At 35.0% G+C, this 69199-nt stretch overlaps 2 protein-coding genes and 1 pseudogene across 3 annotated transcripts; all 3 read left to right on the forward strand.

Annotated features, from left to right (window-relative positions):
* On the forward strand, positions 5224-7556 carry LOC109714787 (subtilisin-like protease SBT1.8). The gene is made up of 2 exons (XM_020239497.1): positions 5224-6172; positions 6259-7556. Exons 1-2 carry the CDS (start codon positions 5224-5226, stop codon positions 7554-7556), a joined length of 2247 nt encoding a protein of 748 aa, XP_020095086.1.
* LOC109714789 lies at positions 8185-37953 on the forward strand (annotated as a pseudogene).
* On the forward strand, positions 41520-56511 carry LOC109715810 (ABC transporter B family member 28). 2 transcript variants are annotated; one of them, XM_020241001.1, is made up of 16 exons: positions 41521-41936; positions 42808-42995; positions 44623-44646; positions 45166-45267; positions 46048-46138; positions 46496-46596; positions 46768-46818; positions 48748-48876; positions 50310-50372; positions 50725-50995; positions 52961-53109; positions 53203-53292; positions 55007-55141; positions 55471-55527; positions 55600-55656; positions 56043-56511. In XM_020241001.1, exons 1-16 carry the CDS (start codon positions 41567-41569, stop codon positions 56277-56279), a joined length of 2115 nt encoding a protein of 704 aa, XP_020096590.1. In that variant the 5' UTR covers positions 41521-41566; the 3' UTR covers positions 56280-56511. The 2 variants fall into 2 exon arrangements, with proteins under 2 accessions (XP_020096591.1, XP_020096590.1); XM_020241002.1 differs by lacking the exon at positions 48748-48876 and having other exon boundaries at positions 41520-41936.

The following is a 69199-nucleotide window of genomic DNA, read 5'->3' on the forward strand; positions in this document are numbered from 1 at the left end:
TGAATATATATATACTTTTTCACTCTAAAAAATAATCATAAATATTTGGGCAAATTATATGAATCAGATGACATTTTAAATTTCAAATTTTAATTTATTGTAATTATTAACTCAAACTTTTAAAAGCGTTGCAATCAAGTCTTATAATCTAATTTAAGTTGAATAAATATTGATAAATTATTAATATAAAAGTGATGTGATAGTATGTATTGTGATTAATAATATAATAAAAATTAAAATACTTCATAACTTTTATATCCGTAATACGTTAATATTCAATTAACTAAATTGAGCAGGGGACTTGATTCTAACAATTTTAAAAATTTGAGTCAGTAATTATTACAAATTAGTTTGAGGACTATAGTGTCACGTAGATCATAGGACTAAACGCGCAATTTATCCTAAAAATTTCTTTTAATATTACCAAATACCGTTAGTATTCATGTACGGTATATTAAATATGTTTTTTTTTTTTGTAAAATGTGTTAATATTTGGATAGTTTGAAGGAGTAATGATACACTAGTGTAAAGACCCGCGCGATGCGGCGGGGAGATAATAGAAATAAAATTTTAAATTATTTTTTGAGGTAAAAAAAATAGTGAAAATTAAAATTTTAAAATGTACATGATAACGTAATAAAATAAAATAGCAAGTAAGTATATTTTACCGTCCAGAAAAGGCACACTCCTCATAAATGTACATAGAAGCAATAATCAACCTTTTCTATTCTATAAAGCCTACTTTGAATAAAATTATACAACTCCATGGAGAAAAAAAAGGGAGAAAAAAGAAAACTCTTAAGTTTCCTATTAGCTCATTATATCATTTCATCTAATGGGAGATGTTGATGGTGCCGGCGATGCCTACGACGTACAATATTACATTTAAAGTTGTTGCAATCTTGAACATTGTTCTCCATTGAGCTCATCATTTTCCTAAATTTTGTATCTGCATTTTTCTCTCCTATTATATTACAAAAATAAAACAAAATGGAGAAAAAAAATGACACTTTAGCCAATTCAAAAAAAAAAAACTTAATAATTTTTATTTTAAAATAATTTTACCTTGAGAATCCAAATATGATTTTGCGAATGATAACTAATAGATGAGAGTTGGGGTGATAATGGTGAGCAAAGCCCAAAAAGAAGAAGATCAGAACATAAGCTCTTGAGGCTTTTTTTTTTCTATTTTTAAATTTTATTTATAAAAAAATTAAAAAGAATAGAAATCTTTAAAGAGCTCATATTTTACAATGGAAGCAAATTGGAGAAAGAGAACGTTCTTAGTTCACGACACCCGCCGCACATCTTCGGGTGCGTCATCTATGTGGCGGCCGGCCGCGGTAGCTGACGAAGGCGATGACGGAGCTGTAGTCGAAGTTGAAGAAATCCGCTTTGCCGACATGGAGGTCTAGGCGGAGGTGGAGGTCGAGGCAAAGGTGGAGGTCGATGGTGGTGAGGGGCGGCGGAGCGACGTTTGACCCGGTCGAGAAGGAAGCGGGCGACGCCGACGTCGAGATCGGAGGAAGAGGGCGGCAGCAGTGGAGCGGAAGAGGTAAAGGAAGTGGGCGACACCGATGTCGAGATCGGAGAAAGAGAGCAGCGGGAAGTCAAGGGAACGCGGGATGGGAGAAGAGAGAGGGTGAGAGCAAACTTATAGGATTAAAATATTTAGGAGTTACTATATATATAACTTGAAGTAATTTTAAAATGAATGAGATTTAAAAAATATAAATAATAGAATTAATGTTACAGTTACTAAATAAGATATAGTTTTAGAAAGAAAGGTGGTGGGTCATTAAATAGTAACAAATAATAAATTAATTTGTAAAATATAATGAGAAAAAATATGAAAAGGCTATTCTTAGTCAGAAATGACAACAACTATATATGGAGCCTATTTTGAAAATGAGAGATGGATCATATTTGGTATAATTTGACAATTAATTATCATAGTTTATAATAATTGATCAAGCAATTATGAGGAACCGTTTTCTAATTTAGAAAATTAATTGCTAATAGAAACAGCTAGTATGAATTTGACAATTAATTATCATAGTTTATAATAATTGATCAAGCAATTATGAGGAACCGTTTTCTAATTTAGAAAATTAATTGCTAATAGAAACAGTTAGTATGAAACGTATATGGTTATGTAGAATTTGAAATATAGCAATAACCTGTCAAAAAAAAATCAGAAAAAATTCTAAAAAAGGAGGTCATGCCACCTCAGCTTTTGTTATTGGGGATTAATAGAAAATAATATAGAAAATAATAGATTCTACAGAGACCTAGCCACAATTTTGGGACACTATGAATTACTAATTATTTTGCATTGCTATTGGGTTTTCCAACTGTATGATATCTAAATGGAGGTTGAGATCAAGTATGTATCTAAACAGGGTAATAAATATATTCAAAATAAGAATAAAGAAATTTAGCATTGATTTAATCGAAAATTATAAATTAAAGTTAGGTGCACTAATCAAAATAAATTATAGTTTGAATATTTTAATAAAATTTTATCAAACAGTTGCGGACAATAGTGCAATTTGCCTTAAAAATCACGTCAAATGTTGTTTTTACCTTCCTGGTCAATGTCCCAACAATCCTTTAGATTGCTAGACATTTGACGACTAAAAATATATAACTTATGTAAAGTGCATGAAATGAATTTACAATAAAAGCCCTGCATTAGATTATCTACCCCTATAATTAATATAACAATTATAACCCTCTAGATATATAACTTTATTACATTTGAATCCATTAGAGATTAACGTTTTGTAAATATATTCTTAATATTTTATGCACTATATGCATAGAAATATTTGAATATAGATGCATTTTCCAAAAACGAAAAAAAGTATTAGTTGAGAAAATTTAATAGACTAAAACTTTTTGCTCGGTTTACATATAGTGTGTGATATCAAAGTCAACCTAGTATATTTTATTAATATCGTTCATAATTTATATTATAGTGAAAAAAAGATTACTCTTTTTTTTTGAAAAAAAAGAAAATTTTTCTTTTTTTTCTTTCTTTTTTTTTTTTTGGATACTCAGTCTTTGGCTTGATAACTAAATTTTGGAGAACAATTTTTGCTGTTCCAATATAAACTAGAACAAGTTGTAATTACGTTTGGATGTTGTTTGTTTGTTTTTAGAAAATATTCTTAATAGTGTATGAATATTTATGTTGAAATAAGGGGTTGAAAAGATAAAAATTAAACATAATGACAAATTTGCCCTTGAATATAATAATTAAATATGATTTAATAAATTAAGTATTAAAATAAATTAATTTACAAATTAAGTATATTTGTACATTATTTTGAAAATAATGTTTTAGTAGTATTCAATTTATTTTTTTTCTTTCGAAACTAATTTAAAATATAACTATCTAAAACGGAATAGCACTTATTAAATTAAATAAATCATTCAATCGATTTCTTTTAATTTATTAATTAAATTAAATATTAATGAGTTAAAATAGTGCAGCTCTTATAAATTAATTTTTTAAAAAAATCTCCAAAAAAAAATTCCTAAATACATCCCTGTGAGGAAAGGTTTCAAGGGCAAAATGGGAAACTAACATAGCATTCTAAATTGTTCCCTCTAGTTCTCCCATATAAGGAGAACAGACTTAACGGGTTGTTCTTAATACAACGCATTAAGTCGGGAACAATAAACCCCCCTCCTTTTTTTTTTCCTGTTTGGATATTGATTGGGGAATATCCCGCCTTATTCTAGAATATCCCTCCAACCAAACGTAGCCCAAGAACAAAATATGTTAATTGAGCAATTAAGCCAAAAACTAATTGGTGGTCACAAAATATCAAACACAAAATTCTACTCCTTTAATGCAAATTTTCTCCTACAGGCAGGCCTACTGCTGTAATGCTGATTTGTGAGGTTTTTTTATTGTATCCCATAAAACCTTAATTTCAATCAATATTGTGGTTTTTTTTTTATTACTTTTGGAAACAACAAAGTACAAAAAGAAAGGCGTTTATCAAATTTTATATATATATATATATATATATATATATATATATATATATATATATATATATATAGATATGACGCTGGAATACTATCGGTAGCAAACGGACTTCGTTGTCACTCATTTGTTTTCGATGATGGAGCCTTCAAATCGACGATCGACACCGTTGAACATGATCTATACCCCTTAAACTATCTAGAAACTAAATTACAAATCTTTTCGACATCATTTATCTAATAATCAACGGGTTTCAAACTTTGTAATTTTAATGGTAGATATGTAGCGTTTTCTCATTTAACGGTGTAAGCCTATCCAAATTAATTGAATTTTGGTTAGAAAACTCTTTAAACTATTTAGAACAAGATATATACTATCGATCTTGATTATAAAATTTCTATCATCACTTTTTAAAGGATATTTATTTTCAGCTGTTTATTTTTATGCCAACTTGATGGATAAGAGAACAATATCGAAAAAGTATGAAATTTGATTTCTAGATACTTCATGTGGTATAGATCATTTTCAACGGTGCCGATCGTCGATTTGGAGGCTCCATTATTGAAAACAAATGGGTGGCAACGTAGCTCGTTTGCTACCGATAGTATTCCAGCTCAACTATATATATATATATATATATATATATAGTAGAGTAGGGCTAGAATACTTTTACAAGTATCACCTAAGTAATACTTGTGTGTTTTTAGTCCTTGGATGGAGAGATATGAGGTTGAGATGATGGTGGTAGGTGGTGGTAGGTGGAATAGTGTTTAATCCAAAGGTTATTTGTAATCAAAAAATAGATCCAATGGCTAAAAACGTGATAGTAACATGGGGATGATANTAGTAACCTCACTATATATATATATATATATATATATATATATATATATATATATATATATATATATATATATATATGATTATGGTATTTCATAATAAAGGAAAATGCTAAAAATAAAATCCTTCGTTGCACCTGCGCTTTGCCAACCCAGTTTCCTTACTTATTAGATTCATTAATCTACAAATTTCCGTCCATATACAACTAGTAAATTATCCCTTTCTACATTTGCACAATTCAAGTTGATGGATGAGCAAGCAAAGCAAATGGACACACACTTCAGGGACCAATAAGAGTATCATTCGAATATATATATATATATACACACACACACACTTCAGGGAAAGAGTATCATACGAATCTTTGCTCTTTCTCATTTGGCATGGAGATAAACCAAATAATATCCTGTACATTTACTCACCTCTCTTTCATCTTCGTATTTTTATTCATTTCCTCTCCGGTGTTGTCTCGTCCGAATATCAGCGTTCCGTCTAATGCCAGCATCAATGAGTCCGAACAGTTGCGAACTTACATAGTTCGTGTGCAACCTCCGACAGAGGTCGCTGATGCCGGCTCTACCGAGCTTGAGAGTTGGTACAAGTCCTTCTTATCCGAGTCTATTTCAGACGCTGGCGAGCTGCGGTTAGTTCACTCGTACACTGAGGTCTTTGTCGGTTTTGCCGCGCAGCTCACGAAAACAGAGCTGAATTCTATCCAGAAGAAGGAAGGGTTCGTGCACGCATTTCCGGTCAAGAATCTCCGCCTTTTGACGACACGTACGCCGGCGTTTCTGGGCCTCCAACCTGGTACCGGCCTTTGGAACACCACCGCCCTCAGCCGCGGCATCATCATCGGCCTACTCGATACCGGCATCGCCCCCACCCACCCTTCTTTCTCCGACGACGGCGTTCCGCCGCCCCCCGCCAAGTGGAAGGGCTCATGCGCCTTCGAGACCGGCTGCAACAACAAGCTCATCGGCGCACAATCATTCGTGCAAGACGATAAGTCCCCTTTCGACGACATCGGGCACGGAACTCATACTGCTAGCACAGCTGCTGGAAACTTTGTACATGGTGCGAGTGCGTTCGGACAAGCCAGCGGCACCGCGGCCGGGGTGGCCCCGCACGCACACTTGGCGATGTACAAGGTCTGCAGCGCGTCCGGTTGCTGGACCTCGGATATTCTCGCCGGCTTAGATGCCGCCGTCAAGGACGGGGTCGACGTAATCTCCATCTCTTTAGGCGGCGGAACCGATAAATTCTTCAGAGACGTGATCGCCATCGGCGCTTTCGGTGCTTTCGAAAAGGGCGTATTTGTTAGCTGCGCGGCGGGTAATACAAATAACTTTTATTTTTTTTAAAAAAATTAAGCGGATAGAAAACGATATTTAATATTCTATATATATATTATTAAATAGGTAATGAAGGTCCGAGAGGTAAGTCGCTCTCGAACGAGGCACCATGGTATATAACAGTGGGAGCGACATCGGTCGACCGGAGCTTTGCGGCCTCAGTGCAACTTTACAACAACAAGCAGTTGTATGAGGGCGAATCTTTGAATCAGTTCAAAAACTTCTCATCCGCGCCGTTCGAGCTTGCATACTCTTCGGAATTCAGCAGCTGCAGTGACTTCACCGGCTTCGACATCCGGGGAAAGCTAGTCTTATGCGACCCCCAAGACTTACTTCCATCATATGATATTTTTGGCGCCGTTAAGAGTGGCGGTGGCGTCGGCGTGGTGCTCGTAAATGCAAAGGCTGCAGGGTACTCGATTGTCACCGATAGCTACCCCCTGCCGACAGTGCAGTTGAGTGCCGCTGCTGGCCGTGCCATCATAGACTACACATTGCGAAACCAATTGCTTGCGTCAATCTCCTTCAACGGCACCGTTCTCGGAACTCCCTTTGCTCCCTCCGTCGCCTTTTTCTCTTCCCGCGGGCCGAACTTTCAAAACGGGATGCTCTTGAAGCCCGACGTAGCGGCTCCGGGGCTTAACATACTGGCCGCGTGGCCGACCCAAGCGGACGGAGGGAATGACGGAAAGAAAACTTCCAACATAATCTCCGGGACTTCGATGGCCACGCCGCATGTCAGCGGCATCGCCGCGCTGATAAAGAGCGTGCACCCTGACTGGTCGCCGGCCGCCATCAAGTCCGCTATCATCACCACATCCGACGTGAAGGACAAGCAGGGGCTGCCCATCTTCAACGAGCTTCAAACCCCGGCGAACGTCTACGAATTGGGGGCCGGACACGTGAACCCGTCGAAAGCCGTCGACCCCGGTCTCGTCTACGACATCGGCGCCGACGACTACGTCCGTTTTATATGCACAATTTACGGAGACCACGGTGCTAACATTATCGTGCGCAGCCACAACGTGTCTTGCGCGGACGAGAAGCAAATCGCGGCGGAGGAGCTGAACTTGCCGTCGATTGTGTTCCCGATAGGTTTGTCGCCGAGGCCGAATGTCACGCGCACGGTGACTAACGTCGGGAAGGCGCAGTCGACCTACGCAGTTCAGTTGGAGGTTCCGGTGTCGGTGAGGGTGACGGTCACGCCGTCGACGTTGAGTCTCAGCAAGGTGAACGAGAAGAAGACGTTCCGGGTGAGCGTGGAAATTGTAGGGGATTTAGGCGGCTGGAATTATGGGCACCTGAGGTGGGTTTCGGATGATCACGTCGTGAGGACCCCCTTGGTTTTCGTCGATTATTATTAAGCTGTGTTCTTTTCTTTTCTTGCATAAATAAGAAATGTTGTTGCATGATTTTGTTTCCTCGCAAATTTATAATAAAAATTTAACTTTTACCTGTTAATAAAAATATATGGTTTGTTCATACTAATTAGTTGGTATAACTAATCGGGAGCGTGTAAGATTTCTGTCTAATTAATTTTTTCTATGCACACTGTATTGCTATTCTGTCAATCAGTGAGTCTAAACATATTGTACATTTTAGCAATTTGAATTATTATTTTTTTGATTGTACAAGCAAAACTTTATGATAGCTCCTGTTTTACGAGGCTGACCCCTCTTTAACTAGATTTTCCGTGGTCAACAGATTTTCATTAGTCGCAAAACAGAGAAAAATTTTGATCCTGATAAGTGGGACCGATGCCTTCCCATGTATGGGGACTAAAATATAACGCATACCTCTGTCGACTGAGAACAAATTTTGATCCTGTTTTACTATTCTGTCAATCAGCACTGCTTTCTCAATTTACTGCTAAGGTGATTGCCAAGCTTGCTCCTCCGCGAGACTTACAGACCGATCCTTCACCTGTAATCGAACCTCTCGTCGGATTCCTTGAGTTTAATCGAACTCCTCGTCGGACTCCTCGAGTTTCCAATGAGCAACCCCAATACCGAGGTTGGCCACCAAGCTAGGTGCATCCCGTCTTGCCAACCGATCTCTCCTCGAAAGTGCTTCATAATCGAATGCCTTGTTGCCTCTGTCACTAGTCCCAAGGACATTACAAGTTCTCCCCAACTTGTCCCATTTCCGTCAAGTAGGAGTCACTATCAAGTCAACGGAGGTAATTCCCTAGCAATGGCCCGTGCCATGACATGAAAACAGGTACCGCATGCGGGATTTGAAAATGTACCCCTTGAATCATTTTGTGTGTTGTTACAAAGGAGTCCAATATGTATCGATTCTACGGAGCTCCTGAAAGAACAGATCTCTATGGTGAAAATAAAAGTATAATAAAAACATATTTTAGAAGTTATAATGAAATAAGTAAATCCAAAAAAGTTACTTAATTTATTGAGAACATCACATAAGTAATATAACTATTGTATTCTAGACTTTTTCGCTCTAGTGGCTAGTGGTACGTGATTTGTGTCATCCGATCCATGTTATCGAAGAGCTTCTTAATACCCTGTTTGGACTATGGAACGATTCGTAGTCTTAACCGTGATCCAAATTATGTTATCTAGTTAAGGATACAGTGCTATCACCCGGATCAGATGTGATGTACTATTCTTTCAAGAAACAAAGCATGCCTCACTAAATAGATTACAGTAGTTAATAATTTATAGCATTGGAGAAGTAGAGAGTGCTAGTCTGATCTGTAGCGTTATCCAGAACTAGCCTATCCAACAGTTTCTTCAAAGGTCAACTTGGTGGAATTCCATGCAATTAGTATGCCCCCAGGCAACCCAGTTGCATCCTTATGTATAAAAAGTGATCGGCCCTTCTATCGCAAAAACTTGCAAGCTTAAATCTATTTAGTGAGGCATGCTTTGTTTCTTGAAAGAATAGTACATCACATCTGATCCGGGTGATAGCACTGTATCCTTAACTAGATAACATAATTTGGATCACGGTTAAGACTACGAATCGTTCCATAGTCCAAACAGGGTATTAAGAAGCTCTTCGATAACATGGATCGGATGACACAAATCACGTACCACTAGCCACTAGAGCGAAAAAGTCTAGAATACAATAGTTATATTACTTATGTGATGTTCTCAATAAATTAAGTAACTTTTTTGAATTTACTTATTTCATTATAACTTTTAAAATATGTTTTTATTATACTTTTATTTTCAAAAAAAAAGATGTGATTAGCTGAAACTATTATATAGTACACTTCCTCCGCCAGAGCACGCTAAGCCTGCGCTCCAGTCAGTATAGGTGGAGGTTCAGGTGAGAAGTCTTGCAGGTAGTTGATGTCGTAGTCTTTGTTTATTTGTTCAACCTCGTCGTAATTTAGGCTATGATTGATATTGGAGATATTCCGGAACGAGAGAAGAAGTTATAAAATGAATTGTAACTGAGATGCAAAATACATGTTATGGGAATGCATATAATAACTTAGGTGTTTTATATTATTTGATATCTTCCTTATGCAATCAGTGTGCGAATACTATTCCTGTTTGGAACCTCTTGTATTGTACTGTTTGTTGAGTCTTAAACGTACAGGAAAGACTTTGTTCGTAGTGCAGGAGAAATCCTGTCAGTTCGGCGACTGTTAGCGGCCCGAACCCGACCAAAGAGGCGGGTCACGGGGCGTGACAGAAGATATCCTCTAAATTGTAACCACATGGCGGAGGAATTGAAAGGAACAATTCAGGGCAAAACGAGTTGTTCTGAAATAAATCGTATTAAAGTTGTTCCTAATGAAACTAAGAACAAATTTATTTTTCTCTTTATTTTATTAGATAAACAGATACATAAATAAATTTATTAATACAATATTATCTATGATAATACATGTAACACCTCAGTAATCCCACATCGGATGAAAAACTGATTCTGATTAGAATATATGAGACCTACACGCTAGTAATAATAATTAGACTTAAGCATTGTGGGCCGGTGGTTTGAATATAATGAGTTGTTTTGCTAGCGAGTTGGGTCGTTAAAATTGGTATTAGAGCCGAATACCAGCTGGAAGTATGAGAGGTAAGTGCTATGCCGCCGGGTAATATATTTATACTTAAATTTTACTATATAATTTAAATTAATTAAATTTGACATATTAGTTATTGTATGGTTTAATCATTTATATTCATATTGAATTATTTTATTTTTTTACGAAGTATTATATATATTAAATTATGTTTCATATATTATATAATTCTTTTAAATCTGTATTAAAATTTATAGTATTATTAATTAAAATTATAAGGTTATTGCTAGTATTATATTTTATTCATTACATATATTACGGATAAATTATATAAAATAAATTATATTATATAAAAGAAAATAAATATACTGATATAAATTAAATTGTTATATCAAAATATTATATTTATAAATGTTATATAAATTAATTTTATAAATAATTTTATATAAATTATACTTATATAAATACATTATTTTTATTTTTTAAAACATATTTAGAAATTGTTCAAGACATTTATTCGAAACAGTACCGAGGATATTCTCTAGAGTATCTCTAAAATGTTTCCAAATTTACAGCTATTTTAACTTATATATACCAAAATATTCTTTATTCGCGAGAATAACAAAAGTTATTATCTATAAGACCATGTTTCACTGAAGGGATAAAAGAGAGAATAAGGGATTTATTCCTCTTATTCTCATAAATGCAACTAAAAATTACTATTTCCCCTTAGCGGAAACCCGTTAAGACATATAATAATAGCTCCACCCATTAGATGGCACAATATATTCTCTATCTTATTCATTTACTAATTAAGTTATAAATAATTATAAAATATTATTAATTAAGAGCTAGATTTCTGTGTTTTCGAAAGTACGGAAACCTCATATACTTATAAATTATTTTTGATGATGAGATATTCAATTTAGTGATCGGTTCCATTAAACATGATCTATTATGTTGGAACTAACAAAAAAAATTTAAATTTCATAATTTTTTGACTTCGTTTGTCTAGTCGACGAGTAGTTTCAAAATAAACGACTAAAAATAAAAATTTTATAAAAAAATAATAATAAAAGACTAAAATTTTAAATTAGAAATATTAAACTTACCAACGTATAATGGTGTAATATAGGCCGTACCGAGTTGGCACAATCCCACATTCACCTAGGCCAGGGTTTGCCTCGCCCGGCCTGAATAAAATTCGGGCCAAGCCCCGCTCCACTTCAGACTCTTAATTTTTTTAAAATATATAAAAATATTTAAAAAAATAAAAAATAAAATAGTTCTCTTTTTCGTTTCTACTAATATGTTAGCTAAAGAAATAAAATTTATTAAAATATTTATAGAGTAATAAAATTTTAAAATAATTTTAATATTTTAATTTAGAATTGAAAATTGTATTTTAGATTTAAAAATTTAAATTTTAAATTTAAATTTTAATTCTAAATCTATATTTTAAATTAAAATATCAAACTTTAAATTTTTGTGCAAATTTAAAATCTAATACTTAAATTTTGAAATTTTAATTCAAATATAGATTTTTAATATAAATTCAAATTTTGAATTAATTTAAAGTAAAATTTAGTAAAAAAAATTATTTTATGTAAACATCAAAATTTTTTTTGCAAACTCGCGTGGGATTAGTAAACCCCGCTTCAGCACAGTAGCGGATTTGAAAATTTTTTTCTCATGAGGTCAAATATAAGGGGAAAAAAAACCAAAAAAATAGTTAGCTACTGTAAAAAGAAAGATTATATGGGATAAATGAGGTTAGAGTTCTTTTATTAGTATATGTGCAAATACATGTAATAATTATTTTAATATAATTTAAATTAAAATAAATTTATATATTATATTTATTTAAATTTTACAACAAAAATTATAATTTATAAATTTATATGTTATATTTCATTAGAAAATATTTGTAATATTTTATATTGTTCTCTTCTTATATACATAAAATATTTTTAATTTATAATGAATCTAAAATTTAAATATCTGTTTTAAACTAAAACATCAAAATTTAATTTATATTTATTTCAAATTTCAAAATTTAATTTTAAGCTATTATATAATTAAAAAATTTTAGTTTTTAAGTCAAATTTGATATCATAAATTAAATTTAATTTACGATTTAAACTCAAATTTAAATTTTATTATAAAATAGATGAAAAAGAATGCTATTTTTTAACACATTGATCATAACCATTCTTTTCTATTTAAACTATTTTTAACAAATTGATCATAACTGTTCGTAGAATTAAATTTATATATGAATATGAATGTATTTTTTTAACAGATTGATTATATCCGTTCGTTTTTATTTGAATTTTTTTAAAAAAAAATTGATCATAACCGTTTATAGTGAATATCCATTTATTTCTTTTTGATTCCGTCTGTCATTCTTATATGCTTTTATGTATAGTATAGATAAATATAGATATAGAATTATATAATTAAAATTTTTTAATTGTTAAGTCGAATGATATCAAAAGTTGAATTTAATATACGATCTAAACTCAAATTTAAATTTTAATGTAAAATAGATCTAAACTCAAATTTTAATTTTAATATAAAATAGATGGAAATGAATGCTATTTTTTAACAGATTAATTATAATCATTCATTTTTATTTGAAATATTTTTAACAAATCGATCATAATCGTAGAATTTTTTAATTGTTAAGTCAAATTTGATATCAAAAATTAAATTTAAATTTTAATGTAAAATAGATGGAAAAGAATGTTATTTTTTAACAGATTGATAATAACCGTTCATTTTTGTTTGAAATATTTTTAACAAATTGATCATAGCCGTTTGTAAAATTTTTTAATTGTTAAATAAAATTTGATATCAAAATTAAATTTAATTTATGAATTAAACTCAAATTTAAATTTTAATATAAAATAGATAGAAAGGAATGCTATTTTTTAATTGAACATAACCGTTCATTTTTATTAGTAATATTTTTAATAAATTAATCATAATCGTTCATAGAATTAAATTTATAGATGGATATGAATATTTTTTTTAATAAAAATTGATCATAACCGTTCATAGAGAATATCTTTTTATTTCTTTTTTATTCCGTTTGTTATTCTTATACGTTTTCATATATATATATATATATAGCATAGGTATATATAACAAATTAATCATAACTATTCGTAGGGAATATTCTTTTATTTTTTTTTGATTTTCTCTATTATTGTCGGAATTTTTATACGCTTATATATATAGTGTAGATTTTGAATTTTCTAAACTGCTTAAAAAAGAAAGAAAAGATAGTGGGTCGTCAAATCGCGCATAGCTTTTTTTGTCTAACAAGACTCAAAATTTTATTGGATTCCACTTGAGAACAACTTGAAAGAGATCAACTAATTAACAAGACTTTAGAGTTGATTAATTGGGCTCTTGTACTTGTGTCTATTGGGTCAATGGCCCCCACTTGCAACAGTATAACCGCCTCAACCACCTCTACCTAAGTGTCAGTCAACCTGTGCAATGTTTATTTATTTATTTTTTTTTGGGGGAGAGATAGGTAGCATGCTATTCGCTTTGTTTATTTTACTTAGAAATAAACTTAACTAAAAATGTGAATCAACTAGGATTCAAACTTGGGACCTCAGATACCAATCACCAATTTCTTTGCCACTTGCGCTAGGGACGGTCGGTCAATATTTAATCTTTTTATCATAATTTTTTTTTATAGAAGTATTCAAATTGAATGTTACTTGATGCGTTGGAAACTAGACTGCAGAATTATTTGGGAGAGGCTTCGAAACAATTTGAGACTGTGGGGGATGACTCGGACTCGTCTTCAAAAACTAATGTATTATCTCATCTTGCTTGCAACGTCCTGAAGGTCAAAACAGTACCTCATACCATGACCCTGATTACGGCAATATCTACAAAACCTATCTAACTTCTCATCGCCAGGCTGAACCTTGTAGTCGGAGGGAGGCAACTTCATCCTATTCAAATTTTGGAGTAGATATCGAAGTATTTTGTGACTCTTTTTAATTCTTCTAGTTTTGGAACCATCAACTAGTGTTAAATGGTTTTTTGGAAAATCTAAGGGGTTAGGTTTTTTTGAGACTCTTTTTAATTCTTATTAAGAAGTTAATAATTAAAATGTTTTTTTGAGAAGTCTAAAGAGTTAAATTCGTCGATCAAGAAGTTAATAATTAATGTGAGAGGTCTATAAGAGGGATCTAAAGATTTGAGTTTGAGTCAGTTCAGTTTGTAATTCTTTTCTATTTAATAACAAATTAGTGAGTTTCTCTCTGCTTTGAGTTTCCTTCTTCCCCTACTTGCTCTCTTATTCTCACCATCAACAATTTCTCACGACTTAAGAATGGAGAAACTCTCACCGCTGCCATCCTTCGCTTTCTCTTCTCTTCCTTTCTTTCTAATACTCTTGTTCGCGTCCATTCCCTCTAGTGCAAGCTCAAATGAGTCTGAACAGTTGTTGCAGACTTATGTTGTCCGAGTGTAACCTCTCGCGGCCGTCGTCAATGCCGGCTTCGACCAGCTACAGAGTTGGTACCGGTCATTCATATTTGCGTCTACAGCAGACGCGGGCGAGTCGCGACTGGTTCACGTCTACAGCGAAGTCTTCGTCGGTTCCGCAGTAAAGCTCACCCGATCGGAACTTAAATCCATGCAAAAGAGAGAAGAATTTGTGCGTGCATTTCCCGACTGGAATCTCTACCTTCTGACCAATCACACGTCGTCGTTCCTAGGCCTCCGACCTGGCGTCGGCCTTTGGAATGCCTCCGCACTCGGCCGCAGCTCTATATATAGATAGAGCTGGGCTGGAATACTATTAATAGCAAAAGGTCCTTTTTGCTCTCAAATTTGTAACCCTTGGATGAGAAATTGTAGGGTTAGAATGATATTAATCCGTTAGGGTTGAGTGGTCCCCACTGGATTATCATATTTAATCCAATAGTTAGAAATGCTGAAAAAATTGATCCAAAGATTAAAAACTTGATAGCAAAAAAGAATTTTTGCTATCAATAATATTCTAGCCCAACTATATATATATATATATATATATATATATATATATATATATAATTTTTGTTAACTCTTGCCCTCCAATGTAAGGTGTACATCTTACTCTACTTAATTGAAAGACCATTTATTTTTTAGTTGTCACATTAATTTTTTTTTGTTTTTACTAAAAATCATTTGAATTTTTGTAAACTCTAAAATAGGAGGATGTAAGATTTACACCCCTCTTGTGGAGTGTACAATTAGGATTTCTCATTTGGAGCAATGCTATTAATATACTCTAAAATGGGATGTACATTTTACACTCACTTTATTACAAATAATAATTTTTTATTTATCATATTAACTTTTTTATTTTTATTAAAAATTATTTGAATTTTTATAAACTAATGGGGATGTAAGGTCTGCGCCCACCTTTTTGGGGTATACAAGTATAATTTTTTATTTGAAGCAATTCTATTGGTGCACCGTGTATCCAAAGTGTAATGTAATCCTACACCCAATTTATTCAAATACTATTATTTTTTTTACTTGTCATGTCAATTTTTTGTTGTTTTTACTAAAAATCATTTGAATTTGTATGAATTCTAGGATCAGAGGTGTAAAATCTACACTCTTTTTTGGGTGTACAAGTAGAATTCTTATTTGAGCAATAATATTAATACATCTCAAAATATGGTGTAATGTATATCTTACACTCAGTTTATATAAAAGCCATTAATTTTTTACTTGTCACATCATTTTTTTATTTTTACTAAATTTGAATTTTGGTGAATTTTAGGATGGGGGTGTAAGGGTATAAGATTTACACCCTATTTTTACAATGTATGAATAGAATTTCTTATTTGAGTAATTGTATTAGTACACCCCAAAGTGGGGGTACATCTTACACCTGCTTCATCAAAAAATCATTAATTTTTTATTTTTCACATCAATCTTTTTTTATTTTTACTAAAACCATTTAGATTTTTGTTAACTCTTACACCCCAAAGTGGGGTGTACATCTACTCCAACTTCATCAAAAAACCATTAATTTTTTACTTTTTACATCAAACTTTTTTATTTTTACTAAAAATTATTTAGATTTTTATGGCTTTTAATATTAGGGTGTCAAATCTGCACCCATTTTTGGGTTGTACAAGTGGATTTCTAATTTGAACAATGCAATTGGCACCCTTAAGTGAAGTGTAAATCTTACACCTAAGTCATTTAAAGGTCATTAATTTTTTCGTTGTTACATCAATCTTTTTTATTTTTAAAAAAAATTATTTGTATTTTTGTTAACTTTTATACCCAAAGCCCTTGTTTGGTTGGGGGTTAAGGGGTGGAATAACCCCTTAACCCCTATTTTATCCCCAAACACCCCAAAAAATAGGTGGGGTTAGCTAATCCCACCTAACCCCACCTCAAATAAATTATCCGGGTTAGCTAACTCCACCTAACCCCACGAAACTCCAACCAAATACTATTTTCTATTCATAATAACCCACTATCTTTCTTATCACACCTATTCCAACCAATCATTATCCTTCTTTATCAATCATTATCTTCTTATCTCACCTACCCAACCAAACACTATTTTTCATTATTCTAGACTAACTCCAACCTCCAACCAAACACAAAAAAACTTTAACCCCACTTTAACCCTAAACTTAACTCTATTCATGGAATAGCTACTTTTTCCTTAACCCCGAACCAAACGGAGGCTTTAAAGTGACTTTGGTATATATCTTACACTCACTTCATCCAAAGACTATTAATTATTTTTACTTTTCACATTATTATTTTTTTCTTTTTACTAAAACAATTTGAAATTTTGTAAACTCTATGGTGAAAAGGTCATTAATTTTTTCGTTGTCACATCAATCTTTTTTATTTTTACAAAAAAATATTTGTATTTTTGTTAACTCTTACACCCAAAGTGACTTTGGTGTATATCTTACGCCCATTTCATCCAAAGGCTATTAAATATTTTTACTTGTCACATTATTTTTTTTTCTTTTTACTAAAACAATTTGAAATTTTGTAAACTCTAAGATGAAAGGGTGTAACATCTACACCTTCTTAGGGTATACAAGTAGAATTTCTTTTTTGAACAATACTATTGGTGTACTCCAAAATGAGAAGCATATCTTACGACTAGAATTTCTCATTTGAGTAATTCTATTGATACATACCACTTTGTAGATCTTATACCCACTTTATTCAAAAATCATTACTTTTTTATTTGTCATATTAATTTTTTTATTTTTACTAAAAATTATTTAGATTTTTGTGAACTCTATAATCGGGGTGCAAGATATACACTCTTCTTTTGGGATGTACATGTGGAATTCCTTATTTGAGCAATATTGTTGATACATACATTTTACACCTTATTTATTCAAAAGCCATTAATTTTTATTTGTCATATCAATATTTTTTATTTTTGCTAAAAATTATTTAAATTTTTGTGAACTCTAAAATTATGGGTGTAAGATCTATACACCTTTTCGGGTGTATAAGTAGAATTTTTATTTGAGCAATTGTATTGCTATAACTCAAAGTGAGGTGTATATTTTACACCCACTTTATCTAAAGGTCATTAATTTTTTTTTACTTATCACATCAGTTTTTTTTTTCTAAAATATTTGAATTTTTGTGAATTTTAGAATGGAGGGTATAAGATTACACCACTTTTGATGTGTACAAATATAAGTTCTTATTTGAGCAATGTTTTTGGAAAACCCCAAAGTGGAGTATATATTTTATATCATTTTATCCAAATATTTTTGTGCAATGTTTTTGGTACACCTCTTCTTTGGGAGGAATTCTACACTATCACACTTGCACCACGTCATCAATAATAAGCCAATCATATTCCTTCTTTTCAAACAAAAGTACAATAAAAATATTTATTTACAATCATGATGGGACATATACCCCTAAAAAGAGATATTTGATTGATTTGTTACGCTACGTCACCAATATACACGTTGCATTCTAGAATTTTTCCTTCTTTGGTACTCTATCCATCCCTCTGTCTTTTCATTAATTTTTTAAAGTAATTTGTAATGCAAATGCTTTACCTATAAGCGACAGTTGATAGGTTCTCTTTTGGAGTTTGAATCCAAAAGTGGCACTGGTGTGTGTTGCACTACCTTATTGTTGTACAGGACGTATTTTTATTCATTTCCTCTCCGGTGTTGTCTCGTCCAAATATCGGCGTTCCCTCTAATGCCGGCGTCAATGAGTCCGAACAGTTGCGAACTTACATAGTTCGTGTGCAACCTTCGACAGAGGTCGCCGATGCCGGCTCTATCAAGCTTGAGAGTTGGTACAAGTCCTTCTTATCCGAGTCTATTTCAGACGCTGGCGAGCTGCGGTTAGTACAGTGAGGTCTTCGTTGGTTTTGCCGCGAAGCTCACCAAAATGGAGCTGTATTCGATCCAGAAGAAGGAAGGGTTCGTGCGCGCATTCTCGGTCAAGAATCTCCGCCTTTTGACGATGCGTACGCCGGCGTTTCTGGGCCTCCAACCTAGTACCAGCCTTTGGAACACCACCGCCCTCAGCCGCGGCACCATCATTGGCCTACTCGACACCGGCATCGCCCCCACCCACCCTTCTTTCTCCGACGACGGCGTTCTACCTCCCCCCGCCAAGTGGAAGGGCTCGTGCGCCTTCGAGACCGGCTGCAACAACAAGCTCATCGGCGCACAATCATTCGTGCAGGATGATAAATCCCCCTTCGACGACGTCGGGCACGGAACTCATACTGCTAGCACAGCTGCTGGGAACTTCGTATAGGGTGCGAGTGCGTTCGGACAAGCCAGCGGCACCGCTGCCGGGGTGGCCCCGCACGCGCACTTGGCGATGTACAAGGTCTGCAGCGCATCTGGTTGCTTGACCTCGGATATTCTCGCCGGCTTAGATGCCGCCGTTAAGGACGGGGTCGAAGTAATCTCCATCTCTTTAGGCGGCGGAACCGATCGTTTCTTTAGAGACGTGATCGCCATAGGCGGTTTCGGTGCTTTCGAAAAAGGGGTATTTGTTAGCTGCGCGACGAGTAATACAAATAACTTTTATTTTTAAAAAAAATTTAAGCTGTAGGAGAACGATATTTAATATTCTATATTATTAAATAGGCAATGAAGGTCCGAGAGGTAAGTCGCTCTCGAACGAGGCATCGTGGTATATAACAATGGGCGCCACATCGATCGACCGGAGGTTTGCGGCCTCCGTGCGGCTTTACAACCATGAGCAGTTGTATGAAGGCAAATCTTTGAATCAGTTCAAAAATTTCTCATCCCCGCCGTTCGAGCTTGCATACTCTTCGGAATTTAGCAGCTGCAGCGACTTCACCGGCTTCAACATCCGGGGAAAGCTAGTCTTATGCGACCCTCAAGACTTACTTTCATCATATGATATTTTTGGCGCCGTTAAGAGTGGCGGTGGAGTCGGCGTGGTGCTCGTAAATGCGAAGGCTGCAGGGTACTCGATTGTCACCGATAGCTACCCCCTGCCGACAGTGCAGTTGAGTGCCACTACCGGCCGTGCCATCTTGCTAAGCCAATTGTCACTCGATTGTCACCGATAGACTACACATTGCAAAGCCAATTGCTTGCGTCAATCTCCTTCAACAGCACCGTTCTCGAAACTCCCTTTGCTCCCTCTGTCGCCTTTTTCTCTTCCCGCGGGCCGAACTTTCAAAACGGGATTCTCTTGGAGCCCGACGTACTGGCCCCGGGGCTTAACATACTGGCCGCATGGCCGACCCAAGCGGATGGAGGGAACGACGGGAAGAAAACTTTCAACATAATCTCCGGGACTTCGATGGCCACGCCGCATGTCAGCGGCATCGCCGCGCTGATAAAGAGCGTGCACCCTGACTGGTCGCCAGCCGCCATTAAGTCCGCTATCATCACCACATCCGACGTGAAAGACAAGCAAGGGCTGCCTATTGTTGGGAATCCGGTACTCGCCCCGGTACCGGATCTTGTGAATACGCAATCCGCTCCGATACCGACTGCTGTGGATCCGGTATCGATTATTGGGATTCCGCAACGGAAGCGCCAAATCGAATTTTTACCAATTTTTACCATAAATCCGTCTCCTCAGCAAAAGCTGATACAATCATAAAAGAGAGAAAAAAAAAACAAAACAGAAAATATGCGGGTAAAATAAGATTCATTAAATAAGAGAAGATTACACCTGACTCCTCTTCTGCAACAGAGTAGCTACAACTCTAGCCCTCTTTTTGAATCTCTCCTATCTTTCTCTCGCCTTCTATAAACCCACAAAGAAGACCTCTCCGCGTGCATCCGTGCACAAGGTGCACTAAAATAACTCTCTCTCTCTTTTTCTCTCTCTGGTACGACACCCCAATGGTTCTAGCCGTACTCACTCAAAAAAGAGAGCCACAATGCCTATTTATAATGCTCAATTTAAAACGTACTCCAATCCTAATATATTTAGGATTCATACTTTAATTAATATCCAAATCTATCTTAATCAATCTCTAATAGATTTAAATATTAATCCTAATCTAGTTAGGTTTATCCTCTAATTAATATTTAAATTTTAATTTATCTCAAACAGATTTAAATGGTAATTCTTATCCAAATAGGATTCAACTACAAATCTAACCAAATCCTAACTTATTGTAGCAATAATTGGAACACGTTGTACTACTATTCAGCACCCAAGATCATCCTAAGTTTCTAGTTTGTTTCACCTGTTGGGAATCCGGTACTCGCCCCGGTACCGGATCTCGTGAATCCGCAATCCGCTCCGATACCGACTGCTGTGGATCCGGTATCGATTATTGGGATTCCGCAACGGAAGCGCCAAATCGAATTTTTACCAATTTTTACCATAAATCCGTCTCCTCAGCAAAAGCTGATACAATCATAAAAGAGAGAAAAAAAAAACAAAACAGAAAATATGCGGGTAAAATAAGATTCATTAAATAAGAGAAGATTACACCTGACTCCTCTTCTGCAACAGAGTAGCTACAACTCTAGCCCTCTTTTTGAATCTCTCCTATCTTTCTCTCGCCTTCTATAAACCCACAAAGAAGACCTCTCCGCGTGCATCCGTGCACAAGGTGCACTAAAATAACTCTCTCTCTCTTTTTCTCTCTCTGGTACGACACCCCAATGGTTCTAGCCGTACTCACTCAAAAAAGAGAGCCACAATGCCTATTTATAATGCTCAATTTAAAACGTACTCCAATCCTAATATATTTAGGATTCATACTTTAATTAATATCCAAATCTATCTTAATCAATCTCTAATAGATTTAAATATTAATCCTAATCTAGTTAGGTTTATCCTCTAATTAATATTTAAATTTTAATTTATCTCAAACAGATTTAAATGGTAATTCTTATCCAAATAGGATTCAACTACAAATCTAACCAAATCCTAACTTATTGTAGCAATAATTGGAACACGTTGTACTACTATTCAGCACCCAAGATCATCCTAAGTTTCTAGTTTGTTTCACCTGTTGGGAATCCGGTACTCGCCCCGGTACCGGATCTCGTGAATCCGCAATCCGCTCCGATACCGACTGCTGTGGATCCGGTATCGATTATTGGGATTCCGCAACGGAAGCGCCAAATCGAATTTTTACCAATTTTTACCATAAATCCGTCTCCTCAGCAAAAGCTGATACAATCATAAAAGAGAGAAAAAAAAAACAAAACAGAAAATATGCGGGTAAAATAAGATTCATTAAATAAGAGAAGATTACACCTGACTCCTCTTCTGCAACAGAGTAGCTACAACTCTAGCCCTCTTTTTGAATCTCTCCTATCTTTCTCTCGCCTTCTATAAACCCACAAAGAAGACCTCTCCGCGTGCATCCGTGCACAAGGTGCACTAAAATAACTCTCTCTCTCTTTTTCTCTCTCTGGTACGACACCCCAATGGTTCTAGCCGTACTCACTCAAAAAAGAGAGCCACAATGCCTATTTATAATGCTCAATTTAAAACGTACTCCAATCCTAATATATTTAGGATTCATACTTTAATTAATATCCAAATCTATCTTAATCAATCTCTAATAGATTTAAATATTAATCCTAATCTAGTTAGGTTTATCCTCTAATTAATATTTAAATTTTAATTTATCTCAAACAGATTTAAATGGTAATTCTTATCCAAATAGGATTCAACTACAAATCTAACCAAATCCTAACTTATTGTAGCAATAATTGGAACACGTTGTACTACTATTCAGCACCCAAGATCATCCTAAGTTTCTAGTTTGTTTCACCTGTTGGGAATCCGGTACTCGCCCCGGTACCGGATCTCGTGAATCCGCAATCCGCTCCGATACCGACTGCTGTGGATCCGGTATCGATTATTGGGATTCCGCAACGGAAGCGCCAAATCGAATTTTTACCAATTTTTACCATAAATCCGTCTCCTCAGCAAAAGCTGATACAATCATAAAAGAGAGAAAAAAAAAACAAAACAGAAAATATGCGGGTAAAATAAGATTCATTAAATAAGAGAAGATTACACCTGACTCCTCTTCTGCAACAGAGTAGCTACAACTCTAGCCCTCTTTTTGAATCTCTCCTATCTTTCTCTCGCCTTCTATAAACCCACAAAGAAGACCTCTCCGCGTGCATCCGTGCACAAGGTGCACTAAAATAACTCTCTCTCTCTTTTTCTCTCTCTGGTACGACACCCCAATGGTTCTAGCCGTACTCACTCAAAAAAGAGAGCCACAATGCCTATTTATAATGCTCAATTTAAAACGTACTCCAATCCTAATATATTTAGGATTCATACTTTAATTAATATCCAAATCTATCTTAATCAATCTCTAATAGATTTAAATATTAATCCTAATCTAGTTAGGTTTATCCTCTAATTAATATTTAAATTTTAATTTATCTCAAACAGATTTAAATGGTAATTCTTATCCAAATAGGATTCAACTACAAATCTAACCAAATCCTAACTTATTGTAGCAATAATTGGAACACGTTGTACTACTATTCAGCACCCAAGATCATCCTAAGTTTCTAGTTTGTTTCACCTGTTGGGAATCCGGTACTCGCCCCGGTACCGGATCTCGTGAATCCGCAATCCGCTCCGATACCGACTGCTGTGGATCCGGTATCGATTATTGGGATTCCGCAACGGAAGCGCCAAATCGAATTTTTACCAATTTTTACCATAAATCCGTCTCCTCAGCAAAAGCTGATACAATCATAAAAGAGAGAAAAAAAAAACAAAACAGAAAATATGCGGGTAAAATAAGATTCATTAAATAAGAGAAGATTACACCTGACTCCTCTTCTGCAACAGAGTAGCTACAACTCTAGCCCTCTTTTTGAATCTCTCCTATCTTTCTCTCGCCTTCTATAAACCCACAAAGAAGACCTCTCCGCGTGCATCCGTGCACAAGGTGCACTAAAATAACTCTCTCTCTCTTTTTCTCTCTCTGGTACGACACCCCAATGGTTCTAGCCGTACTCACTCAAAAAAGAGAGCCACAATGCCTATTTATAATGCTCAATTTAAAACGTACTCCAATCCTAATATATTTAGGATTCATACTTTAATTAATATCCAAATCTATCTTAATCAATCTCTAATAGATTTAAATATTAATCCTAATCTAGTTAGGTTTATCCTCTAATTAATATTTAAATTTTAATTTATCTCAAACAGATTTAAATGGTAATTCTTATCCAAATAGGATTCAACTACAAATCTAACCAAATCCTAACTTATTGTAGCAATAATTGGAACACGTTGTACTACTATTCAGCACCCAAGATCATCCTAAGTTTCTAGTTTGTTTCACCTGTTGGGAATCCGGTACTCGCCCCGGTACCGGATCTCGTGAATCCGCAATCCGCTCCGATACCGACTGCTGTGGATCCGGTATCGATTATTGGGATTCCGCAACGGAAGCGCCAAATCGAATTTTTACCAATTTTTACCATAAATCCGTCTCCTCAGCAAAAGCTGATACAATCATAAAAGAGAGAAAAAAAAAACAAAACAGAAAATATGCGGGTAAAATAAGATTCATTAAATAAGAGAAGATTACACCTGACTCCTCTTCTGCAACAGAGTAGCTACAACTCTAGCCCTCTTTTTGAATCTCTCCTATCTTTCTCTCGCCTTCTATAAACCCACAAAGAAGACCTCTCCGCGTGCATCCGTGCACAAGGTGCACTAAAATAACTCTCTCTCTCTTTTTCTCTCTCTGGTACGACACCCCAATGGTTCTAGCCGTACTCACTCAAAAAAGAGAGCCACAATGCCTATTTATAATGCTCAATTTAAAACGTACTCCAATCCTAATATATTTAGGATTCATACTTTAATTAATATCCAAATCTATCTTAATCAATCTCTAATAGATTTAAATATTAATCCTAATCTAGTTAGGTTTATCCTCTAATTAATATTTAAATTTTAATTTATCTCAAACAGATTTAAATGGTAATTCTTATCCAAATAGGATTCAACTACAAATCTAACCAAATCCTAACTTATTGTAGCAATAATTGGAACACGTTGTACTACTATTCAGCACCCAAGATCATCCTAAGTTTCTAGTTTGTTTCACCTGTTGGGAATCCGGTACTCGCCCCGGTACCGGATCTCGTGAATCCGCAATCCGCTCCGATACCGACTGCTGTGGATCCGGTATCGATTATTGGGATTCCGCAACGGAAGCGCCAAATCGAATTTTTACCAATTTTTACCATAAATCCGTCTCCTCAGCAAAAGCTGATACAATCATAAAAGAGAGAAAAAAAAAACAAAACAGAAAATATGCGGGTAAAATAAGATTCATTAAATAAGAGAAGATTACACCTGACTCCTCTTCTGCAACAGAGTAGCTACAACTCTAGCCCTCTTTTTGAATCTCTCCTATCTTTCTCTCGCCTTCTATAAACCCACAAAGAAGACCTCTCCGCGTGCATCCGTGCACAAGGTGCACTAAAATAACTCTCTCTCTCTTTTTCTCTCTCTGGTACGACACCCCAATGGTTCTAGCCGTACTCACTCAAAAAAGAGAGCCACAATGCCTATTTATAATGCTCAATTTAAAACGTACTCCAATCCTAATATATTTAGGATTCATACTTTAATTAATATCCAAATCTATCTTAATCAATCTCTAATAGATTTAAATATTAATCCTAATCTAGTTAGGTTTATCCTCTAATTAATATTTAAATTTTAATTTATCTCAAACAGATTTAAATGGTAATTCTTATCCAAATAGGATTCAACTACAAATCTAACCAAATCCTAACTTATTGTAGCAATAATTGGAACACGTTGTACTACTATTCAGCACCCAAGATCATCCTAAGTTTCTAGTTTGTTTCACCTGTTGGGAATCCGGTACTCGCCCCGGTACCGGATCTCGTGAATCCGCAATCCGCTCCGATACCGACTGCTGTGGATCCGGTATCGATTATTGGGATTCCGCAACGGAAGCGCCAAATCGAATTTTTACCAATTTTTACCATAAATCCGTCTCCTCAGCAAAAGCTGATACAATCATAAAAGAGAGAAAAAAAAAACAAAACAGAAAATATGCGGGTAAAATAAGATTCATTAAATAAGAGAAGATTACACCTGACTCCTCTTCTGCAACAGAGTAGCTACAACTCTAGCCCTCTTTTTGAATCTCTCCTATCTTTCTCTCGCCTTCTATAAACCCACAAAGAAGACCTCTCCGCGTGCATCCGTGCACAAGGTGCACTAAAATAACTCTCTCTCTCTTTTTCTCTCTCTGGTACGACACCCCAATGGTTCTAGCCGTACTCACTCAAAAAAGAGAGCCACAATGCCTATTTATAATGCTCAATTTAAAACGTACTCCAATCCTAATATATTTAGGATTCATACTTTAATTAATATCCAAATCTATCTTAATCAATCTCTAATAGATTTAAATATTAATCCTAATCTAGTTAGGTTTATCCTCTAATTAATATTTAAATTTTAATTTATCTCAAACAGATTTAAATGGTAATTCTTATCCAAATAGGATTCAACTACAAATCTAACCAAATCCTAACTTATTGTAGCAATAATTGGAACACGTTGTACTACTATTCAGCACCCAAGATCATCCTAAGTTTCTAGTTTGTTTCACCTGTTGGGAATCCGGTACTCGCCCCGGTACCGGATCTCGTGAATCCGCAATCCGCTCCGATACCGACTGCTGTGGATCCGGTATCGATTATTGGGATTCCGCAACGGAAGCGCCAAATCGAATTTTTACCAATTTTTACCATAAATCCGTCTCCTCAGCAAAAGCTGATACAATCATAAAAGAGAGAAAAAAAAAACAAAACAGAAAATATGCGGGTAAAATAAGATTCATTAAATAAGAGAAGATTACACCTGACTCCTCTTCTGCAACAGAGTAGCTACAACTCTAGCCCTCTTTTTGAATCTCTCCTATCTTTCTCTCGCCTTCTATAAACCCACAAAGAAGACCTCTCCGCGTGCATCCGTGCACAAGGTGCACTAAAATAACTCTCTCTCTCTTTTTCTCTCTCTGGTACGACACCCCAATGGTTCTAGCCGTACTCACTCAAAAAAGAGAGCCACAATGCCTATTTATAATGCTCAATTTAAAACGTACTCCAATCCTAATATATTTAGGATTCATACTTTAATTAATATCCAAATCTATCTTAATCAATCTCTAATAGATTTAAATATTAATCCTAATCTAGTTAGGTTTATCCTCTAATTAATATTTAAATTTTAATTTATCTCAAACAGATTTAAATGGTAATTCTTATCCAAATAGGATTCAACTACAAATCTAACCAAATCCTAACTTATTGTAGCAATAATTGGAACACGTTGTACTACTATTCAGCACCCAAGATCATCCTAAGTTTCTAGTTTGTTTCACCTGTTGGGAATCCGGTACTCGCCCCGGTACCGGATCTCGTGAATCCGCAATCCGCTCCGATACCGACTGCTGTGGATCCGGTATCGATTATTGGGATTCCGCAACGGAAGCGCCAAATCGAATTTTTACCAATTTTTACCATAAATCCGTCTCCTCAGCAAAAGCTGATACAATCATAAAAGAGAGAAAAAAAAAACAAAACAGAAAATATGCGGGTAAAATAAGATTCATTAAATAAGAGAAGATTACACCTGACTCCTCTTCTGCAACAGAGTAGCTACAACTCTAGCCCTCTTTTTGAATCTCTCCTATCTTTCTCTCGCCTTCTATAAACCCACAAAGAAGACCTCTCCGCGTGCATCCGTGCACAAGGTGCACTAAAATAACTCTCTCTCTCTTTTTCTCTCTCTGGTACGACACCCCAATGGTTCTAGCCGTACTCACTCAAAAAAGAGAGCCACAATGCCTATTTATAATGCTCAATTTAAAACGTACTCCAATCCTAATATATTTAGGATTCATACTTTAATTAATATCCAAATCTATCTTAATCAATCTCTAATAGATTTAAATATTAATCCTAATCTAGTTAGGTTTATCCTCTAATTAATATTTAAATTTTAATTTATCTCAAACAGATTTAAATGGTAATTCTTATCCAAATAGGATTCAACTACAAATCTAACCAAATCCTAACTTATTGTAGCAATAATTGGAACACGTTGTACTACTATTCAGCACCCAAGATCATCCTAAGTTTCTAGTTTGTTTCACCTGTTGGGAATCCGGTACTCGCCCCGGTACCGGATCTCGTGAATCCGCAATCCGCTCCGATACCGACTGCTGTGGATCCGGTATCGATTATTGGGATTCCGCAACGGAAGCGCCAAATCGAATTTTTACCAATTTTTACCATAAATCCGTCTCCTCAGCAAAAGCTGATACAATCATAAAAGAGAGAAAAAAAAAACAAAACAGAAAATATGCGGGTAAAATAAGATTCATTAAATAAGAGAAGATTACACCTGACTCCTCTTCTGCAACAGAGTAGCTACAACTCTAGCCCTCTTTTTGAATCTCTCCTATCTTTCTCTCGCCTTCTATAAACCCACAAAGAAGACCTCTCCGCGTGCATCCGTGCACAAGGTGCACTAAAATAACTCTCTCTCTCTTTTTCTCTCTCTGGTACGACACCCCAATGGTTCTAGCCGTACTCACTCAAAAAAGAGAGCCACAATGCCTATTTATAATGCTCAATTTAAAACGTACTCCAATCCTAATATATTTAGGATTCATACTTTAATTAATATCCAAATCTATCTTAATCAATCTCTAATAGATTTAAATATTAATCCTAATCTAGTTAGGTTTATCCTCTAATTAATATTTAAATTTTAATTTATCTCAAACAGATTTAAATGGTAATTCTTATCCAAATAGGATTCAACTACAAATCTAACCAAATCCTAACTTATTGTAGCAATAATTGGAACACGTTGTACTACTATTCAGCACCCAAGATCATCCTAAGTTTCTAGTTTGTTTCACCTGTTGGGAATCCGGTACTCGCCCCGGTACCGGATCTCGTGAATCCGCAATCCGCTCCGATACCGACTGCTGTGGATCCGGTATCGATTATTGGGATTCCGCAACGGAAGCGCCAAATCGAATTTTTACCAATTTTTACCATAAATCCGTCTCCTCAGCAAAAGCTGATACAATCATAAAAGAGAGAAAAAAAAAACAAAACAGAAAATATGCGGGTAAAATAAGATTCATTAAATAAGAGAAGATTACACCTGACTCCTCTTCTGCAACAGAGTAGCTACAACTCTAGCCCTCTTTTTGAATCTCTCCTATCTTTCTCTCGCCTTCTATAAACCCACAAAGAAGACCTCTCCGCGTGCATCCGTGCACAAGGTGCACTAAAATAACTCTCTCTCTCTTTTTCTCTCTCTGGTACGACACCCCAATGGTTCTAGCCGTACTCACTCAAAAAAGAGAGCCACAATGCCTATTTATAATGCTCAATTTAAAACGTACTCCAATCCTAATATATTTAGGATTCATACTTTAATTAATATCCAAATCTATCTTAATCAATCTCTAATAGATTTAAATATTAATCCTAATCTAGTTAGGTTTATCCTCTAATTAATATTTAAATTTTAATTTATCTCAAACAGATTTAAATGGTAATTCTTATCCAAATAGGATTCAACTACAAATCTAACCAAATCCTAACTTATTGTAGCAATAATTGGAACACGTTGTACTACTATTCAGCACCCAAGATCATCCTAAGTTTCTAGTTTGTTTCACCTGTTGGGAATCCGGTACTCGCCCCGGTACCGGATCTCGTGAATCCGCAATCCGCTCCGATACCGACTGCTGTGGATCCGGTATCGATTATTGGGATTCCGCAACGGAAGCGCCAAATCGAATTTTTACCAATTTTTACCATAAATCCGTCTCCTCAGCAAAAGCTGATACAATCATAAAAGAGAGAAAAAAAAAACAAAACAGAAAATATGCGGGTAAAATAAGATTCATTAAATAAGAGAAGATTACACCTGACTCCTCTTCTGCAACAGAGTAGCTACAACTCTAGCCCTCTTTTTGAATCTCTCCTATCTTTCTCTCGCCTTCTATAAACCCACAAAGAAGACCTCTCCGCGTGCATCCGTGCACAAGGTGCACTAAAATAACTCTCTCTCTCTTTTTCTCTCTCTGGTACGACACCCCAATGGTTCTAGCCGTACTCACTCAAAAAAGAGAGCCACAATGCCTATTTATAATGCTCAATTTAAAACGTACTCCAATCCTAATATATTTAGGATTCATACTTTAATTAATATCCAAATCTATCTTAATCAATCTCTAATAGATTTAAATATTAATCCTAATCTAGTTAGGTTTATCCTCTAATTAATATTTAAATTTTAATTTATCTCAAACAGATTTAAATGGTAATTCTTATCCAAATAGGATTCAACTACAAATCTAACCAAATCCTAACTTATTGTAGCAATAATTGGAACACGTTGTACTACTATTCAGCACCCAAGATCATCCTAAGTTTCTAGTTTGTTTCACCTGTTGGGAATCCGGTACTCGCCCCGGTACCGGATCTCGTGAATCCGCAATCCGCTCCGATACCGACTGCTGTGGATCCGGTATCGATTATTGGGATTCCGCAACGGAAGCGCCAAATCGAATTTTTACCAATTTTTACCATAAATCCGTCTCCTCAGCAAAAGCTGATACAATCATAAAAGAGAGAAAAAAAAAACAAAACAGAAAATATGCGGGTAAAATAAGATTCATTAAATAAGAGAAGATTACACCTGACTCCTCTTCTGCAACAGAGTAGCTACAACTCTAGCCCTCTTTTTGAATCTCTCCTATCTTTCTCTCGCCTTCTATAAACCCACAAAGAAGACCTCTCCGCGTGCATCCGTGCACAAGGTGCACTAAAATAACTCTCTCTCTCTTTTTCTCTCTCTGGTACGACACCCCAATGGTTCTAGCCGTACTCACTCAAAAAAGAGAGCCACAATGCCTATTTATAATGCTCAATTTAAAACGTACTCCAATCCTAATATATTTAGGATTCATACTTTAATTAATATCCAAATCTATCTTAATCAATCTCTAATAGATTTAAATATTAATCCTAATCTAGTTAGGTTTATCCTCTAATTAATATTTAAATTTTAATTTATCTCAAACAGATTTAAATGGTAATTCTTATCCAAATAGGATTCAACTACAAATCTAACCAAATCCTAACTTATTGTAGCAATAATTGGAACACGTTGTACTACTATTCAGCACCCAAGATCATCCTAAGTTTCTAGTTTGTTTCACCTGTTGGGAATCCGGTACTCGCCCCGGTACCGGATCTCGTGAATCCGCAATCCGCTCCGATACCGACTGCTGTGGATCCGGTATCGATTATTGGGATTCCGCAACGGAAGCGCCAAATCGAATTTTTACCAATTTTTACCATAAATCCGTCTCCTCAGCAAAAGCTGATACAATCATAAAAGAGAGAAAAAAAAAACAAAACAGAAAATATGCGGGTAAAATAAGATTCATTAAATAAGAGAAGATTACACCTGACTCCTCTTCTGCAACAGAGTAGCTACAACTCTAGCCCTCTTTTTGAATCTCTCCTATCTTTCTCTCGCCTTCTATAAACCCACAAAGAAGACCTCTCCGCGTGCATCCGTGCACAAGGTGCACTAAAATAACTCTCTCTCTCTTTTTCTCTCTCTGGTACGACACCCCAATGGTTCTAGCCGTACTCACTCAAAAAAGAGAGCCACAATGCCTATTTATAATGCTCAATTTAAAACGTACTCCAATCCTAATATATTTAGGATTCATACTTTAATTAATATCCAAATCTATCTTAATCAATCTCTAATAGATTTAAATATTAATCCTAATCTAGTTAGGTTTATCCTCTAATTAATATTTAAATTTTAATTTATCTCAAACAGATTTAAATGGTAATTCTTATCCAAATAGGATTCAACTACAAATCTAACCAAATCCTAACTTATTGTAGCAATAATTGGAACACGTTGTACTACTATTCAGCACCCAAGATCATCCTAAGTTTCTAGTTTGTTTCACCTGTTGGGAATCCGGTACTCGCCCCGGTACCGGATCTCGTGAATCCGCAATCCGCTCCGATACCGACTGCTGTGGATCCGGTATCGATTATTGGGATTCCGCAACGGAAGCGCCAAATCGAATTTTTACCAATTTTTACCATAAATCCGTCTCCTCAGCAAAAGCTGATACAATCATAAAAGAGAGAAAAAAAAAACAAAACAGAAAATATGCGGGTAAAATAAGATTCATTAAATAAGAGAAGATTACACCTGACTCCTCTTCTGCAACAGAGTAGCTACAACTCTAGCCCTCTTTTTGAATCTCTCCTATCTTTCTCTCGCCTTCTATAAACCCACAAAGAAGACCTCTCCGCGTGCATCCGTGCACAAGGTGCACTAAAATAACTCTCTCTCTCTTTTTCTCTCTCTGGTACGACACCCCAATGGTTCTAGCCGTACTCACTCAAAAAAGAGAGCCACAATGCCTATTTATAATGCTCAATTTAAAACGTACTCCAATCCTAATATATTTAGGATTCATACTTTAATTAATATCCAAATCTATCTTAATCAATCTCTAATAGATTTAAATATTAATCCTAATCTAGTTAGGTTTATCCTCTAATTAATATTTAAATTTTAATTTATCTCAAACAGATTTAAATGGTAATTCTTATCCAAATAGGATTCAACTACAAATCTAACCAAATCCTAACTTATTGTAGCAATAATTGGAACACGTTGTACTACTATTCAGCACCCAAGATCATCCTAAGTTTCTAGTTTGTTTCACCTGTTGGGAATCCGGTACTCGCCCCGGTACCGGATCTCGTGAATCCGCAATCCGCTCCGATACCGACTGCTGTGGATCCGGTATCGATTATTGGGATTCCGCAACGGAAGCGCCAAATCGAATTTTTACCAATTTTTACCATAAATCCGTCTCCTCAGCAAAAGCTGATACAATCATAAAAGAGAGAAAAAAAAAACAAAACAGAAAATATGCGGGTAAAATAAGATTCATTAAATAAGAGAAGATTACACCTGACTCCTCTTCTGCAACAGAGTAGCTACAACTCTAGCCCTCTTTTTGAATCTCTCCTATCTTTCTCTCGCCTTCTATAAACCCACAAAGAAGACCTCTCCGCGTGCATCCGTGCACAAGGTGCACTAAAATAACTCTCTCTCTCTTTTTCTCTCTCTGGTACGACACCCCAATGGTTCTAGCCGTACTCACTCAAAAAAGAGAGCCACAATGCCTATTTATAATGCTCAATTTAAAACGTACTCCAATCCTAATATATTTAGGATTCATACTTTAATTAATATCCAAATCTATCTTAATCAATCTCTAATAGATTTAAATATTAATCCTAATCTAGTTAGGTTTATCCTCTAATTAATATTTAAATTTTAATTTATCTCAAACAGATTTAAATGGTAATTCTTATCCAAATAGGATTCAACTACAAATCTAACCAAATCCTAACTTATTGTAGCAATAATTGGAACACGTTGTACTACTATTCAGCACCCAAGATCATCCTAAGTTTCTAGTTTGTTTCACCTGTTGGGAATCCGGTACTCGCCCCGGTACCGGATCTCGTGAATCCGCAATCCGCTCCGATACCGACTGCTGTGGATCCGGTATCGATTATTGGGATTCCGCAACGGAAGCGCCAAATCGAATTTTTACCAATTTTTACCATAAATCCGTCTCCTCAGCAAAAGCTGATACAATCATAAAAGAGAGAAAAAAAAAACAAAACAGAAAATATGCGGGTAAAATAAGATTCATTAAATAAGAGAAGATTACACCTGACTCCTCTTCTGCAACAGAGTAGCTACAACTCTAGCCCTCTTTTTGAATCTCTCCTATCTTTCTCTCGCCTTCTATAAACCCACAAAGAAGACCTCTCCGCGTGCATCCGTGCACAAGGTGCACTAAAATAACTCTCTCTCTCTTTTTCTCTCTCTGGTACGACACCCCAATGGTTCTAGCCGTACTCACTCAAAAAAGAGAGCCACAATGCCTATTTATAATGCTCAATTTAAAACGTACTCCAATCCTAATATATTTAGGATTCATACTTTAATTAATATCCAAATCTATCTTAATCAATCTCTAATAGATTTAAATATTAATCCTAATCTAGTTAGGTTTATCCTCTAATTAATATTTAAATTTTAATTTATCTCAAACAGATTTAAATGGTAATTCTTATCCAAATAGGATTCAACTACAAATCTAACCAAATCCTAACTTATTGTAGCAATAATTGGAACACGTTGTACTACTATTCAGCACCCAAGATCATCCTAAGTTTCTAGTTTGTTTCACCTGTTGGGAATCCGGTACTCGCCCCGGTACCGGATCTCGTGAATCCGCAATCCGCTCCGATACCGACTGCTGTGGATCCGGTATCGATTATTGGGATTCCGCAACGGAAGCGCCAAATCGAATTTTTACCAATTTTTACCATAAATCCGTCTCCTCAGCAAAAGCTGATACAATCATAAAAGAGAGAAAAAAAAAACAAAACAGAAAATATGCGGGTAAAATAAGATTCATTAAATAAGAGAAGATTACACCTGACTCCTCTTCTGCAACAGAGTAGCTACAACTCTAGCCCTCTTTTTGAATCTCTCCTATCTTTCTCTCGCCTTCTATAAACCCACAAAGAAGACCTCTCCGCGTGCATCCGTGCACAAGGTGCACTAAAATAACTCTCTCTCTCTTTTTCTCTNGGATCAAACAAGGGAAGGGGAGACTCACCTTGATCTCCACTGGTTAGGGCTCAAAGAGAGCAGCTAAGGGGGCTGGGGTCACCTATATAGGTGTTGTAACAATTGCAAATACACCCCTCCCCGAAACAGCCCAAACTGTACTGCGTACCGGTACACGGGTTTGTGTACCGGTACACATCCCACGGACCAGCCCAACCCGAGCCTTGGGTTGGCGCTCTGGCTGCCAGGGTCGATGGCTGTACCGGTACAGCCATCACCGCGTACCGGTACGCCACCCAGAAATTGCAAACCGAGAGCAGCCTAAGTCCTCCACTTTGGCGACCTTAGTGCTACTTGAAATACCACAATTCTCGGGATACGAGCCATAGGTCTGAACACTGTTTACGACCCACCAGAAAATCTGGAAAAACTCATAACACCAGCCATACACTCGAACCTCGCAATTTGCAAAGGTCCAGTGCGTTACAGCTATGGATCCGGCACCGATTGTTGGGATTTCGCAACGAAAGCGTCAAATCGGGATTTTTACCATAAACCCATCTCCTCAGTAGAAGCTGATGCAATCATAAAAGAGAAAGATATGCGGATAAAATAATCATAAAAGAGAAAAATATACGGGTAAAATAAGATTCATTAAATAAAAGAAGATTACACCTGACTCCTTTTCTGCACAGAGTAGTTACAACCTGAGCCCTCTTTCTGAATCTCTCATACCGTTCTCTCGTCTTCTATACTCTCAGAAGATATCTCTCTCATCCTGTGCATTCGTGCACAAGGTATACCAATGACCCACGGCTACGAAAGCCACACACGTCCTCTTGCACCCATGCATTAGGTGCAACCAAAATCATGACGATCTTGGCCATGCTATATAGGTGTGGCTAATCCATACCATCACCAAAATAATAACACCAATGCTATATTTATAACTTACATGATAAAAAAACTACCCAAATCCTAGTATAATTAGGATTCCTACTCTGATAAATATTTAAATCTATATTTAGTTTATCTCAATAGATTTAAATATTTATCATAATCTAGTTAGATTTATACTCCAATTAATATTTAAATTTTAATTTATCTTCAACAGATTTAAATATTAATCATAATCCAAATAGAATTCAACTATAAATCTAACTAAATCCTAACAATCGGGGTGCAAGATATACACTCTTCTTTTGGGATGTACATGTGGAATTCCTCATTTGAGCAATACTATTGATACATATATTTTACACCTTACTTATTCAAAAGCCATTAATTTTTATTTGTCATATCAATATTTTTTATTTTTACTAAAAATTATTTAAATTTTTGTGAACTCTAAAATTATGGGTGTAAGATCTTTTCCCCCTTTTCGGGTGTATAAGTAGAATTTTTATTTGAGCAATTGTATTGCTATAACTCAAAGTGGGGTATATATTTTATACCCACTTTATCTAAAGGTCATTAATTTTTTTTACTTGTCACATTAATTTTTTTTACTAAAATATTTGAATTTTTGTGAATTTTAGAATGGAGGGTATAAGATTACACCACTTTTGGTGTGTACAAATAGAAGTTTTTATTTGAGCAATGTTTTTGGTACACTCCAAAGTGGAGTATATATTTTATACCATTTTATCCAAATATTTTTGAGCAATATTTTTGGTACACCTCTTCTTTGGTACTCTATCCCTCCCTCGGTCTTTTCATTAATTTTTTAAAATAATTTGTAATGCAAATGCTTTACCTATAGGCGACAGTTGATAGGTTCTCTTTTGGAGTTTGAATTCAAAAGTGGCACTGGTGTGTGTTGCACTACCTTATTGTTGTAGAGGACGTGATTAATGTTCGAACTGTCGTGGTTACTTGCAAATAAAAAGTCTGAAGTTTTTGCTGTTTGGAGGAAGCGGAAATGTTAGGGGTGATGAGACTTGATCATGGCAACAGGATCTTTTTGTTTCTTGTGAACCGTAAACCGCCCTGGCGGATCTCTTTCTAACCGCAGAGCGCTTGCGTTTGCTTTAACAAAGAAGAAAGTCGGCCAGGAACGTCCCGTAAAGTCATGGGGCTGCCATGACCCAGGGAATTATCCCGCTGGTCTTTGACGGTCTTGATAATCACCTCGCCAGTTAAAAAACTAGCGGCAACGGCATTCTTGATCATATCTCAGATCGGCTTGGATTGAGGTGGCTGAACAAGAGCATCCTTGATCACATTTCTATTTTAAATTTTAAATATTTATATTTATATTTAAAAATTAAATAGGGGTGGGATTAGCTAATCCCACCCCTTCCAAGTGTGGGGTAGGTTTAGCTAACCCCACCCTAAAAAATGTGTTTTGGGTTAAATGGGATAACCCCTTATCCCCTTTTAACCCCGAACCAAACAATGGTTAATTTAAATTGTAAAAAACTAAGCTCTTTACTTTTGTTAGTGCTCTAGCATAACCGCCTCAACCATGCCTCTAGCTTACGCTCCCCCTCTATATAATTGCTGGCCACTGGGATATCCCTTAGAGCAAACTAGTGAAGGACCACGCGTTGCGGCGAAATAATTTCGTAAAAATATATAAATAAATTAATAAAGTAAAGAAAGAAAAAAAAGAGTCAAAGAATTATATATAAAAAAAAACTGAAGAATAAGAAACTATTGCTGCAATAAAAATATAAGAATAAATTATAGGAAGGAGGTCTAAAAGAAATAAGGACAAAAACCATACGAATTTATTATCTTGACTATTAAAAAATAGTATTGATATATACGATAAACTTTTATATTTATTTGTTATATTGATTATTAAAAAATAGAATTGATCAATGCGATAAAATTTTACACTTGATATAGGTAAAAATAAAAAATATTAAAAAAAATAAAAAAAGAAAGTAAGAGAGAGAGGGAGAGGGCCGGAGTGAGAGTGTTGAGAGAAAAAAAAAAAAGTAAAAGAGTGAGAGAGGGAGTGAGAGAGAGAGAGAAAAAAAAAAGAAAAAGAGATGGAGCCCACTGGCCCTACCAAAACCCGGGAAGAGCACCTTTCATATAGTGTTATAGACTAGGCTTTTTATTCAATTATTTAATATAATAGATAATAGATTTCTCACGACTTAAGAATGGAGAAACTCCCACCACTACCATCCTTCACATTCTCTTCTCTTCCATTCTTTTAATAATACTTTTGTTCGCGTCCATTTCCTCTAGTGCAAGTCCAAATGAGTCTGCACAGTTGTTGCAGACTTATGTTGTCTGAGTGCAACCTCCCGCGGCCGTCGTCAATGGCAGCTTCGACCAGCTACAGAGTTGGTATCGGTTGTTCATATCTGCGTCTACAGCAGACCCGGGCGAGTCACGACTGGTTCACGCCTACAGCGAAGTCTTCATCGGTTTCGCGACAAAGCTCACCCGATCCGAACTTAAATCCATGCAAAAGAGAGAAGAATTTGTACGTGCTTTTCCTGACCGGAATCTCCGCCTCCTGATCACTCACACACCGTCATTCTTGGGCCTCAGACCCGGCGTCGGCCTTTGGAATGCCTCCACACTTGGCCGCGGGGTCATCATTGGCATACTCGACACCGGCATCGCCCCCACCCCTTCCTTCTTTGACGACGGCGTTCCGCCTCCCCCGGCCAAGTGGAAGGGCTCGTGCGTCTTCGAGGCCGGCTGCAACAAGAAGCTCATTTGCACATGCTTGTTGCCGAAAGGCGGCCAGTCCCCTTTCGATGAAGAAGGGCACGGGACCCACAAGGCCAGCACGGCAGCCAGAAACTTCGTGCCGGGCGCAAGGGCGTGCGGACAGGCCGGTGGAACTGCGGGCGGGATGGCGCCGCACGCCCACGTTGTTCATGGTGTGCGGCAATTTCGGGCAATTCGTAGAAGATGTGCTCGTGGGATTGGACGCCGCCGTCAAGGACGGGGTCAACATAATCTCCATCTCTTTAGGCGCTAATTCTATCAGGACGTGATCGCCATCGGTGCTTTCGGCGCCTTTGAGAAAGGCATAGTCGTCAACTGCGCTACTGGTAATATCCAAACAACTCCCATTATTCATCTCTAGTTTCTTTCTGAACTTTGCTACTATGTAGCAGCTTAACAAACTTATTATTGTACTTAGTAAATTCATAAAAATAATTGTATTAGTTCATATAAAAATAATTGTATTATATTTAGTAAATTCATAAATTATTTCATAGTTTTTCAAAAAAATTTTAAAAAATTTGTAGAGTACTGGTCGCCGGCCGCCGTCAAGTCGGCAATCATCACCACATCGGATGACAGAGGTCAGGACGGGGAAACCATCCTAGACGAGGTTCATTGGAAGGCCAGCTTCTTTACCTTAGGGGCTGGACACGTAAACCTTTAAAAAACCGCCGACCCGGTCTGGTTTATGACATCACTGTTGATGATTTTATCGGCAAGATTTATGGACAGAAGGGCTCGGTTATCATCACCTGGAGGCTTGACGTGTCCTGCTCGAAGGTGAAGCAAAAGTCGGCAAGGAAGCTGAACCTGCTGTCGATGGTGGCCTTTCGAGCGTCGAGTCCGTGGACAATGACTAGCATCGTGACCAATTTGGGGCCTACAACTTGGGACACCGCTAAAACCGACATCTCGGAGGCAGTGACAGTCAAAGTCTCGCCACCAACTCTGAGTTTCGCCACAGTCGGCAAAAAGAAGACCTTCGATGTGAGCATAGGATGGAGCGGCCGCCCATCTGATGCTCACAATGTGCCGGTCTGACACCCATCGCAAGTGGCGCCATCCCGACCGCAGTTCCGCCGGCCTGTCCGCACATCCCCGCACCTAGCACGAAGTTTCCGGCTGCCGTGCTGGCTGTGTGGTTCCCGTGCCCATCTTCATCGAAGGGGAATTGGCTGCCTTTCGCCAACAAGCATGCGCCAATGAGCTTCTTGTTGCAGCCGGCCTCGAAGTCACACGAGCCCTTCCACTTGGCCAAGGGAGGCGGAACACCGTCGTCAGAGAAGGAAGGGCGGGTGGGGGCGATGCCGGTGTCGAGTATTCCGATGATGACCCCGCGGCCGAGTGCGGAGGCATTCCAAAGGCCGACGCCGGGTCGGAGGCCCAGGAACGACGACATGTGAGTGGTCAGAAGACGGAGATTCCGGTCAGGAAATGCGCGCACAAATTCTTCTCTCTTTTGCATGGATTTAAGTTCGGATCGGGTGAGCTTCGCCGCAAAAACCGATGAAGACTTCGCTGTAGGCATGAACCAGTCGCGATTTGCCTGCATCTGCTGTAGACACAGATATGAACGACTGGTACCAACTCTGTAGCTGGTGGAAGCCGCCATTGACGACCACCGCGGGAGGTTGCACACGGACAACATAAGTCTGCAACAACTGTTCAGACTCATTTGAGCTTGCATTAGAGGGAATGGACGCGAACAAGAGCATTAGAAAGAAGGAAAGAGAAGAGCGAAGGAAAGAGAAGAGTACGCAAAAGGTCGGTACTAGTGGGAGTTTCTCCATTCTTAAGTGTTGAGAACGCGAAGGAGGGTAGTGGTGGGAGTTTCTCTGCGCTAGCACACAAGACCTACTCATATAAAGACCTACTTATATAAATGCTATTTAAAGTATTTTATTCATGCTTCAAAATCATTTTTGATGATATAATCGATGATCGACTTCATTAGTTTTGATCTAGCATATTTAAATTGTTTAAAAAATAAATTTTATACTTTTTTAATATTATTTATCTAGCGATTCAAAGGATTCAAAATCAACGACTGAAAATATAAATTTTATAAAAAATAGTGATATAAAATTAAAATTTTCGATTAGAAATATTGATCTTGTGTAAATGGTATAAAAAATTTTCTATAAGATTTAAATATTTCTATAATATTAAATTTGCAAACGGTATTGACTACCAACCTCGATCTGGTGCAGTTGCTCTCTATCGCTGCATGGACACACTCCTGCATCCCAAAGTCGCCGTTGCTATGACATGCGCTCGGCGAGGACTTTTTTCGAAAATGACCCTGTAAAATTTTGTATTTGCCAAACTAACCCTGTGAAATTTTTATTTGTGAAACTAACCCTTCTCTCGCCACGTGGGCGCCACGTCAGGGATTCCTCAAAAAGACGGTGAATCGTTCACCGTCTTTGATATTTGTTGTGAAGGCGGTGAATGGTTCACCGTCTTTATAAGACGGTGAACCATTCACCGTCTTTAGTACAAATCTCTATACTGCGCAAATCTTTCCAAGTCCATAATATGGTGTCCTTGATAAGACGGTGAATCGTTCCCCGTCTTCTCGAGGGCACAGAAAAGACGGACTTGAGAGAGCGGAAAGGGAAAAGGGCGGAAAGAAAAATTTTGCACTAAAGGCGGTGAATGGTTTACCGTCTTCTAAAGACGGTGAACCATTCACCGCTTTTACAACAAATTACAAAGACGGTGAACGATTCACCGCCTTTTTGAGGAATCCCTGACGTGACGCCCACGTGGCGAAAGGAGGGTTAGTTTTATAAATAAAAATTTTACGGGATTAGTTTGGCAAATACGAACTTTCACATAATTATTTTTGAAAAAAGTCCCTCGGTGACGCCCTAGCAAAGTACGACGGCATTAACATCATGCGTGCACTGTTGGACAAAATATCTCTCGGCATCATTATCTCCTCCAAGGCCATCGTCAACCATCTTGTATTTTTTCTCGAACGTGGCAACAGTGATGGAGATGAAAAAGAACGAAAGAAAAAACAGAAGAAGAACGATTAAGAAAAAGCAATGAAGAAAATATGGTCTCTATTTGCAAAACACAAAATAGTGAACTTTTTATACAAATAGAGCAAAATTCTAGTAACAAAACTTGAATCGTAACGTTGACGTCCTTCAGAAAATCTCGAAAGAGTCTATTCAGATGGTTTATGACGTTGATCTCTTCTTTGATCTAAAATTGTTTCGACGCTAGTGAATCTTTATTAGTAAATTTAAAATTTTGAGGACGAAATGAGCGTCGAATAGATGTTCAGGGACTAGTAGAGCAATTTTAACCCATTTTAACACCTTCGTGCACAAGAAAAAAAAAATATTTTTAAAAAATTACAAAAGAATCGCGAATCCAAAAATGGCTTCTCTGTCACTCGTGACTCTCCCCTCCCTCTTCGCTCCGAACCCCTTTCGATTCCAATCCCAAAACCCTAGATTCTCCCCCCTCTCCTTCTCCCACCGAGGTCTCTCTCCTCGCCTCTCCAATGGGGCGCGGCGCCGGCCGCGCGCCGCGTACGTGTCGGCTCCAGCCTCTGACCCCGACTCCGGCGGCGCCGCCGCCGGCGACGGCGCCCCCGCCGCGGCGTGGCTCTCCGCGGCCAACGCCGCCGCCATTAGCTGGGCCGTGGTTTGGCCCCTTATTTTGAGCCACAAGATGCGGATTGCGGCGTCGTTGGTGTCGCTTGTGGCGTGTACTACGTGTACTCTTGCCATGCCCCTCTTCTCTGGTTCTCTATCCCTCCCTCGCTCTTTTCATTATTTGTTCTAAGTAATTTGTAATGCAAATGCTTTACGTATAGGCGACAGTTGATAGGTTCTCTTTTGGAGATTGAATCCAAAAGTGGATAGAGGACGTGATTAATGTTCGAATTGTTGTATAGGGCCTGTTTGGTTCTGATTCTGCTTTTTCTTTCGGTCGTGGTTACTTGTAACTAAAAAGTCTGAAGCTTTTGCTGTTGGAGGAAGCAGAAATGTTAGTCTGAGGGCTAAAAGCAGAAGCTCTAGTTTAGCAGGGGGAAGCTGTTAGTTTTAGCAGGGAGAAGCTGTTAGGAGGGATGTAATCTCGTAGCTGCATGATTCAGCTAGTATTTTATGATATAGCACTCTACCTGACGGTACTATTGATAGTGGAAAATGCATTTGTAATCATAATAAGCAGGGGATATGGGGGGCCTTTGCCGAATATTTCCTTCTAACTCTGTTCTGATCATCGGGATAATAATTAGAAATCCAAGTTAAATGAAATAGTTCTCATAACTGTCGAGTATCCAAATCGTCATGCTGTTCCTTTTCAATTAGAGAAAATGGCCAGGGATGGAATCACATTATATGAAAAATGTTTAGGAATTAAAGTTTTAAAGTGGAAAGTACACGATGGTACTGGAACTAGCCATATATTTTACCCTCTGATTGCCCCTCCCTATTATAAATTTAAGCAAGATCTTTGAAAAATTCTAGCAGTTGCTAGATATTCAGTCTTAGGGTAATTCTTGTTTTTCCTCCTGCGTTCTTCTTTGCATGCGTCTAACTTGTTATTAATGGTTAGGTTCATGTCACAACGTGAATGTCATCAATTTTAGATGTTGCAAACTGTGGCAGGGAATTTTTTTGAAATACTCATTGGAAGAGGTTCTGAGTCTTTATGGAAGCTTCTTTCTAAAGTTGCTGCTCTTTACATTTTGGAGCCAATTTTCACTATCATTTTTGTGATCAACATGACTACCATCTGGGAGAAGGTGATGACAACCCTACGTGGGCAGATATTTAGAAGAATATTGGTTCAAAAGGTATATTTCTTTAATTGTCCTCACCTTGTATTAAACTGAATTTTCTGTTGCAATACTTGTTAGATGCACACAACTACTATTTCGACTTTGTTCTTACTCTTAATCTCTTAGAGACATGAATTTGAAAGCTCATGAGTTTTTAGACACGGTAGTACTTTTAGATGCTTCACAAGCTGTAAATACATAAGAGATGATCACTGTAATTTGAAGGGCCTGAAAAGTCTATCGTTGCATGCAAGGATTGTTCTAAGCATGTGTCAGGTTTCGCCGCTTTCCTTGGTTTTCGTTTTTTACTTTTCAGCAGACTTTTATTAGAGTGCTAGATGTTACCTAATTGTTATGAAACGGTTACCTTTTGATGGGGCTCTAAGATCAGTTTGACTGATTGGCACTCCCATGACCACATCATTTTCACTCTATATACTCTCAAATCACCAAATAAAGTTTACTTTAGTTCCTTTTAAAAGTCATCTAGTTTAACTTAATTGGGAAGGAAGAATCATATAAGAAGTTGAAGAGTGAGAAAGAAGAAACACTTGACCTTCTGCCTCTCTTTTATTTGTCTAAGGAGAGAGAAAACTCACTACTTTTTTATTACCTTACAGCATAGGGTCCCATTTCCACATTTGGTGGGCAAACACAATTCCTTATCAATCCTTTTTTTTTTTTTTTTTTTTTTTCTGTTGATGAGTTAATATTTTTGTTCTTCTTACAATAAGATATAACAAGGATGACTCCCATTGATTCTTGACTCTTTTGACACTGAAATTACCAAATGAATATAAGTTGCATTCTCAAAACCAGATATCTAGTCCCTGTGTTATCCGAAGCGCTTTAGTTTCTGATGTTAATCACTAATTATCTAAATTGCCTTTTTACCCAACTGCTGCATGACTTTTCTTATATTTAGACATGACTTCTAAATTACACTTTCTATACATTTGTTTTAATTGTAGGTGACTGATCAATCCAAATTGGGCTTACTTGTACTACATAGTGTTGTCCATGCATGTTAACGTTAGTATCATTCTTTAGAATGTTAACTTTCTCCCTTTCAGGATAATGCTAACTTGAACCTGACCTAGTGGTTCAGGTTTTTTTTTTTTTTTTTTTTCGGATCATCGCACACTCTCAAGATATATAAATGTTACCTCAGCTGGCTATCTTCCACGAATTTATCTGTGTATAAATGCTTGCTTGTATGATATTGTGATTCTTCTTAGATGTACATAAATTCGGAGTCCATGGTTGTACAAACATATTTTATTATGTTGGGTTTCCAAATACTTTGTCAAATTTCAGTGACTAAAGCTATGTAACAACTCAAAAGAAAAGGGATTATAATGAAAGCATCTAATTTTTGTGGTGCTATATTCCATGATGATTGACATGATTGAAAAGTTATTTTTGGTCAAGATAACTTCTTTTTAGAAACAAGATTTCTTTGTGAAGTACTTGCATATTGGCTCTTCGACAGGATTAAAGCTAATAATAGGTTATACCTTTTCAAATTTTTCTTATTTCATATCATTTTTTGTGTTTGCTCAATCATTTGTATTTTTTGTATCAGTTACTTTGAAGTCCCTTATTGAGTTATTAACAAATGATGGCTTTTTTCCTCCTGCAGGTGGAATTTTTTGACCGCCACAAGGTATAGTTTATCTTTATTATCTTACCTGAAAGTCTGGTTAAATATAAGAGTTAATTGCAACTTAGTCCCTTAACTTTGACTCCAATGTTAATTTTATCCTTAATTAATTCTTAAAGTCCCTGAAGTTTGATTTGATTCTAATTCCAGCCTTCCTCAGATTTTCATATTTAGCAAAGCAAAGTCTAACTATGGCACGTTTTAGATTATTGGATGACAACTGGACTCAATTTTTATGCAGAACAAACTTCTGCTACTATTTTATTACAATTGAAGACGAAATTAAAATGAAGGTCAGACTTTACAGACAAAATTTGTAATTAATCCTAACTGTGGAGAAGTAAACCAATATATAGAATTTGTCTTGTATTCCACCTTATTTTTGCTGATGCAAACAATGAGGGTATGACATTTCTATTTTGACTGCCGTAGTGTTTAATTTTGTATGCTAAACCTCAACTATGGCTGTTGGTAGCTTATAAAGAGTGTTTTCTTACATTAAAAATTTCTATTGCTGAACAGGTTGGTGAATTGACTGGTCTTTTGACATCTGATTTGGGTGCTCTAAAAGATGTTGTTAATGAAAATATATCAAGGGATCGTGGACTGAGAGCACTCTCTGAGGCAAGCTACTTTACATTACTGAAAATGTAAGCTTGATAAATAAAACACTGTTTTCTCAAGAATGAGATATATGCATCAACTTTTTGGATTAGCTTTTTACGTCTTAAACGTGTTATAATTCCACGTTAAGTTAGTGCCTCTTTCTCGTGGCTTCTGGGACAACTTTCTACTTTGAGAAGTAGCAGACAAGCACTTAACAGTTAAAACAAGTCATTAAAAGCAAAAATGAAACACGTCACGTAATGAGAGTCAGTTTGCCTAATTAAAATGTCAGCTATTTATGCTGAAGGACAATATCAGGGCTGTCTGCATCTTGTGCACCTGCGCCAAGGCAGACCGGCATGTTTGGAAATTTGGTTGGTCCTGTTGAACCAAATTTTCACAACAAAGGTACTTTTGGTTCAATCAGGCCTTTTTGGAAATTTGGTTGGTCATAAAAAAGTGCGTTCTTCAAAATTTGAGAAACTCACAAGCCGAAATAGAGCCCATGTGCTTATAAATTTTAATTGCATGCTAGATGGAAGGCCAATGGCTGTTAATCATGCACTTTTTACCTGGAATGTATTTAGGGGAAGAAACATATGGGGCTTCATGCATGTATGGTTTTGTTTCAGCTGGTTGTCTCAAAAAGAATTCAAGAAAATAAGGAAAATAAACAAACCCAACATCAAGCCTATTTGTCATGAAGTTGCCATCACAACCTAGACCTAACCCAAGTTATCTATCTATCATCAAATTAAGCTTTTGTTGTTTTTTGTAACTATTTTCCTCTCACTGCAGGTTATTGGTACTATTTGCATACTTTTTACACTGTCCTCTCAGCTTGCTCCTGTCCTGGGACTTCTAATGGTATCTATATCACTACTAGTAGGTAATTATTTGAAACATAATATGCAAAGAATTTACAATTTAATCACTGAAATCTCTTTTGAATGAACAACACTGCAATTTCACTGATTAACTAGATTCTGATAAACCTATGTACACCTTTCACTTTAAAGCATTCCAAGTTCAAAGATATTTCCCATTACTCATAAGTACTATAATTTTCTTTAATTTTTTAATATAAATCCTAGAAGCTACGGTGGATTTTTTACTTCGATCTTAGTTCAGATGAAAATAGAACATCTTTGAATATCTTCTTCCGCATCTGAACCACATCCTCGACCTTAGAAAGTGTAAAATTACTAACCTTTCAGTTTTGTGCCAATTAATGTCAAATACTCAGCTGTATTCAAGCGCTCAACCATTCCTATTTTTAAATCGCATGGAATGGTCCAGGCAAGAATAGCGGATTGTGCAACTGAAACGTTTTCTGCTATTCGGACTGTAAGCATTTCCAATTATTTTGTTCATACACTTTTCAGTTGCGTTTCATTGTACATCAATCATATAATATACGTTTTTTGCTTAAGTATCTGATTTTGTTTTTCTTTGTTTAATATGCGGTGACTCTCGATCTCTTGAAGTTTATTTGAAAATTTTGCTTTTTTCCTTCAGGTTAGGTCATTTGGTGGTGAAAGGCGCCAAATTTCAATGTTCAATAATTTGGTAAGTTTTTTATATGCTCTGCTCATAATCATAAATTGGGAAACTTGGATAGAATATCAAGGCAGTCTTATCTCCAAAGTAATCATATTAGACTACATGGTTCTTTCTTCTCTATTGAACTCTATCATTTGCTCTAGTTAATTTGATTCGTCTAGCTTTTCTATGTTTACTTGAAAGCAAAAAATAATAGTTTTTTAATATCATGTTTCCTTTATTCAGATGTAGTTCAATTGTGCATTTCTTCATGTGAATTTGTGATTCCATCAGTGTTTAAAAAAGTGCTCGCTTGAGCTCTAGGCTCACTGGCCAGAGCCTAGGCAGCCCATAGGCGGGCGAGGTCACCAAGGTGCACGCCTAGGCCGCCTAGGCGCGTCCCTAGGCCACCTCTAGGATCAAGGCATGCTCAAGGCGCGCCTTCTTCATCTAACAGGTTTAGATCTAGTTCTATATACTCTAAGGCTTCGTTAGGTTCGGGGTTAAGTAAGAGCTAGTTATTTCAGAGATAAGGTTAAGTTCAGGGTTAAGCCTGGAATAGACAAATTTTGCGTTTGGATGATAATTGAGTTGTTCCCGAGATTAAAAAAAATAGCATTTGGATAGATAAGATGGAATAAGAGGAATAGTGAGCAGTTATAAATAGAAAATAATGATATTGCTCCAATTATTATATTTGAATTTAAATTTTTTTATTTTATATTTAAAATTTAAATAGATTACTTTTACAATTATGGGTGCGGTTAGCTAACCCCACCCCCCAAAAATGTGTTTGGGGTTAAAAGGGGGGTTACCCCCTTATCCCCCCCTTTGACCCTGAACCAAACAGGGGCTAATGGGTTTGGATCCATATATTAGTCTAATGGGTTGAAACATCTAAAATAAATTCAAAATCCTAAACTAACATAATCTAAACACTAAACAATTATCAAAAACTCTCCGCTTCTCTCCGCTCATCCCTCTTTCCCATTCTTCTATTGCCTCCCACTCTCCCTTTCTCCCGCTCGTTCAAATGTGGACTAATTAACATTTTTAGTGTGACGTATTTTCGCTTGGAATCTTGAACACTAAGCTTTCATATGATTATATATCGGACCTTTCATTTCATAGATGTGGACCTAGTTACCTTTATGCTAGTCTTTATTTGCAGAAGAAAAGGTAATTTGTTCTTTAATTTTATCTGTATTATTTTATTTTTTAAAATTATCATATATATTGCTTGGCTTCTTTTCTTTTCTTCATTTTTTTCTTCTGAAACATGATTATTTGGGTAGTTATAGAATATTTATTGTGATAATATGATTTTAAAGAGTATTTAGTGCTACTTAATAATTATTAGAAAGTATAGTAAAGAATTTCTTGGCTATTTTAAAGTTCTATGAAAGTGTGCGCCTTATCTCTCTCGGGCGCGCATTTACGCCTTGCGCTTTGTGTCTAGGAGCAACAGCCCTTTGAGCCTAGGTGCGCCTTGGGCTTTTTTAAACACTAGATTGCACTTATATGTCCATTTACTTATTTACTCACACTTTAGAATAGTCTAAACTAAAGTAGAGCTAATCTCAATCACACTTGGCTTGGTAGTTGGTATTGACTGATGAGAGAACAATTTTATTTGGGGAAAAGAAATTGAAATTTTCTTCAGTGGAACAAGGTTTTGAAAAATGAGTGAAATATTGGAGCTAAGAGAATGTAGATTAAAGGCAACATAAGTAATCATGACTTCATTCAGCAATTTACCTATAAATTAGTTAACAAACAAAACTGCATCTATTTGTACATCATATTATCTAAACCGGAAAGGAAACCAATGAAGTAATGAGGTTATTTTTGAGAATTGGAGCGAACTGATTGCTATGGCATGTACTTCATGATTTTGCAATAATTTGTTACTCTTTTGTAGAAGCTGAATTTTATCTTGCTTTTACTTTTTGATAGGTACTTGCTTACCAGAATAGTGGTATAAAACTTGGCTCGCTGAAGTCTGCAAATGAATCATTGACAAGAGTTGTTATTTACATTTCTCTGCTAACACTTTATATTCTTGGTGGAAGCAAAGTCAAGGCGGTGAGGACTTACACTTTGCCCTACTATACCTAATTTGCATGTTTTATACTAGGTAAAACCTTTAACACCAAAGATTCAAACATACCACCTTGTTAAAACACAGACTAACAAACTATGGCCACACAGGCACACAGCCACACACACATTTAAATATCATGTTCGGTTTTTTTTGTGTCTGTAAGCGAGAGAGAGAGAGAGAGAGAGAGAGAGACACCAAACTGTCCACACAGGCACACATGCATTTAAATATCGTGTTCGGTTTCGTGAGAGCGAGGGGAGAGAGAGAGACCAAACTATGTCCACACAGGAACACATGCATTTAAACCAAACTATGTCCACACATGAACACACACATTTAAATATCGTGTTCAGTTTTGTGAGAGAGAGAGAGAGAGAGAGAGAGAGAGAGAGAGAGAGAGAGAGAGAGGATTTGGGCCTTCCCAAAATTGATGTCTGACAATACGTGCTGTTGAAAGGATTTGGGCCTAAATCCTTCCCGAGAATTGATGTTAGACATCTGAATTGACAATACATGCTGTTGAAATCATCTAGAGTATTCGAAGGTACTAGAAACTTAGTTTCATGAATTTTCATGCCTTCTATCCACGCATCAAAGCGCCTCAAAATTGACAATTTTAACAGTTACTATTCGGTGTTTGCTATTTTAGTTGTTAAATTTGATTTAGTTAAGTCAAAGATTTGTTGAAAATTCTTTTGAGATGTCTAAATCAAGAATAGTGCCTTTGATGTTTTATGGTTGACTTCTTTTCTATGTTTAAAAATCTTTTTGGTTGTACACCAGTCATTATTTTCTCCCCTTGATGTCCTAGTAAAGAGAATTGGAAATACATGACTTTTAGTTCAACCAACTTCAAATATGCTAAGATTTGTTCCAGTTACGTAGGCCTTGGATTTATAATTTCAGATGCTCTAACATTGATATTGTGAATGGATTCATGCCCGTATCCTCTTGAATGGAGTCTAGTACAACAGCACAGATCATTAATTTAATTTCTCTAATATCGATTTTGAGAAGCATGTAGGCTCAAATGTTCGGGCCTTTCTGTTTATATATAGAACATAAGCGGTTAAGTTGGTTTTGTATTAAATTTTCCAAACGGGGCATATTTTTGAGTACAGGGGTATAGGTAAGAAATTGAGTTTGAATAGCATAGAAGAAAATCAGATTTTCAAGGGATATATCTGTAGACTTAAAAATTTTGCAAGGGTAGATATGTAAATATTTGTATACTATAAAATGCCTATCTTTATAATGGATCTAGCAAATGTATTCTTTGTCGCATGCATTTTTTATTGGTTAGTAGAAGTTAATTATTTGTACAGTTGATCTTCTTTGATTCCAATTATATTATTTGGTGAAGTTTGGAACCTTCATCATTTAGATTATACATGTTATGATATGCCCATTGCAGGGTGAACTGTCTGTTGGCACCATGGCTTCTTTCATTGGTTACACCTTCACACTAACCTTTGCCGTGAGTAATTTTATATACATTGTGCTTCAGGAACTATGCATTCATGGAGAAACTAATGGCCACACCTAGTGCACCACACTACCACAGTGGCCATGAGCTGCCGAATGGTCAGCCTGTCACCTATCTCATGTTTCAAGCCCTGCTGACCAATGCGTTGCAGACTATTCTTGATTACAAAACTTTTTGTTTTTCTTTTGGATAGTTGGATTGAAAGCATGAGATACGGTTGTATCACTGGGCAGTGCACTGGCTGACTTGGTGCATCAGGTCCAGGCTTTAATTTCTGCCAAACTTGAGGCAATCTTTCTTTGAATAAACCTTTGTTCATTACAATTCCATAAGCATATCACAGGTCCAAGGAGGTGTTAATACTCTTGGTGATCTACGTGGCATGTTTGCTGCTGCAGAGAGAATTAATTCTATCTTCTCCGAGATGGAAATCGACGAATCACTTGCTTATGGTTTGGAGAAAGAGCTCCAACAGAAAAATCTAGACCTTGGATTGCTTTATAGGGAAAGTTATTCTGAGCAAAATCAAGCTGTAAATATCCATTACATGTCGTCATTAAAGTCAGGCAGCGATTGTTACAGTTTAGCTCGGTCAGGTGACATTTGCCTTGAAGGTAAAAAGTTTTTCCTTTTCAAGCTAACTAGTCATTAATCCTGCGCAATGCACGAACAGATTTTGTTAATGTGTAGCTTGGATCAGATGTAGTCAACGATTAGAGATTATCAATAGTAGCAAATTAATTTTTATACAGAAGAGAGTCATACAGATAAGTATGTAGAATTTGATTAGATTGAGTGTTATACATATAGGAATTCGTTTATGTTTTTAAGAAAGAGATAAAAAGAAATAATGGTACATACTTAATGGATTTAAAGTAATTTTGATAAATAGAATTTTATCCAGACCTTGAAGCTTACAGAGATTATAGTCTTAAATTTATGTTGAATGGCACAAAGCCAGGCTGCCAAGTGGTCCAAATAAACTCTGCTAGGCTTAAGGATGTTGCGTCAGTACACGAATTTGAGTGCCCATTGGGCACAAACTATGCTCCCCGTGTCGTGCTGTGGCAATAAGGTGTCGGCACAATACGAACCCCTTGGAGATGGCACAAGTTAAAATCTTCTTTTTCAAAGTAACGTGTAATTACATCACTCGAGTACAGAGATTTAGCAAAAAAATTTCAAGAACAGTCAGAATATAGAGCGCCAAAGAAATTAAATTTTTTCATGACAAAGTGTGACAACACACGGGTAATTTGTCACCAGGACACATCAACATGGCACAACATGCACTGTGCGAAACCATGCTGGTGAGTGCTTAGCACTTAAATCCTTGATTTTGCTAATGCTAGCTTTAATCCTGTGCTCTACACTAAAAATAATTAATCTTACATATTTGAATATAAAAAATAGAAACAATTAGATGATTAAGATTAGATTTTCTATACATATAGTAAAAAAGATGAGCTAGAGGATAAGGATTTGTAACTAGTCTCAGAACATTACATTATACATATTTCAATAAAAAAAATAGAAAGTATTAGATTATTAAGATTAGATTTTACATACATATAAGTAAAGATGATAAAAGGATGGGTTAGAGTATAAGGATTTGTAACTAGTTTCAGAACATTACATTATACATATTTAAATATAAAAAATTAAAAATTTTTAGATGATTAAGATTAGATTTTATATATATATATATATATATATATATAAGCAAAGATGATAAAAGGATGAGCTAGAGTATAAGGATTTGTAACTAGTTTCAGAACATTACATTTAAGGATGAGGATCTATAATTGAATAGAAAGATGAGCTACATAATTTCCAGGACTCAGAATACCTAGTCCTTTAATTTATTCTTTATTTTCAGTGTTAGTCAGTTAAGGCTTATCCCTCACAGGAGTCACAGGGAATATTTTAGATGATTTGGGGCTCACTTGGGAATATTTTCAGTAGAAGTAATGGTTAGAATTCAAAGCCCCATCTTTCATAAAAGAAAGGGAGTGAAGTTATTTTTTCATAAAATAAGGTTTTCGAAAGTGTAGATTACTGGACAAAAATGCTGTTCATGATTAGTTGTTGGACCATTGTCTAGAGCTAAAATAATGAGGGGAAAAGAGCAGTCTTATGAGTCGGTAAAATTTAGTGAGATAATCAAAGTATTTATCCTGATGCAGTGTTGAAGAGTGTTTCTAAAAATTTAAGTATCAACTGTTGTTTCAAAACTTGATTTCATACAACATGTATCTAAACGTCGGTTTACTCTTCTTAAGCTATGTCAATCAGAACTAAGCACCAACGCCCCACTTAGATTATATTCATTTGAAATGAAATGTTCCATAGATGATACCCAACTACTTCATAGTTGCATATGGTTATTTTGTCAATAAATTGTAGTACATTCTTTTGAAGAAAGCTTATAGTTTTTGGTTTCAGTCAATCTAGAACTTACCATAATATAAGTTGACAATTTCCAATAATTGCTCTAGAACTTACCATAATATAAGTTGACAATTTCCAATAATTGTTTTAACTATATTATCAGCTTATGTTTCCTTTATAATTGACAGATGTCCACTTCTCTTATCCACTAAGGTCTGATGTCGAGGTCCTAAATGGTCTAAATTTGACAATTAAATCTGGAAAAATAACAGCATTAGTGGGACCCAGTGGTGCTGGAAAAAGTACAGTGGTTCAACTTCTAGCACGGTTTTATGAGGTTAAATATTGTTCAATTATTTGGAACTCTATTTTCTGCTTTTGTTTGATGCAAGAGGGCTTTATTCAGATTGGTATTATTCCATAATTGCAGCCTACTAGAGGTCGCATTACCGTAGCAGGGGAAGATGTCAGAACATTTGATAAAAGGGAATGGGCTCGGGTTGTGTCATTGGTGAATCAGGTATTGTTTAGATCTACATGGTGTTGAAAATTTCTTTAATGATAGCTGGCCATGAAAGTGCTCTTCTTCAACTTGTTGAATTTGGTTTGATCTTGTAGTTTGCATACATATTCCTACTGACTATGTTACTGTGGTTGCTATGAAGTGTACGTCATATTCCTATTGACTATGTTACTGTGGTTGCTATGAAGTGTACAATATACAAAAAAGAGCGGGCAGGCTCAATTTTACCAGATAATGAAACTTAGACAATTTGCTCCTTTTTTCAAATGGTTCTCTTTTTCACACTTGGTTGGGACAGTGATGAAAAATGGTTCATGATGTCAAATGCTCAAACATGTAGCTAATTTCCTGAATCCTCTATTATGACCTAAAGATGTTGTTGTTTTTGCTCCTAATAAAGCTTGATATTGAACCTATGAAGTAGGGAGTGCATTAATTTGGTGCTTATTTGTTTGTTGCTCCTAACAATTGGACTTATGAAAGCAGGGATTGCTTGAATTTTGCTTCTCTCCAGTTCTTTTTCGCCATACTCATGCTCTCTGTTTCCCTGCTTCCATTTCTGGTCAAATTGGGAGCAAATAAGTTACTTCATATTGAACTTGTTCTTTTTCTGATTCAGTTGGCTAGGGGTTTGATGGTTGGTACCCGAGGGCCTAAGTTTGAAGCCTAGTTGCTTCACATTTCTAGCTGACCTAGTACCAAGGGCCTAAGTTCTAAGCCTAGTTGCTTCACATTTCTAGCTGACCTTATTTATTTATTTATTTGTAAATGAACAAAGCAGGTAGCTTGCTACCTTTCCCTCTCTCTCAATAAAAAGAAGTATTGGCAACAATTATCTTTACGCAATTCATTTGAAAATATTTTCAAATGCATGATAGTTCATAGCAAAACAAAGCTGAATTGGTTTTTTTTTTTCCTTCACATTTCTTTTCTTTTTCCTATCACATCAACTTGCACTGCGTAAATGAAGATTTTCAATGTTTTAAAAACTGGGTCGAATTACGACCCGGAAATGTTATGGGGTCAACGGTCACTGGCAGAACTAGAAATGTCAACATGACATCATAAATATATAATTATTATTTGTTTTATTATATAGAAAAATATTATTCTAGTATCATACTTAATTATAAAATACTAATTTTTAGATCAAATTAAGTAGATAGAAGTTTTCAAGTTTTACTTTTTATAATACTAATATGTGCTAATAGAAAATAAAATTAACTAAGTTGATTTTAAGCAGATGGATTTTAATATGACTTGATCAAAAAAATCCGGTCTGTTTGATTAAAACCTGATCGGTTCGATGGTTGAACTGCCGGTTCGAATGGTTCAAAGTGATTTTTTGATTTATTCGATTCAAAGGGTTGAACCAAACCATTTTATAGATTGAGTCACGGTCGGACTGGTCGAACTGGCTGGTTCGACTCAGTTTTTAAATCATTGAGTGTTTTAGATAACATTACTGCATAAATAATATTCCTATTCTTGCACATTAGTTTATGAGATTGTATTGCTCAGTACTGTACAAATGATACTCCTATTCATGCATATTGGTTTCATGAGATTATATTGCTACAGAAATTGTTTTAGCCTATTCACTGTCTGAACTATTATTTTCCTTTTCATGCTTCTTATTTTGTTAATGTTGGGACTTCCATTCCCACCTATTTTATGCTTTGTATATTAAATGGTCAGTCAATTTTTGCAGGATCCGGTACTGTTCTCAGTGTCTGTAGGGGAAAATATTGCATACGGTCTACCAGACGATGATGTCTCCAAAGATGACATAGTAAAGGCCGCTAAAGCCGCCAATGCTCACGAGTTCATAATCTCTCTTCCCCAGGTCAGAAATTATTGGCTGAATTTGAGTCACCGCATGAGCTATGGACTGCCTATTCTGTCTCCCTTCTTCCTATTTCTACTTGCAATTTCGCCGCCCAATGGATTGTATGCTTTTCTTGATTTTAAAATTACTTTCTGTAAAATGAAGTTGGATAGTTAAATTGAAAATATAAGATGGAATGAAAAGCATCAAGATGGGCAGTCCACGGCAACCATGGTGGATTGTATTCAAGCAACTCTAGTGTTACACATTTGCGAATTTCATTGTATCATAACATTCTACTGCACCTTGCTGCTCTATCTCACGCTACCATAATTGTTTCTCTTTAGGGTTATGACACACTCGTTGGTGAACGTGGAAGCCTCTTGAGTGGTGGACAGAGACAGGTGCTGATCTGATCTTAATTCCCTTTGTTATTTTGACTTTCTATTAACTAATTCTCCTTTTTTTTTTTTCAGAGAGTTGCTATCGCACGAGCTCTTCTTAAGAATGCACCAATTCTAATACTTGATGAGGTAAGAGTCATTTGTATCTCAAGTAACAAATCTATACGTCAGTGGCTGCCACCTTTTGGCCTGACTTGTGAAACAACTTCTCCATTCCAGAAAGCAAAAGCTTCTAAAATCTGGGCATCTGGCTATCAAGTAGTGTGGAGCTTTTGCTTTGGTGGGAAGTTAAAAATGAGCTTCTTGGGTCCAAAAGCAGAAGCTTGTATTTGAAGCTTCTGCTGGTGCTTTAACCAAAAGCTGTCAGGAAAGATTTTGATGCAACAATTATCGTTCATTTTTGGAAACCTCTATTCAAACGTTCTTTATAAGCTCCAATGGTGGTCGAGCAGGCCCTCAAGTCTATTAGTGACAGATCAAGCCCGACCTCGTTCTTTCTACTTTTTCTATTGCAGGCCACAAGCGCTCTTGATGCAACTAGTGAGCGGCTGGTGCAAGAAGCCCTCGACCATTTGATGAACGGAAGGACCTCTTTGGTGATCGCACATCGATTAAGCACTGTACAGAATGCACATCAAATAGCTCTTTGCTCCGGTGGGAAGATCATGGAGCTCGGCACACACTCTGAGCTGTTGGCTAAGGGAGGTCAGTATGCATCCCTGGTTGCGACTCAAAGACTTGCATTTGAGTGAGCTTTATACCCCGTTATTTTTATTCTGTTTGTTTTTTTCTTTCCATAGAAAGATGTGTTATTATTTTTAGAGAGCATTAATTTAATATAACTATACTGGTGTATAAAAGAAACCAGCTTGTTCTCTCCAAATGCAGGATAAAGAAAAGGTAAAAAAAAAACTTAATACCTAACCTGCAATATGATGTATTTTGAAACACATACTTTTATAAGATTCCAATTTTACCACGTAACCTTACAGCATGTTCGATCTAACACTTCCCCATCAAAGCTTGTTTAGTACTATAGTGTAGTTTACAATGTTCTATTACTCTACAAGATATTCACTACTCCAATAGATATATAGTATCCATTAAAAAAGCGTAGCGTGTTTTTAGTTAGTGTTTTGGATTTGCTAAGAACGAACATACAGATGCAATACCTCGTTTAACTGCTAATTGGAAAGGTGTAAAAAGGTAAGTTTGTTTTGTATTATATATCATCTTGCATTTCCATATCTGGTTTGTCATACCTTGCCTTTTAACTGCATTAGTATTTGATGGACAAAATGCATGTTTTTTTTTTTTTTTTTTTAAGACATAGGTAGCATGCTATCCATTTCGTTTATTTCATTTAGAAATAAACTTGGTTGAAAATGTGAATCAACTAGGATTCGAACTTGGAACCTCGAGTATCAATTACCAAATCTTTTGCCACATGCTCTAGGGACGACAGTCGGTAAAAATGCATGTTTGTTCATCTACTTTTATGAATGAATAGTGTTACAAACTTACATGTATTTCATAATGTACCTCAAAACTTTTTAGTCAGCTTTACATGTGTGATGGTTAGGCCTGTTCAGCTTTTCGTGTTAGTAATTGCTATGTGTACCTTGAAAGGCCTCTTCAAATGCTATCAAAAGATCAGCTTTTATATGATGGCAGATTATTAGCTCAACATTTTTTCTTTTTACTTTGATTTAAGTTGCTATAATAAATGTCAGAGTCATCAGCTTTATTTGGATACATAAATATCCTCGTTGGTATATTTTCTTAATTTACTCAAGACATTTGTATATTTGATAGATAAGAAGTTTAATCAAATATACAGAATAAAATAATATATTTAGCTTTTAAGTTATTTTTTCAGAATACGTGAAATATGCCATCCTACGTAACTTTGGATAGCAAAATTTTGGAATAATTTAAAATTATACTCCTTAATGACAATCATATTTGAAGAGTCATACTTAATAAGTTAGTTTTGAATAACTTATTTCGACATTCAAATTGGACCTAAAAGATCTTCGAGGATATCAAAGCCTTGGTTTTTTGAAATTTGTGGAAGTATCGAACTCTTTAAGCTATTTACTAACTGTTGTGTGTAAGCAGTTTCCTTATAGTCTTGTGTGCAAATTTACTGCATATCTGTGTACGGGACTATCTCGCCGCTGATATCCTGATTTGTGCACACGAAGCTGTAAAAATGCATACCGTGCGTGATATTTCCTGCTACACTGACACATGAACATCGTAAGATAAAAAGTATTAACCTTCACTAATGCATTTATATATGCTTGCGAAAATGGTGGGCTTATCAATATAATGCAGTATCAAGTGTTCGATTGACACCGCAGAATATGACAATGAAAGTGGTGTTAGAATTTAAACTTGAACTTAAAAAATTAAAAAATAAATTTTGAATACAGAATTCAAATTCCCATATGAGATGATAATTTAAATTTAAATAAAAATTATTATTTGAATTTAAATAATTATTAGTGAAAAAAGTTTCTTTTTTTTCCGTAAGTCCTTCATTCCCAGCTGGGGGGTGTTTATTTTGAGGGGATTTTATTAATAGGAATGTCAATTTCGCGATCAAAACAGAAGTAATTTGAATGAATCATTCCAATTTTTATTTTAAATCTTAAATTCTTCGAATCAAACATTCAGACTTAGAAATTCCTATGATGAAGAACTTCCTTAAATTATTTTGGTTAAAATTGCTTGTTAGAAAAAAAAGAAAAAAAAAAAAGAAAAAAAGAAAAAAAAACTATGGGTTTAAAACAAAAGTTTGGCCTGTAATGCTGGAGGGACATGAAAAATTATTGCCTGCACCGGTAAATCCACATGGCTCATGCACCTTATCTAATTTTTAATAGTCAATAATATCTTAGAGTTAAAACGCAAAATCAAAAATTTGCCAAGCTATGTTAGTTAATTCGCGAATTATTCGTAAATTTTTGAAAAAACGAATTAAACAGCCGAATTCATATTTTTGCGAAAAACTCGGAAAAAAAAGAAATTTTTTGATTAAAAAAACGTGTACGCGTATAATACGCGCAGCCGAATTATTCGGCCCAAAAAATCGGACGCGCCCGCGCCTGCCCGCACCGCCCGCGCCTGCCCGCGCTCCCGCACGTGCCTGCTGTCCTGCAGGCGCTCGCGGGCCGGCTGGCCCAAAAGGCCTAAACAGTTAAATACAAAAAAAAAACAAAAAATAACCTTTCCAAACACCTCGCCTAAGACCAAAAAAAAAAAAAAAAAAAAAAAAAAACTCTTTCCCAATTTTTACTTAATTAGCTTAATTTTATAGTTATTTATTCTTATATTTTTAAAAAATATGAATATTTATACTAATAGCATAAATTTTGAGAAAAAAATATTTAATTTAATAGCCGAATTTTTAATTGGTAAATATATAATATCCGTATAAATCACGTATCCGAATAATTAATGAATCCGTTTTTTAGCCGTATTTTTTAACGAATTTAAAAATTAGATGACGAATTTTATCCGAATTATACCCGTACCGAATTTTTGCCAAATCCGAATTAACTAACTATGGTGCCAAGAGGTTATCAGTAGGAATCACGGATTGGAATACGAAAAACAACAACACTTGAATACGGCACTGGGCCAATTTATAACAATTAGGACACGAATACACTATAAACATGGCCGATAAAACATAATATAATTAATATAATAATACATATCTATTATATATAAAATGTTAATTTTACTTAAATATTATTATATTTATCATATGAATAAAACTTAATAAAATTTTTAATGATAGTTCTTACATTTTCTTTAAAAAATTCTTCATCAAACATAATAATATATTTAATTGTCAAAAAAAAATTATATGAATTCATTAAAAAATCAAAATAATTACCACTTTATATATATATATATTTTAATGAAATGTATTATGAATTTATGTGGAATTTTTTAAAGNTAAACCAACCACCCACTCAACCCTAGGGGACCACTATCAATTTAACCGGGGACCACTATTATCCTAACCGCACATCTATTCATCCAACGGCCAAAAACTCAATAGTATCAAGGGCTTGGTGCTATTGATAGTATAGTAGCATAATTCTATATATATATATATATAGAGTGAGGCTACTATGCTATCGGAAGCACGGAGCCTTCCGTGCTTCCACCTCGTTTTCGATGTTGCGACTTTCGAATCGTCGATCGGTTCCGTTAAATTTGATCTAGAGTATTTGAAGTACCCAGAAAATAAATTTTATGATTTTACGATAATATTTGCCTTGTGAACGAAGGGGCTCAAAATCAACGGCTGAAAATAAAAATCTTACAAAATATAATAATATGACATTAAAATTTTAAATCAAAGATATTGATCTTGTTTTATATAGTATAAAGAATTTTCTATCAAAATTTCACGTGATTTGGATATTTCTACACCGTTAAACTTGCAAACGGCTCACTACGGCCATTGAAATTTGTTGATTTTGAGCTCATTCGATCACTAGGCAAATGATATCGAAAAATAATAAAATTTATTTTCTAGGTACTCCAAATACTCTAGATCAAGTTTAATGGAGCCGATCGACGATTCGAAAGTCGCAACATCGAAAATAAGGTGGAAGCACGGAAGGCTCCGTGCTTCCGATAGCATAGTAGCCTCACTCTATATATATATATATATAGAATTATGCTACTATACTATCAATAGCACCAAGCCCTTGATACTATTGAGTTTTTGGCCGTTGGATGAATAGATGTGCGGTTAGGATAATAGTGGTCCCCGGTTAAATTGATAGTGGTCCCCTAGGGTTGAGTGGGTGGTTGGTTTAATAGTATAATCTAATGGGTGGAAATGATCAAATGGTAGATCTAACGGTAGAAAACTCAATAATATCAAGGGCTTGGTACTATCGATAGTATAGTAGCCGGACTCTATATATATATATATATATATATATATATATATATATATAGAGAGAGAGAGAGAGAGAGAGAGAGAGAGAGAGAGAGAGAGAGAGAGAGAGAGAGAGAGAGAGTCCAGGTATGGTGGTTGTAAAAGCACCAAGCACTTGGTGCTTGTAAAATTTTTACCGTTAGATCTATGCCTTTTATCATTTTCATCCATTAGATTATACTATTTAACCAACCACCCACATCATCCTAACCGCACATTTCTTAATCCAAGGGTCGAAAACTTACAGTACTTTTAAAAGTTTATATATATATATAAAGAGAGAGAGAGAGAGAGTCCAGGTATGGTGGTTGTAAAAGCACCAAGCACTTGGTGCTTGTGAGTTTTCCATCGTTAGATTTAACCCTTTGATTATTTTTACCCATTGGATTATACTATTCAACCAACCACCCTCTCAACCTTAGGGGGCCCACATCATCCTAACCACACATTTCTTAATCCAAGTGCTAAAAAACTACTAGCACCAATAGCTTTGTGCTATTAATAGTATTCTAGCATATATATATATATATATATATATATATATATGCACACACACAGGGAGAAAGATAGCATGCTACCTATTTTTTTATTTCTTTTTAGAAATAAACTTAACTGAAAATGTGAGTCTAACTAGGATTCGAATTTGGGACTCGGGTATTAACTACCAAGCTCTTTGCTATTTGCCCTAGGGATGGTCGGTACTCATAAAAATATTTTGAAAAAAACTTCAAATATCACCCCTGTTGTTTCGCACTTTTTTATTTTAATATCCTGTCATTTAAAGTATATCAATTTAGTACTCCGTGGTTTCTTTTTTTTTTTATTATTCCCTCCACTAATTTTTTTCGTTAAATCAGTGACAAAATTAAAACTAAAAAGTACTAAAGTGAATATTCGATAAATCTAAGTAAAAGCATTTGAATTTTTTTATATATAATTTAATAAAATATTAATAGAAGAGTCGACAAAGAGAGAAAAATAAAATCACATGATACTAAATTGATACGTTTTAAATCACAAAATATTCAAGTGGGAAATTAGGGAATTACAGGGGTGGTATTGAAAGTGTACCCGCAAGTATTTTGATAGTGGGGTAACTGAGGTTGTAGTAGGGGTACTGTGTTGCGACATGGAGATTGGCCTTTTAGGGGTGCACGTGGTTGGAGGGGTACCGTGCGGAGGTACACTCTAGTGCTGTGGTACTCCCTGTGCTGTGATCCGGGCGACGTGTACACTGTACTACATTCACTCGACACGTGTCGTCCGGTGGACAAAACGTTTCACCGACGACAGCTGGCCGGTTGCGTCCAGATTGCGGGAAGGAATTCTACACTATTACATTTGCACCACGTCTTTAATAATAAATTAATTATATTTTTTTAAATAAAAATATAATAAAAATATTTTTTATAATCATAATGGAACATATACTTTTATAAAAAATATTTAATTAATTTATTACGCCGCCACGTCACCAATATATTCGTTGTATTTTAAAATTTTTCGATTGCGGGACCACCCCTGCTGCACCACCAATGGCTTTCGTCCGCGACACGTGGAGTCCTCCGGATCCACCGGAGGGATGGGGCCCACCGTAACTGTGTTGGTCCTTTTTATTATTTTTTTTTTCTCTTCTGAAAAAGCTAGCTGTGTTAGGAATCTAGTCTAGTTAATAATATACTTTTTAAAAAAAAAGAAAAAAAGAAAGAGGACCGAGGGCGCGCCTCGTCGTCCAACCAAATTATTTTAAATGATAAAAAATTTTAACTCCATGATCAAAATACTTAAAATTAATTTAAACTATTTAAAGAATTTAAAAACTAAATTTTATAAATTTTGGAAAATATAGGCTGAGTTTTTAGAGTCGATTTATTTAACGGTGTAGAACAATCGAAATTACTTAAAATTTTGATTTTTTTTTTCTACTATTTTGATAATGTTTGATTACTCTGATTATGAATTGAGAAAGTATAATAATTACTTTTACAAGGTTATTTGATTTTTTCTGTTCATTTTTTCACTCTTCGATGAATTTGATAATAAGTTTTTAAAATATCACACTATTCGATTTCTATATATTTTTAATAGTGTAGATCAACTTTAATGATATCGATTATCAATTTAGAGTCTCAGTCATCTAAAATGACTTGATAGGATAAAGACTACTGTCATTTTAAAAGAATAGTAGCCGGACTTTTCTATTACTTTTTGCTATTCAAAGACTCACTATACCCTTTTAAATTTAAAGTGTTAGAAAAAAAAATTTAATGAGACTAGAAAAAATTATAGGCCTTTGGATGAATAAAAATGTAAGATTTATATCTAGGTTAGAATGTACATATAGCAATGCTTTTTTCTTTCTAAAAAAATATATAGTGATTTTTTGAACTTGGCAAATGCTACATGTATATCTGTATTAAGTATGTATATCTTACACTCTTATCATTTAAAGATTCACCAAATTTTAATAATTTTTAGTAAAATAGAAAAAATAAATTGACAAGAGAAACGAGTTAATCCCATCCCCTAAAGGCTAGGGTGTATGAATAGTATTACTCTTTAAACTTTAGCTCTTTTATAAATAGACATCTAAACTTTCAATTATAATAATTAGGCTCTTTAATTTTTATCAAATTGTTTAATAGATTTCTCTTTTCAATACAGGATAATCATTTGTATTGCATAGAGTTTTATAAAGCTTTAATAACACAAAAAAGGATTACTTTTTGTTTTTTAATATGTACAAAATTAATAAAAAGTAAAATTCGGTTCAATGTATTCTTCTGTGACATCCCAATAGTCCCACATCGGATGGGAAAGGGGTTGTCATTGGGTTTATAAGAGACTTAGACACTAGTAATAATAACCGGGCTTAAGCATTTTGGATTGTTGGCTGGGCCCAACGAGTTATTATTGCTAGTGGGCTGGGTCGTTACATCTTCAATCATTATGTTTAATATCAAAATTAGAAGATAATAAATAATTTTTTTATATTTTAATATTTTATTGTAACGATCTAATTCACTAACATTAATAATTTATTTTTAAGATTAGTTGTTAATGTGAGGATGTTCATCACAATATAAGCACCTCGCACTCTCACATATTAGGATAATTAGGGTGTAGAAATATAATTGCTAAAATTGAAAGTTTAGATGCCGCTAATGTTCATGGATCTATCTACATTATTCTCTTTTCTTTTCATGTATTGGCATCATATTTTCTAATTTGTTGGTGAGATCATAAAAATTATATCTTTAACCGAATTAGCAATATTTGTTTAAAGTACTATTATTTTTATAAAAACAAATCAAATATTTTTATCAAATTTCTTAATGCACAATAAACTTTTTTTTTCAGTAACCTCAAATGAAGTCTAAGGCTGTGTTTGGGATTATAAGAAAATTATGATACGTGCGATGAAAAAGTACAATAAAAAATATTCTATTTATTTCTGCACGTAATATCACATAAAATATTTTTATATGTTTTTGTCCTGACTCTGTTCTATTTAAAATAGTATACCATGAGATCCCTAAGACCAAACTGGAAAATGTATGGTCAAACCATGTCTATTTTGATGTTTTAAAGAGTTCAAAATTTTAAAAATGTTTTGGAACTTCTACAAAATCGTTGCTCAAGAACATATATTTGGGACGCCTTTAAACTATTAAAAGCCATCCAAATTCAAAAACTAGGCCTATATTTCGTCTACAACAACAGCAGAAGCTTCAATCTTTATAGTTGTCAAATATTAACACTATTTACGGGCATTACATTAAAAAGAAATATGCATAAATTATTGTATTTATTAACTGCACAATAAAATAAAAATAAAATAGAAGCAAGACCAAAAACGCCTCCACTAGAAGAAAATTGAAAGGATGATTTTTTTCAGCAATCAATGATAAATATTTTAAAATAGTCTACCAGCACATTTTGTAATATTAATAAAATTTAAAATAATCATACATATGAAATATAATAAAGTTAAATATTTTATCCTGCTATAGCATTTTTGGCGATGGCTAAGGTCAAAAGATTAAGAAGGTTAGCCATACTAAGACTAGAATAAAAGTTCTAAAATGGATGGCCCTATTAAAAGCGGAACGTCGCACATTTGAAAGTGTTGATAAATAAAGAGTCGCTATGTATATACCGATACTTATGTTATGCGTCTGTGAAATATATTTCAACACTTTAAAGCGTCAAAAATAATAGTGCATTTTATCCTTTAGTAAATTGGTTTGATTTAACAGACGGTTCATATGACGACACGTTTCGAAGCGTTTATATTTACTATATAATATATACTTTGGTTCTCAATATTTAATTTATTGTAATTTCTATAAACTTTTGAAATAGTTGTAATTAAGTTTCACAGTCTAATTTAGCTGATTAGATATTTAAGTGTAGTTAACGTAATAATGATGTGGCAATTGATGCCTACGATCATAACACTGTTATGTTACTGCTATGTCAGTGACACATCAGCATTTAGCTAACTAAATTAGCATGTAAGACTTGATTATAATAATATTAAAAATTTAAATAAAATTTATTATAAATTAAAAATTTCAATACGAAAGTGTCACACTTCTTACTTTCCAAGGACCAACTATGCAATTTAGCCTATTAATAAAAGATTACATAAATATCGGCCGTTTCTAAGTGGCATAGAGTATAATAATTGGCATTTGAGATTTCAAGTTCAAAATCTAGTTGCTTCATATTTTCAGTTAAATTTATTTTAAAAACTGAACAAAATGGATGATACTAGTAGCCAATCCACGTGAAACCGCACGAATTTATACCAGCGATACTAGCTATCGGGACTATACCTAAGTATAATATTAAAGTTGATTGATTTACAATTATAAACTTTTGATAAGTATAACTAATTTTGTGTATAATATCTAATTTTAGAATCAGTTTTAAAGAACTAATTTTAAACGAATTTATTTATATATAAAAATGATATGTAATTAATAAAGTTTCTGCTCTATTTAGATCTACATCACTCAAGAATTAATCTGATCGTCCCTAGTATAAGTGGCAAAGGGCCTGGTGGTTGGTACCGAGACCCAAGTTTGAATCCTAGTTGATTCACATTTCCAGTTAAATTTATTTCTAAATGAAATAAACGAAGCGGATAGCGTGCCATCTATCTCTTAAAAAAATAAATAAATAAATAAAAGAATTAATCTGACCGTCTTTAAAATGCATTCGGCCTATTAGCTTACGCATATAGATTAAGTTGAGTTCTAAATATGAATCATTTATACTTCTAATTATTTTTTATAGATAAAACTATTTTCATATGCAAATTTTTAATTTTTTTTTCTTTTCATATGTAAATCAACTAACCCCTTCATTTAATACAATTCGCTTTTCTCCAAGTCTTGTACTGTATCACTCTCACCACTTTATTTTTTAGTACAAGTATGCACATGTCATCAAATATTTTGTAAGTTATTGTACATCTCACACTCATTAATTTTAATTTAAAGGCTTATACCTGAGACTTTTAAACTCTTTTGAATGACCAAAACGTCATATTATATTCTCATGATCTCTCCTATATATGTCATATTCATAAAAATCATGAAATCAATTTACATTATATAGCTTAAGAAAGTAGCCCATTATTTAGATTTTATAGGTTTGAAACTAATATAACATGTTAATTGTTTATTCCAATAATTATTATTCATATAAGAAAAAAAAGTTTCATGAAAGACATTTTTTTTTTTTATCATTTCTTTTCTTTATATATAAAATTGTAATCCTTGATTTGAACTACACTGCTTAAATAGCTATATATAAGAAATCAAGAACTTAAATTTATTATCTAGGCATTAATTGGTTCAAAAAATCCACCATAAAGAAAGAATCACTATTTAATTTCTATGAAATTAATATTCGAATGATTCAATATTTTATATTGATCTTCCCTAGACTTGAATTTCGAAAAGAACTACATGTACACCTATATATAAGTATAAATTTTATACTGTATTCATCCTGAGATGTAGAAAATCATTGTGTGATTCTAGTATTAAAACAATAAGTTGATAAGGTTAATGAAAAAAATATAGTGCTATAGATGGGCGAAGTGCCTAAGGTTTATGCATATCTTATAGGTGCAAGGGTAGCATTGCTTCTTAATTTTAATCTTCTTTATAGATATTTATTATATTTTAATTTTGGCAAGTATTGGACGTAAATCTGTGTATGTGTAATTCTTACATCTCATCTACTCTGAGATTTATAATAGTTTTGCCCATTTTTAGCATTTAAAGAAATTGATAAGTCTAGTAAAAAATATAGGCCTTTGGATAGATCAGTGTAAATTTTAGGGTAAACTTCAAATACCACCCTTGTGGTTTCGTACTTTCTCACTGTAGTATCTTGTGGTTTAAAGTGTATCAAGATTGTGTCTTGTGGTTTCATTTTTATCTTTTCGTCAGCCTCTTTGTTAATATTTCGTTAAATTATAGACAAAATACTTCAGATACCTCATCTATGTTTATCGAATATTCACCTTACTACCATTTAGTTTTAACTTTGTTATTGATTTAACGAATAAAATTAGTGAAATCGATAATAAAAAGATAAAAATAAAACCACATGGCACTAAATTTGATATACTTTAAACCATAGGGTACTAAAGTGAAAAATTGTAAAATTACAGGAGTGGTATTTGAAGTTTTTTCTAAATTTTATGTTTACTCCATACATGTACACCTAGGATTTGTCTTTAATTTTAATTTTACAAAATACTATTTGTAGGCCTATATATAGGTGCAAATCTTATACTTCCCACATTTCTATTGACTCTTCTGGATTTTTATTATTAAGAAAAATTATTTGATAAAATTAATGAAAGAATATAAATTTTTTATTGAATAAAATATAAGATTTACATCAATCTTTGTATACCTAGCCTTAACATTTTTTTAAAAAAGATTAATTGCATGCAAGTTCTTTGTAAATATATCGAATAACAAATATATTCCTACAAAATTTAATTTTTTATATTTATTTATCAATATAAAAATACAATAATATTCATATTTGTCTTTCTGATTTGTTACTGTTAGAACATTATTTATTTTTTAATAGAAGTTAAGTGAAATAACGTTTTTGTAATTATAAATATGTCCCTCCAAAAGTACCAACTCTTAGAATTATATAAAAAAAAAAATTCAAAAATTTTCAACTGTTATTTTTTTTTCTTTCTACCATCACCAATAATATAAGAGAATTAAAAAAAATCAATTTACCTTACTTACTAACCAGAGTTAAATATTTTATCTATAATTAATTATATTTTTTTTAACAGATTTAAACAGTAGGAATATATTTGAAAATATTAAGATTTTTGTATAAGGATATATTAAGCTATTTGATACGTTTACAGAGAGCGTCCGCTGTTAACTTTTTTTAAAAATATTTGTAATAAATAAATTTAGTTGAAAATATGTTGTAATTAAATTTTAACCCGAGACGGTAGGTCGCACCGTTAACGTTGCTCCGTAATTTTAATTGTACCAAAGCCACCACTGCCCCCACGTACACGCAAACTCGCTATCCTTTTTGTTTTATAATAATTTAATGTAATTAAATATTTGTTTCCACTGTTCTAGGGACTCGTGCAAGGTGTTGTGGTCCCCACCAAGTCCAACGAGGGATGGAGGGGGAGGGTCCCACAAACTGGTTGGCTCCAGTTGGTTCTTCTGTACCGCACCACCATCCACAGCCGTTCGATCATCTGGGGCCCACGGATCCGTGATGCCTATGCTGATATCAAAATGTACCCCAAAGTATAGGAAATTGGCACGGAAGATGTAGATGTAGTAGGTAGTACCAACCAATCAGGCTCGTTATAGTGCTGCTACATGTACTCCTAAATATACCTGATGATGATATGTTATCATTACACTTCAAATATTAATTACTGAACCTCAAATATTATTGTTAAGTTTTAGAAAAAAACTTAAAAATACCATCTAAATAGTTTCACACTTTCTCACTTTAATATCACGTAGTTTAAAAATATATTAATTTAGTGCCATATAATTTTATTTTTATTTTTTTATTATTGATTTTACTAAATTTTTTATTAAATTAGTGATAAAGTTAAAACTAAAGAATACTAAAGTGAATATGGTTTTATTTTTAGTGTCATATGGTTTTATTTTTATTTTTTTATTATCGATTCCACTAATTTTTTTTGTTAAATTAGTGATAAAGTTAAAACTAAAGAATACTAAAGTGAATATTCGATAAACCTAAATGGGGTACATGAAGTTTTTTGTGTATAGTTTAACGAAATATTAACGAAAAAGCTGACAAAAAGAAAAAAAAAAATGAAACTACTTGACACTAACTTGATACACTTTAAACCACATGACATTAAAATGATAAAATACGGAACCACAGGGGTGGTATTTGAAGTTTACCTAATATTTTTAATTTTTAAATTAGTTGTTGCATATATTATCATCAACCAGATTATTCTACTTTTGCTTTCGCCTAATATAGCCTCTTTGGTTAAAAACTAGATTGTGTAGTGAGAGCGTCCAGAGTAAAGACCAACGACTAATATAGTAGATCTCGGGAGTAGTATTTTAAATTTAGACCAATTCTTTTTTTTTTTATCACAGAAAGAAAAAAAAAAAAAGGATAAAAAACTCA

Source organism: Ananas comosus, linkage group 9 (assembly GCF_001540865.1).
Source record: "Ananas comosus cultivar F153 linkage group 9, ASM154086v1, whole genome shotgun sequence".
Classification (NCBI taxonomy): Eukaryota; Viridiplantae; Streptophyta; class Magnoliopsida; order Poales; family Bromeliaceae; genus Ananas; species Ananas comosus.

Excerpts from the sequence above, each read along its gene's own strand:
- LOC109714787 (XM_020239497.1), top strand. The coding sequence starts at position 5,224 with ATGGAGATAAACCAAATAATATCCTGTACATTTACTCACCTCTCTTTC. Across the intron at positions 6,173-6,258 it reads ATTTGTTAGCTGCGCGGCGG|GTAATGAAGGTCCGAGAGGT; the intron begins GTAATACAAATA and ends ATTATTAAATAG.
- LOC109715810 (XM_020241001.1), top strand. The coding sequence starts at position 41,567 with ATGGCTTCTCTGTCACTCGTGACTCTCCCCTCCCTCTTCGCTCCGAAC. Across the intron at positions 42,996-44,622 it reads GAAGAATATTGGTTCAAAAG|GTGGAATTTTTTGACCGCCA; the intron begins GTATATTTCTTT and ends TTCCTCCTGCAG. Across the intron at positions 53,293-55,006 it reads TTGTGTCATTGGTGAATCAG|GATCCGGTACTGTTCTCAGT; the intron begins GTATTGTTTAGA and ends CAATTTTTGCAG.